At 44.8% G+C, this 72,089-nt stretch overlaps 3 protein-coding genes across 4 annotated transcripts in view; 2 read left to right on the forward strand and 1 right to left on the reverse strand.

Moving 5' to 3' along the window:
• Nucleotides 1-12,964: 12,964 nt before the first annotated feature.
• Nucleotides 12,965-34,206, reverse strand: tmem200a (transmembrane protein 200A). 2 transcript variants are annotated; one of them, XM_056294491.1, is made up of 5 exons: nt 33,559-34,206; nt 21,368-21,508; nt 20,054-20,388; nt 18,939-19,102; nt 12,965-15,480 (listed from the first exon to the last, which is right to left on the reverse strand). In XM_056294491.1, exons 2-5 carry the CDS (start codon nt 21,499-21,501, stop codon nt 14,329-14,331), a joined length of 1,785 nt encoding a protein of 594 aa, XP_056150466.1. In that variant the 5' UTR covers nt 21,502-21,508; nt 33,559-34,206; the 3' UTR covers nt 12,965-14,328. The 2 variants fall into 2 exon arrangements, with proteins under 2 accessions (XP_056150466.1, XP_056150467.1); XM_056294492.1 differs by lacking the exon at nt 33,559-34,206 and adding an exon at nt 29,255-29,385.
• A 17,520-nt stretch (nt 34,207-51,726) lies between these two features.
• Nucleotides 51,727-57,219, forward strand: tmem244 (transmembrane protein 244). The gene is made up of 6 exons (XM_056295179.1): nt 51,727-51,819; nt 53,638-53,723; nt 54,251-54,327; nt 54,835-54,960; nt 56,641-56,685; nt 57,122-57,219. Exons 1-6 carry the CDS (start codon nt 51,727-51,729, stop codon nt 57,217-57,219), a joined length of 525 nt encoding a protein of 174 aa, XP_056151154.1.
• A 14,412-nt stretch (nt 57,220-71,631) lies between these two features.
• Nucleotides 71,632-72,089, forward strand: part of fkbp6 (FKBP prolyl isomerase 6) — a 12,557-nt gene continuing 12,099 nt past the window's right edge. The window contains exon 1 of the mRNA XM_056294180.1: nt 71,632-71,730. Within this exon, the coding sequence (XP_056150155.1) occupies nt 71,632-71,730 (99 nt within the window). The remainder of the gene's footprint in view (nt 71,731-72,089) is intronic.

Below are 72,089 nucleotides of genomic sequence, written 5' to 3' on the forward strand. Positions count from 1 at the left end.
GTGTGTGTGTGTGTGCGTTTCTGATGCCCAATGTTGTGTGTGTGTGTGCGTTTCTGATGCCCAATGTTGCATGTATAACAGCTCGGTAACAAGCAGAGGGAAGAAGGATTTCAGATAGAGAAGCACAGTAAAGACACTTCAACGCAGACATGGAAAGAGAGAGCGCTCAGAGGACTTGTAGACTGATGATCATTAGCAAGCATCTGCTGAGAGACAGAGAGAGAAAGAGAGAGAGAGAGCTGGGGGCGAGTGAGAAAGAGAGATACAGTCATGGAGAGATGGGTGGGGTAAAGGGAGAGAGCTGGTACAGAGAAACAGGGGGTTTGTGGTTTACAGGGGCTAATAGAGAGAGAGAGAGTCTGTGGAGAGGCGGTGAAGGAGACAAAAAAGGGGGAAAGGTCACCATCGGGGAAGATGAGAGAGAGGTTAAGGAGAGGAGAGTGAGAAAAGGAGAGCAGGAGAAAGGAGAACAGAGGGGAGAAGATAAGCGCCCCGAGGTCCTTCCTTTCAGCAGCACTAATTTAATTGGCTTGTTAAGAAAGACGTGGGATGCTCCCGCTTGATTGGTTGAGTGGGCACATGATGCCACAGAGAGAGGAAATACAGGAGGAGGCGTTTAAACTTTTAATACAGACACACAAACACACACCCATACCCACAGAAGGAGGTACTGGACGCGCACATACTCACACAGCATCATGCAGAGAAATGCATGCACACACTTGACATGAATGGTAGCATGCATGAGGACACAGCAAAGCTCAATCATACACACACATACACTGTAAAAAATGTCTGTAGATTTTTCGGTGAAAAACTGTTTGCATTTATTGTTAATTGAAAATACATTTTGTCACCGCCATTGTGCTGATAACGGCGCTAACCAGTCAACTAAAGGGGTCAGCGCAGTTGCCCGTGGTGCGAGCTATCCGGGTTTGATTCCTGGCTGCCTCCTGAATTCACTACATTAATAATATAGTATAGTATAATAATATAATATAGCAGAGCCGGCCCAAGGCATAAGCGAACTAAGCGGTCGCTTAGGGCCCCCGCGCCAGCAGGAGGCCCCCAAGAGCGCTTGAAATGTCAAACACGACAGGTTGATAAATATACATATATTTTTTTGTGTGTGTGTGATATATCATATCAGCAGTAATCACCAAAAAACAAAAACTAAATATTTTGATATCATGTTGTTAATAGACTGACAAATTAATGCTACTGGTTTAATCATTTCTACTGCCTATGTCAGAGCTGGGGTCAGGTTCATGCACATTATTGGTATATTGTTAGATGTTAGAAGTTCTTCTGTTCATTATATGTCATTATTTAAATTTCTATTTAATTTATTTAATATTGTCTGTTTTTGCATTTGCATTTTATGTAAGAAAATAATTTATTTCTTTGTTACTGCTCTGCACTTTTGCACAGTTCAAAAGCAATTAAAATAGTTAACTTGTTCAGTAAATGCATTGTCGGCTGGTTTTTCTTAAGACTTTCAAGTACAGTAGTAAGTCATGACTATGGTATGGTAACGATCAAGCATGGACATAATATTGTCATGGCGGGAGGTGGGTTTAGCATGGGGTTGGGCGGGGGGGGGGGGGTTAAATCAAATTCTGCTTAGGGCCCCATAAAGCCTTGGGCCGGCTCTGTAATATAGTAATAATAGAAAAAGTTGTACTGTAGTTATTACATTAAAGTTCTGGCAACCACAGCTGCGTTTTTCTACAGTAAAAGCAACAGTTTCTTTTTACAGTGTACCAGATGACCTTGCACGGGCGTACATACGTATATGTGTGCATTGGGATATTAGGAAGCATCCCTACAGCCTTTCTCTGTTCTTCAGCTCTGTTGGTGTTTCTCACTCTCTCTTTCTGTTACTCACACGTACAGATCAGCTCGGTCATGCATGCTTGGTTGTTTATTAATGAGGACAAAGACCAAATGTATGACTGCATCAGCCACACATTCACATGCACGGCACTGAATCTATGCATGTGCGTGAGTGAGTGCATGTGTGAGAGAGGAAGTATTTGTGTACATTTGTTGTTATGTGGATGCATTACCATCTTTATGAGGGGCAAAAAGTCTCATGCCTTTTTCTTCCCAAGTATGCGATTACACACTATTTTTAAAAAAGGAGAAAAAGCTTTTAGCATGCCGACCCTTAAGAGTCAGAGAGGTCCTAACCAAAACCAAACACACTTCCACACACATCTAATTACATGACCCCTCTGAACCCGTGCCTCTCCTCCTGCTCCCATGAATGCATCAGTTCAAAGGCAAGGATGTCTTGATTTCCCCTGAGACGTTTCCACATCACATCCTCCCTCCTGTCAGCTTAATGAGTCATGTGTGTGGTGCATGTCTGTGTACATGTGTGTTGTATGTCTGTACATGCATGTTGTATGTCTGTGTATACATGCATGTTGCATGTCTGTATACATGCAAGAACAAATGTGTATGTGTGCATGTGTGTGTGTATGTGTGCGTGCATGCGTTCATGTATGCATGTGTGTGTTTGTGTGTGTGCATGTGCGTGCAGTATGCATGTGTGGGTGTGTGTGTGTGTGTGTGAGGAGACAAGGAAGTGTGAATGTGTATCTGCTCGTCGGCCTTTCTTGATCAGTCTGTACTGTTCCATTGTAAGTATCTCACAGGCAGGATACTGTTGTCTCCCATCTCTGAGTGAGGAGTGCAGGGGTACCAGGGCACTCTTGATGCAACAACATGTAAACAGTTAAATTTTAACACGATGGACTCAGAGTGGGTCTGCTGTCCATTGCTTGCATTCTGTCACCACTTCTGTGACTGTATAGCTTTCTTACTGAGCAGCATGTAAAATATTGAACAATTTGTGCCCGATAGTTTGTCATTCTCAACTCATGTTCTCCCACAGCTCCCTCACGTGAGAGGGGAAATAGAGAGAGAGGGGAAATAGAGAGAGAGAGGGGAAACAGAGAGAGGGGGAACAGAGAGGGAGGAAACAGAGAGAGAGAGGAAACAGAGAGAGGGGAAATAGAGAGAGAGGGGAAGTGGCTGCTGGAGGTGAAGGAGAGTAAGGACATCAGCGGTGCAGTGAGAAGTGGAGGACAAAACGGGGGTAAAACAAAATGTGATAAGGGGAGGGGGCAAAACAAAATGTGATATGGGGAGAGAGAGAAAAAAACAGGAGATAGGTTGAAGGAAAGGAGAGCTTGAGAGAGAGGGCACGTGAGAGTGGGAAAGGAGACAGGAAGAGAAAATAACTGAGAGGACACGAGAAAGAGAGAAACTATATTTAAATAAGGAATTTTAAGCAGATACAAAACCCACTGGTGACTCACCCAGTATATGGTGTGTGTGTGTGTGTGTGTGTGTGTGTGTGTGTGTGTGTGTGTGTGTGTGTGTGTGTGTGTGTGTGTGTGTGTATCTGTGTGTGAAGTGTGTACGTGTGTGTTTGTGTGTCTTTCAGACTCGTGCATGTGCGTGTGTGCGTGCATGTGCAAGTGTGATGTGTGTGTGTCATATGATGTGCATGCATGTGCGTTCATGTGTGTGCATATATGATGTGTGTGTGTCTGTGTTTCATGTGTGTCATGTGATGTGCATGCGTGCGTGTGTGCGCGTGCACGTGTTTGTCTTTCAGACTAATGAGAGTCATTGTTTAGGCCTTGGGTTTCCTACAAGGCATCATTACAAAACAACAGTGGCCCTGCAGGCACACACACACACGGACATGCGCACACACAGACACACACACTGAAGGAGCGCAGCAGAGGTCACTGTCATGTACATGAATATGAAATGAAGATGGAGAAATAGAGGAGCAGTAGACTGAAACGTAGAAGCTGCTGTGGTTCTTTAGGTAAGATTTTGGAGGATTTTGAGGTTAAGTGTTTTCATGTGCATCCTCACAGACTCTGCACAGTTTAACTGACCGTTTAAAAGCTTTTGCTTGGATAATATATTTCATCTCGGAAAGAAAAGAATGCCCTCTTACTCTCCACATCTGGAATAACTGTTTGTTGTCAGTGTATCACCACCTGCACTGTAGCCTGGGCAACAAATCTTAAAACATCTGACGGACCATGAGCCATTAGATATTACAGTCAGACAGTTTAACAGCCAAACAGAGTCAACTAAGCAGTACCAGACTGTTCTGCTTCATCTCATTTTGTTTTTATGTTATCATCATGGATGTGTATCGATGATATATGGTGATATAGTTGTCAAAGCTGGGCTACTGTGTGTGTGTGTGTGTGTGTGTGTGTGTGTGTGTGTGTGTGTGTGTGTGTGTCTAGAACACATCACTGGCTGCTATGGCAACAAGATTGGCACCCCCACTATTGCCTCATGATAGAACAAACACACACACACACACACACACACACACACACACACACACACACACAAACTGCCACAAGGCTTTTCAATGACACAGTGTAAGAGAGTCTGCCTCCTGCTTAATTAGATAATATTCAGTGGCAAGAGATGAGAGTGGGGGGGGGTTGACATGGGAGCCATAATAACGATAAGTAATAATAATGACAATGGGATTATCATTTTCACTGTATCAGTCCCCATGGGGGGGTGTTTCTATTTTGACTTGCCCTCTTCCGCAGGGGACTTGGTTTTCAGCCCGCAGCATTGTAACTCTGTGGCCTGTGTCATAGCTCTCTGATGTACCAGGATGTTTACACTTGCAAAGTTTTGGGTTCAGGGAAAGGAACTGCATCATCTTCCTCCTCCTCCTCCTCCTCCTCCTCCAGCCACCACCCAATTCCATTAATTGCCGAGTTGGAGAAACTGGTTTGACTATTCGAAATTGTCACATTCATTTTAAGGTTTATATTTTTTGTTTTGGTTTTTTTGGGGGGGGGGGGCTTTCCCCCCGCCCCCCCCCCCTTTTTCTACCCAATTGTATCTGGCCAATTACCCCGCTCTTCTGAGCCGTCCCGGTCGCTGCTCCACCCCCTCTGCCAATCCAGGGAGGGCTGCAGACTACCACATGCCTCCTCCGATACATATGGAGTCACCAGCCGCTTCTTTTCACCTGACAGTGAGGAGTTTCACCATGTAGTGCATGGGAGGACCACGCTATTCCTCCCAGTTCCCCCTACCCCCCGAACAGGTGCCCCGGTTGACCAGAGGAGGCGCCAGTACAGCGACCAGGACACAAACCCACATCCGGCTTCCCACCCACAGACACAGCCAATTGTGTCTGTAGGGACGACTGACCAAGCCGGAGGTAACAAGGGGGTTTGAACAGGCGATCCCCCTGTTGGTAGGCAACGAAATAGACCGCCACGCCACCTGGATGCCCCGGTTTATATGGTTTTTAACCCAGAGTGGGGCACAACAGTAACATATCCAGTAGATACATTTTTTTTTCATTCAGGAACATTTTATAAATAATAGAGTTCAGTACGTAGTGACCAATTTTCCCCCACCGACTGCCTGGCTCGCTACCATTACTAATTCAGCACCCCTGTCATCCCTGACTGCCACGCTTTGTTATATTACCTTTGACAATGATACACTAATGCACTGCACTCTCTTGGCAGCAACTCTCTTTGGCTAATCTGCAAACCACTCAATTTACCCTCCAGATGCCTCTCATGCTGTAGTTATTCTGTCTATTTACTGATTTTATCTGCAATCTGCCGCCATCTCAGCTGTTGTTATTGGCGAGAACACAGGGGCGTAACACAAAGCACATTAAATGCAGCCCATTCCCCCACCAAACCAATAAACACACTCGCTCCCTGTGGGCACAAACATGTTGTGCTTTCTCTCTCAATGCAAAGGAAGAGAAACGGACACATCCACCCACTAAACACATAAACCCACTTCATGCACTCTCGCTCTGTCTGTCTCGCCGTCTAAAATACACAAGAACATCAAAAACACACATTGCAGGAATAGCTAAACTGTACCTGAAGACTTCAGAGTACATTTTCTATTGATGGTGTGGATATAGTGATCTGTGTGTGCGTGTGTGTGTGTGAGAGAGATTTTTCACTGTCCCTTCCCCTCTGTCTCACTAAAGAAAGCTTTTCAGGGATCAGGGCCAATTTATTTGTCATTTCAGCTCCTGTGCTCCGTACACAAAAGAAACGAAATTCCGTTTCCCCCAGCCCACAGCAGTGCAACACAAACGACAAAAACAGATATCCAAAACTTCCACAAACAACACCACCAAAAACATGCAAAAATGGAGAGAAAAAACAACAACAACAACAGCCAACTAACTGTGCAGTCCACCCAGTACAACGCAGTCCAAAAACTCCACCGTCCAGAGAACGAACGCCAGCCAGGATGACTGTCAGAGGTGCCGTCCTGCATGGGTTAGCAGTTAGCTTAGCCTGGCCCGCTTCTGCGTGCTGTCAGGCCGCCCTCGGTGTTTCCTCTTAGGGCGCAGCTCCGGGCAGGGCCGTGGTCCTTAATTAATTTTAATTTCAAAACACACTATACCAATTTTCCATTTTCTTGTCATGGCTCAGATTTAATTCCTACCATTCCTTTGATATATACGCCCTCCCTAAGCTACACGGGTCCCTCGGTCAGCCCCCGGGTCACCCCATCGTTGCTTGCAATGATAGCCTTACTGAACCTATTTTACACTATGTGGGTGGTATTTTAAGACCTTTGGTTGTCCAATTGCCCGCTTATTTACGAGATACCACTGCTCAGTGATAAACTGGAACCTCCCTTTACACAAATCTACCCCATGACGAGGGTTTGGAGGCATTACATTTTTTTTTCTAGAACAGAGACCTGAAAAAGTCCCATGCACTTCCTTTCTCTTAGATCTAGCATCAGTATTGTTGAAGAAGAATTAGTTCCTATTTGAGTCTGACTGCAGTCTGCAGAAACGCGGCGCAGCTATGGGCTCGATTTTCTCTCCTGATTATGCAAATCTATTCATGGGCTACATAGAACAAAAGTATATTTGGAATAACAATCTTTTTTTTCTGATTACCACATATTTTGGCGTCGTTATTTGGGTGATGTTTTTATTTTGTGGAAAGCCCCACTTGAAACATTTGATCTTTTTTTTGTGTGTGTGGAATATCACAGTGCTACAGCCCCTTCCATCAAGTTTAATGCAGAGGGGAGCAAGATTGATGTGGCATTTCTGGACACCAGGATGAGCCTGAATACAGGAAGTATATCCTCAACCTTATACACTAAGCCTACTGATCGCGGCAGTCTTCTACATGCATCTGGTGCTCATCCTGCTCCCTTCAAGAGGGGCCCTCCATACTCAGCTTTTGAGATTGAAACGTATTTGCTCTGGCACCTCGGACTTTGAGCAGAAGGTCAAAGAAATGCATGATTGTTTCTTTACTTGTTCCTATCCCAGATCATGGTTGGACACAGCCCTCAATATGCCACAAAGACATCAATGGACCAGGACACAGTAGAGAAAAATCAATGTTACTTGTGCTATGAGCCAGGAAATAATGCTCAGATCTTGTATGTCAAAGACTATTTGCTCAACCATCCTTATTTTGTCACTACAGACCCAGAAACATTAAGGACTTCCTAGAGTTACAATGGCAATGTGTACTATTCACAACCTCGACCCCCAGTCCTCTGTGAATGGTACACATGGCCATTGTAACTCTAGTTAATGGTCACGGTAATTTGCATATGAAACCGATCGTTGGTTTTGGTCGTTATGCCCTGCATAGTTTATAAGGGTGGGATACCTGCAGTCAGTGGAGACTGAAGAGGTCACTTAGAGGAGTGATGAAACGTTTCTCTCAGTAAACGCTGTGTCCAGATGAGATGATTCAACTTGCTGTGTATTTTACCCAACTGTTTCTTTTCTTTCCCCACCCCGCAACATTTAGGGTGGCACTTGTGTTTTGTACACCACTACAGACCATTAAATACTTGGGAAGATTTTTGCATGGATCCGTAGACCTCAGTGTGGACATTCCTTTGGTTTGTTATCAGTGTGGGAGCATTGTTCTATATCTCACATTTAAAAGCCTGCGTTTCGACATTTCCACCTTCCGTAGTGACAGACTCAGTCCTGTAAGCAAAAATACAAAACAAAAAAACAACTGTTGAAATAACCACTGTTACAATAATCATGTCATGAGTTTGGTGTATTTTGCAGATTTGTCAGGGTTTTGCTTCGAAAACAACATACTTTTGTTTTGTTTTGTTGTTTTTTTTCATTGTTTCATGGCCACTTCAAATTTTTTAAACCCACAACTTCACCTTTCACACTATGAGTTGACCAAACCAACATGGTGGATACAGCAGGTACGACCTAATGTTTTTTTTCTTCTTCTTCCTCAGTGCTTTCTGAGGAAAACGTTCACCTTTTGTAAATCTGGCAGGTCAAGAAAATGTTAGCTGAGTATATATATATGTAATTGTTGGACCACTGTGTTAAGAGTTGCTCGACCTAGCTCATCACCAGACATGACGTTCAGAAGCTGGGTGGTCTCAGGCCAGTTACACATCATACAGGTGGACACTGTTGTCAGAGTCTAAGTATGTTTTTTGGAGCTACAGTAAAAAAAACACGAGGAGGGAACAGGTGTGTGCATTTGATTGACTGGGCTGGCATCATGTACAGCTCAACTATCGCTTGATCAGCACTTGTTTCTGTCAGCCTCAGAATAACAAGCCGAGGATGGGAGAATTCATTTCAAACCACATTCCTGGAAATAGATATGTTAGAAGATGACAGACTCGAGCTGTCTCTCCACAGCCCATGTGTAACTCATCCCAGTCGCTCCACACTGCACAGATATGCAGCTGATGCAGGGGAGGGTGGTGTTGGAAGGACGAGTGTGGCGCTCTCTTAATTCATCGAGCGTTCCAGAGGTTGAAAAAAGAGGACGTTCGGATGCACCACCTGTCGGTGTATAAATACTAAATACAACAATTACCGAGTAAAGGCACTCGTATCTAGATTGATTTCCCTCCATGCCCTTTGCCGATGATGGAACATTTCATCCCATTGTTTTAATTAATCAACCATCTGTCTCACACTCTCTTTGCATGCACACAAGCGAAGAAATGTGCCTAGCAACCAAAACTTAGTTGCAGGAATTGAAAATAAAACAGAGTCGCTGGTGCCTTGGGCAGTGACAAATAACTTACAGAGGCAGAAGACTGGGTTAATTTGATTACAACTTCCCTTTAGGGGATCGGTTTTTGCAGATAGGCAGCGCACTCAACGGCTGGCTAAAAAAAAAAAAAGCAAGATAAACAATGAAATAACTTTCCAAATGTTTCCTGGCAACAACATGTTCCTATGTGGTTAAAACGACAATACGAGATGAAATGCTGCAAGCAAAAACATGCTGCTTTGATTTAAAATCATTGATGCATGCATGTCATTCGTTTTCTACCCATACTTAAAACCCCCCTTTGGGAACGTAGGACCATTAAGGGGGGGGGGGGGGACGAGCATGGCTGTTTCTCGCTTAATGTCAATCATATGCCCAATCACCAATCTTTGCTGCTTGAGATGTTGCTCGTCTTGAAAGAGTTTGGAACGTGATCTGTTCCCACGGCAACAAAACGGAGGATGAGCCAGCTTCACCAGCCTTCTGCTTTTTGAATTGTGTGCGCATGCTTTTGCGTGAGTGTGTATGCGTGTGTGTGTGTGCACATTTGCATGTTGATGTATGCACTTTATGCATGTGTTTATATGGGGGAATATTCATTCCCTGTACATTCATATTCCCTCAGATATGTAGGAGCACACTCATGCTTCTGTGTGTGTGTGTGTGTGTGTGTGTGTGTGTGTGTGTGTTGTGGTTCTCCCACAGAGCTGTGGAGCATAAGATAATTGTTGATGACTCATCCAGACCTCTGCTTATTATTTCATATAGAGGAGCAGGAGACTTAGAGAAATGGAATGAGGGAGGGGAGATAAAGGGAAGGAGAAAGGAAATGTGTGTGTTTGTGGGAGAGATGGAAGGAATGAAGGGATAAGAAGTAACGCTCTAAGTCTAAGTGCATTTTTAAACAGGAATATCACAAACTTTGAGCTTGGGGAAGCAAAGCATGAGAGATAGTTGTTTTTTTTTTCTAGTTGTTTCTTGTCATTAGCCAGAAATAATTTTCTCGGAGACATATTCTTCATTTCTTCATTCGGCTGCCGGGGATGATAGGATTCACACATGCTGCTCGCTTTTTTTGATTCATGTTGCAAGTCACCATGGAGAAGAGCTTCAGTTATTTTCTTCTGTCAGTTTTACACTTAGGGATGGAGAGACTGCTTGTGTGTGTGTGTGTGTGTGTGTGTGTGTGTGTGTGTGTGTGTGTGTGTGTGTGTGTGTGTGTGTGTGTGTGTGTTCCTAGCTGTTCAGTCCTACAATCTTGGTACCTGACCCAAGTGCACAATATTTGCAGCAGTGGGGGAGATGAACATAATTTCCATTTCGGCTCAACGGGCATCTCTGCTTTTGTCCGAGTCCAGGTTCTAGCTCATGAACGGCGTTGAAACTATTTACAACGGAAAATAAAAGCTCATAGTTAAAATGTTGGCTCCAAAGTTGTGTATTCTTGAGAGAATAAGGGTGGCCCTTGAGCAAGGCATTAAAATGTTGGTTGCGGTTGTCCTAGTGTTTGTATGGCTCACAGCTGTGAATTTATGAGTATCAAACCTGAGGTGTTTACGATTTAAGAGAAAGCAGTATTCTCCGCTGCTATAGCTATGACCAAATACACCGAGATTAAGACAAAACATCTGTCAGTGAAAATACCTTTTTTTTTTTATTTCTGAGGAGAGTTGAACATGGACTCAAACTCCTTTTTCCTTTTCAAAAATAAGTCATTGGTTTGGAACCAAAAACTGCGGCTCTAGAAAAGCAAAATACCGATACTGTCAGTCAGACCATCCCTTTTAGCCTTTCTGTGGAGAGGTTTGAGCCAACAACGATCCTCTGGTTGACACCCCCCCGAACTCATTAGCGGTGTTGGTGAGGTGTCTCGTAGTGAAAGTAACACAACATGCTGTCCTAAAATTCATTTTCAGGTGTTTTTTTTTCTAAAGTAACAGTGTTTTTAAGGTAGTGAACTAACCAAAAGAACAGGAGATAAAGTCTTGTGCAGCGATGCTGACCATCCGTGGAGAGACATAATATTGGCTGGCACAGATCAACGGACCAGTTGTTAAGACAGGAAAATGCAAATAGATGCTTTTTTCAAACACGTCTCATCTGGGAAGACACATCAGGTGGAGCCTTCCAATGCTTTTTCAGTGCAATAACTGAAACACGTTTACAACGCCACGCTTCCACACAGCAGGCGTTGGAGTGATTTTGCTATCGCTGTGAAGGATTTGACCTAACCTTGTGATCTTTAGCGTAGCATAGATTTCACATTTGGCTGGTCCAAACGGTAAAATATCAGTTTACTTAAAAAAAAAAACTAGAAAAAATGGAATGCAAGAAATCACTTCAATAACTGGAAAACCACATTGCCATTTGGCAGAGTGCAGACCTGAACAACACATCTGCAGCCTTGTTACAACTCTGGATTTCTTAATGTAAAGCAATATTATCAATATGTTTGCACACTGATTTGTTATTTGTGTGTGTGCGAAGCGGTAGGTCACTGATACTGCCTCTGACACACAAAAAAAAACCCAAACAACAAATAACAGTCTAACCTGGAGAATCTTTTCTCCTGTACCAAACTGATGTGAACATATTTTGAGCAGTTTAAGTAGGCCTACTCCATGGGTACAGGGTTTCACTGGTTTGAGAATGTTCTATTGTGTGGAGATACTATGACTCATTACGGTCATGAAAAATAGTGGAAATCGTTGGAACCAAATACGTTATCTGCCAGTGCATCCAAACAATTAATTAATCTGAAAAAAAATCGTCTTTATAGATTTGATCAGTAAAGCAAAGAATAAAAACAAGGTAAACTTTTCATTATTTTGCATTGCACTACTCTGAGATTGTTGGGTTCACACTGTTCACTGTAGAGGAGGATTTTATGTAAAACCAGTAAGACAAGGAAGCAGCCACATCATATCATAGAAATGGAACACTCACAGGACCAACATTGGGTTAAAAAAAAAATTTAAAATGTGTGCACAAATTGAGCTTTCTGTCTCTATTGTAAGTCTTGTGGTCTTACCCATATGCTGCTGATTTCTTCAACCCAATCTTTTTTTTTTTGTAGAATTTTTGCTCCTTTTTTTTCTTAGATTGTACTTGGCCAATTACCCCACTCTTCCGAGCCACCCCGATCGCTGCGCCACCCCCTCAGCTGATCCAGGGAGGGCTGCAGACTACCACATGCCTCCTTCGATACATGTGGAGTCGCCAGCCACTTCGCCAGCCACTTCGCCAGGGGGACATAGCCCGTGGGAGGATCATGCTATTCGCCCCAGTCCCCCCCCGCCCGAACAGGTGCCCCAACTGACCAAAGGAGGCGCTAGTGCAGCGACCAGGACACATACCCACATCTGGCTTCCCATCCGCAGACACGGCCAATTCTGTCCGTAGGGATGCCCAACCAAGCTGGAGGTAACACGGAGATTCGAACCGGCGGTCCCCGTGTTGGTAGGCAATGGAATAGACCGCCACACCACCTGGATGCCCCTTTTCAACCCAATCCATCTTTGTAATTCTCAGCCTAGTACTTAGCTATTGGTTAATTAACACTAAATATTCTCAAATACCGTAGTAAGGTCATACTTAGTCTTATGATTTGGGTATATCAGTGCTACTGTTATGGAGGGCACTGTTAAATACTTGCATCCAACATGACCCTGACCACTCATTAGTTATGGCTCTGGTCTAGAGGAGACCGTTTGGTGTTTCGAGGGACTGCAACTTGACATGACTCCTACATTTCACAACTGCATGTAATGAACATCTGATAGATCTGGCTTTGTAAGTATTTTGCTCCATCTGTGCAACCTTTACATCTATTACTACCTGAGACTCTCACACAGACACTCTCACATGCGCGCACACACACACACACACACACACACACACACACACACACACACACAAGCAATTGTAATTATACCCTTTGGTCTTTGGAAAGTTGTGTCTGAGACGCCTCTCCCTCTCTTCAACGGGCTGTCGTGTGACTCACTTGAATCGGTTTACAACCCCAGAAGACACGTTTCACACTGCACATCCTTAGCAAAGAAGAGCTGGCCCTTTTCTAATTTAGCCACTTTGTATACTACTTCAAGGGCAAGGTTCTGGATTTACTGCTAAATGCTGTCATTAAATCCAGGGCTCAGGAGAGAATTAACCCAGCATTAGACCATGCCACTGTGTAACTCCAGTCACCTCTGCTCTAAAAGACCATTTAGCCAAGGAATAAAAATGTGCTAGGGTGCGTTGTGAAAAGGGCCTTATTGGATCAGTCATCTGTATGTGCCAGAATGAATTGATGCCCATTCCAAAACCCATTTAAAATTACTGAATCTCATGACTTACTTCTTCAGCAGACAGTTATTTAACGCATATTGTTTCAACTCTGTTAAAAATGTCTAGTCTATATAAAGTACCACATGAGGAACAATATTTATTTATAAAAGTGTATTCAGAATCAAGTCCACCTTGGCCTTTAGAATTTGGCCTCAGATGAGCCGCTCTGCTCGTAAAAAGTTTTAGAAAACAAAAAACTACACCCGTCTTTGTAATCATCTAGACTAGCAGATATCAGGATCATATGTACGCAGTCATTTGTCCTAGGGCTTCCCACCCTCCTCAGCCATCAAACTCGAAAGTCGAGATAGTGTCGATGAAGTCATATCAGAACCGACTATTACCACCGCATGTAAGCGGTACAGGTATCTTGACAATAAAAGTTCAACTTCCGCTCTTCCAAGTGCAGTAATTAAACTCAACCTGATCAGAGCTCCAGCTGCCATGAGGCTTACAGATATCATTGGCAGCTGTTGGAAAAAGAAAGAAAAACTTATCACAGCACTATTGGAACACCATCTGGAATCGTTTTAAAACTTTTTAAAGGACCATTTTGAAGGGCCTTTTTAAAACTTTTCCCAGATCCATGTTTGAGCATTAGAACCTTCTTTGTATTATATAATGATGTAATGGGATACTTCTATAGAAGTATCAGAGTGCAAGGGTCAGATACTGGAGCTGGTAGCAAGATCCAGTGTCTTAGTGAAGGAAATTTCAGCCGGGCGGATATACTTGCCAACACAGGCTGGGTTGGTGGCCATTTCCCCCTACTCACTATGTCACTCCAAGGATTCTCTCCTCTTGGCACAACAAAAATGTTCAAACGCCTCCAGCTTAAATCTCTGTTGCGCTCAGAGCTACTGTGTGTTCGGAGCTGTATCCAGAACTGTCAGCTGCTCTAGAAGCGAGTTTCTGAGCTCCCCCTCTTTAGCATGCTGTTGTTGAACTCATCGTGCTCAAAGCTCAGGTTGTTGTGTGACCTTGATATCATCAGCAGCTTCTCTCGCTTACTGTAGTCTCGCCTTGCCATCGCAGCGGGTGACATGCCTAGCAGCCTCTCCCCTTGCTCCTCCCTGTCTTCTAGTCTTACGTAGCCTTTGCTGCTACCACGGTTGATGCTGTTGTTTCGGCTGCTGTTGCTGCGGTCGAGACGGGGCCAGCTTGGGTGCTTCCGTTGCTCCGGGCGCACAATCAGCATGCTCGGTCCACGCTCCAGGTCCAGAGATTTCGAGTGGCTACTGAACACGTGCAAAGAGGAGTTGGAGCCAAAGTCGACCCTTGCCACTCCAGGGGAGAGCCAACAGCCCGAGGTGGAGGATGGAGCTGGGGAGAGTGAGGAAGAGGAGAGAGGGGAGCCTGGAGAGGAAGAGCAGGCAGAGTTGCTGCGGTGCAAGGTGGGTGGTTTGGATGCTTTGGAAACAACTGCTACAGGGATGGTCAACGATTCCATGGAGCCAAGAGGTTGTGGTCTTTCAATTTGTCCCCCCCCCCCTCTTCTCTCTCCTCCTCTCTCTTCCTCTGTGATTGCTTCCATCTCTGGCTCATCGATAACACAATTATTCAGTTTAATCACAGGTAGGGTAAAGGCAGAGAGAGAGGAGGACACAATGGAGCGTGCGTGGTGTCCTCCCTTCTCTCTCTCCATGGACCACTGGTGGCGGACAGCATCCACATGAGCCACCCCCATCCTGGGACTGCAGAAAGGCCGATCTTTATAAAGCGGTGCCAGGAGTCCTCCCAGCATGCAATCCACCCGAATCTGCTCCCCATGTCTCTGAAACTCACCTTCTCCCAAGAGCCCCTCCTCCTCCTCCTCTGTTGACCCCACTCCTCCCACAGAACCACCCACACGAGAAGAGAAGGCAAGGAGAGTGTTACCAGCCAGCCTTGGCACACCGGAGTTCTCTGCACTGACGGTTCGAAGCTCCCCAGGCTCTCCAGAGAAGGAGCCACTACAGAAGGAGCCATTGTGGTGGTACTGTTTACGCTCTCTCTGTCGAAGGCGATGGATATCAATGACTGTGGAGTACATGTCTCTCATATGGATTACCTAGAGGAGAGGAAAAACAATATTACCCCCGATCAATCTCTGAAACGACGAAATAGACCAATTGTATGGAACGATAAAAAATGGCGGATAATTACGTGTGCAAAAAAATTACCCACAATGCTCATTGACTAGGCTGTCAAAAAGGTGGCCTTTTCCCCTTGTAAGCTGTCATGGCGGATGAGTAGCAGTAGCAATGACAAGTAAAGGTAGTGATTAAGGTTAGATAGTTCTTACTGAGCGCTCTCATCGTCTTGACGATTGTTTAGCTTCTTCTGATCACATGGTTTCCGAGAGAATGTCTCTGGAACAACCACTTCCTTTTTTGACCAGTAGGGGCAAATGAGCGTGCTCTTACGAGTTGTTTTTTCAGAGACTTGCAAAGTTGACCTGTGTGGTCAATTACATAGATGACAATCCTCTATTATAATGATAATAATAATCATAACAACAAATGTGTCTATTTATTATTTAATTTTTAGCTGTGTTTGCAGTATCGCACCTTTTTTTTTTTAAACTGCCAGTAAAATGATAGTGGCCACAAGCCAGGCACAGAGTGATTGTTGTTTTGAAAGTGTGTTTTTTTATAGTTTTTTTTTTTTTTGGCCACACCGCACTAGGACTTTTCAGAGAATCACACAGCCTCTTTTTTAGTGAGGCAACTTATCATGATAGAGGAAAAGTGGCGTTTCATATCAGTCATGCAGCTTAGAATTTACCACAACATCAACAACTGGTATAAATATAGAGAACGTAGCACTGGGAACAGCCGGTAGCAGGGGTTGGTCTTCAAGGAATTCTCCAGCCTAAAACATCTAATTTGGCAAACTATCCAGATGCCTATCCTCCTTTGTTTGTTGGCCCTCATGAAAGTACTCCCTCTTCCCCCCTCAGCAGCACCCCTGACTGGTAATAGTTGTTCACAAGTTCCCAGAAACTCTGATGATCTGATCAAAAAATCGGTATGAGAGGAATTTGGCTGTGCTGGGTGTTTTTGGGGTTGTGCACATAAATTCTATTTGCTGATAGTGACAGTTAACCACAGCTAGACATTTTGGACACAGTGCATGTTGCTGCTGCCTTTTTAATAAAAAGAAAGAATTACAGTCAAGGCAGTGATTTTTACCCGTACATGACTTGGAATTCCCAAAGAAAATAAGACTGACTACACATGTGAAAGAGAAGAGAAAAGGGAGAAGTGGAAAGGGCAGAAGATGGGGAGACAAGGGGAAGGAGAGTGAGAAAGAAGCAGAAGAGAAGTGAGATGACAGGAAACTTGAGACAAGGTGGGAAGAGGAGAGAGGATGGTGGAAGAGTAATAGGATTTTCATGGTGGTCATATATAGATGATGTAGTTCATGTCCATATGGATTGCCCAAAGAGGGATGAAAGAGGACAGAAATCTGAATATTCTCTATATATTAGTTTTCTTTCATGGGTGAATAGTCAGCTAACTTCTTGTGGCACGATCTGATATCACCCTGTTGGTGCTGTTCCCACGACATCATAATTAAAGTTGCTCCAGGACTGTCATTACAACAGACCAATCCCTTTGTGTGATGTCGTCCCTGTGCGACATGGGGAAAAAGGCTGGAAAAATACCAAAGCTAACCTAACAGAACCTCAACCTAACCTTAACCTAACACTTACCTTACCTTAACCTTAACCATAACCTAACACTTACCTTACCCTAACCTTAACCGATAGCTAACCATAACCTAACCGTTAGCTAACCCACAATCTAATCCCACAACCGCCTTTTTCTCCAAGCTGTAAAGGCACGACAGCACAACAACATGATGGGTCAGTTGCAAAGATGGCCCTGGAATAACATTATGTTGTAGGAACAACACCAGCAGGGTGATATTGGATACATCACCTCTACTGTGGCATTACATTTCTCTACGCTGTGGGAAAGTAGGGAGACAGAGCCTGGGAGACACAGGAAAGAAAGCCCTGGCAATATTTAAACATGGGATATGGGACCACCCACTGAACTATCTCTGTGCACCAGCCAGATACTGTTATCATGGCCATTCTCTGAATTGCACATAATTTCCCCTCAAACATGATCTCATCAACGTAATATGTAATGTTACTGTTAACTGGGCGGACAGAGGTGTGTGTCTTGTGTGACATGGTTGTGTTTTTGTCTGTTTGCACGAGATGTGTATTTACATTTACTCATTTATTAGACACTTTGATCCAAAGCGACTTACAAGAGAGCCAGCAATTAGCAGATAAATTCGAATGTTATCAGCTGGCATTACAGAGCGCTACACAGTTATCATAACAAAGGGCGCACATCAAGTCAAGTGCATTTAGTTTATGTGTGCCTTAGAGCATCAAGAGGCGGGGAACAGGTGAGTCAAAGTACATGTAAACTGCCACAGGTCAGAAAACAGGAAAATGATGCTATAAAGTGCAAGTAGGAAAAGAGCTCAACAGCAATAGTGTTAAAGTAAGTACAGGCACAATAGTAACACTAACAGCCAGCGCCCATCCAAATTCATGTCAAAGTATCACCACACACACCACTTCAAGGATTGGGGGAGGCCTTGAAGAGTAAATATTTCAGGCCTTTCTTGTAGGAAGTGAGCGAGTCAGTAGTTCTGATGGAGACCAGGGGTTCATTTCACCAGTTTGTGGCTGGGTGAGAGAAAAGTCTGGACGTAGAGCTTGTCACTTTGATGGACACTTTCGGGACAGATAGTAGCCCGCCAGAGATATAACGAAGAGGGCGAGCAGGAGTGTACATGTTAATATGGAGTAGCAGTTGGATTACTCGGGCTTGGAGACCAACGAGAAGTGCATTGCAGCAGTCTAAGAGAACTGGAGCCTGGACCAGGAGCCGAGTAGCATGTTCTGATAGGTATGACTGGATTTTACAGATGTTACGGATACAAAGAAAAGCAGAAGGAATGGGAGACAGCAGTAATGTGGTCAGACAATGATGATAATCTATTGTTAATCAACACCTCAAGATTCCTTGCAGAACTAGAGGATGTATCTGTGTACCAAGACTGACAGATATGTGACTAGAGATGGAGGAGCGCGATGGAGCAGTTGGCAGGAATCACCAGTTGCTCTGTTTTGGATAAACTGATCTGGAGGCGATGCTCCCTCACTCAAGCAGATGTATTCGTAAGGCAATATATCAGTATGGTATTTATGTTCATATTGTAGATTAGACAAGAAAAAGTGCCTTTCCAGATGTGTTAACATATGTCTCTCGTTTTGAATCCACGCTTTCCACCTCCATCTGTTGGTGTTTGCTTTCCTGCGGTATGCAGGAATGTAGGTGATATTGGGCAGATGAGGGCAATATGTCGTGACTTTGATATTTAAACTATTCACCTTGTGGATGTATATGTGTGCCACTCTCACTGTCTGCCTTTCAGTGTGTGTGTGTGTGTGTGTGTGTGTGTGTGTGTGTGTGTGTGTGTGTGTCCATCTCATACCTTTGTCTCTCGGTCTCTGTTTTCATGAAGTATGGCATTGGCGCAGATAAAAATGAAGATCCCAATGCCCATGGTGAACGGCCCTAGCATCTTCATCCTCTCCGAATGACGATGCTGTTCCAGGAAACGTGACAGAGCGCCCCCTGTCTGCACGGAGGACTTTCCTAGGAGCACAAAAGAGAGAGAAGACAATCTACATGGCAAAGCAAAGGAGCTGCATCATTAGAGAAGGAGCAGAAACCAGCCGTCAAGACTACAGAGTGACATTGTCCAGACTGTACAATGGTCCCTTTCCAGAACTAAGACATGTTGGCAGCCAGTATATAACAAAGCCTTCCATAAGTCACCATAGTGAGATGCCCAACATGCTTCAGCCTCACTTGGCATAAAATCATCAGTTACTTAGCAAAGGTCACAGAGCATACTTTCAGGGCCAGTACAGTGTTGTCTACTCCTGAAAAGGAGAAGACTGTAGATAAATGTATTAGCAGAATCTCCTGATGTAGTAGTCTAACATTTGGAGTTTAAACCGATGATACAGAAGTGTTTAAGCTGCATTGTGAAGCAGCCTCACTAAAAAGATTGGAAGTGAAATAGTTACACATCACTTGCAGATATTCATGAAGGATTTCAAGATTTTGCAATGTAAAATATGATTTCCTCTGAAACTTGATTCAAACTCTGATTCTAGTCCTCTTGTGCATTGAAATAAGCTATAAAATGCATTTAAAGGCCACGCTGTAGTCGTACATAGAGTTTAATCAATGAGTAATAGGACACTTGTTAACTCTTAAAACACAGCAGTTAACATTAGCAGATGGTGCAAAATATTAATACCTATCGTATCATCAACAGCTGTTAATAAGAGCATTATACCATTTTTTTCTAAAACAAAATGAAATTACTTTAGACCTGACATTTCAAGTTTCAAGTTCACAAAGTCGTAAATGCTAATGGTTCAGGCAAATCCTAGTAAGTGCTCCTAAATGCCCTGTTACTTAGCATTTATTAATCACTATTTACAGCTTCTCATTACCCATTTACTGTAAAGTGTACAGAAAATGACTTGCATCTTACCCAGCCCTGACAGGAAATACCTTATTATGTTAATTTACCTTGCACATTGCTGACAGCACCGGTGTCGGCGTCCACCTCTGCACCTCCCTCGGTGACAGCCGTTTTGACTCCATCAGTTTCACCTGACGTGGGACTTTTGGCTCCTATGGCAGCCAGTTTGGTTCCCCCAGCAGTGATCCTTTGGGACCCCCCTCCAACTCCTGTAGGTGTTTTGGGTAACGACGAGGCCTCTCTTTGTGGCCAGTAACCCAGCGTAGCCATCCCGATGCCCATGGCAAGGATGACCAGTCCCAGCAGGAGGAAGAAGCCCGAGGCAGAATAGAGCCGGAGCCGGCCCCGCACCACCACCACGTCAGAGCGGCGCTTCCTCTTTCTACATAAAAATTGAAAGAACAATTTAGCATCCTTCACTTTTAGGTATCTTATTTAATTCTGAAATAAATTTCCTCCACTGATAAGAACGAAACAAAGGGAGAAGAAGGCAGAACTATACTTACAACTGTTTAATTGGTAGATTATTGAACATCCAAAATTATTTAAAGCAACAATTTCTGAAGATTGCCACTTTTTGTTGTTTCGTTTACTGACACAGGGTGATACTGGTAATTGCATTAGTGTTTGAACCCTCTAAATCCTAGATATCTATTTGAAATGAAACACAGAGACCACGGTGTCTGCAGTGCTGCAGCATGTTCCGCACCTTCCCCACCAAGGAACACAAAACACAGTTAAATCTTAATTTCAGCGATGGATGTTCTTATTTATGTCAATTAAGGTCTTCTGCAAGCTCAGTTGATCACCTCAAACGTTCATCTGCCTTTCTCTTCCACATTTTGCTGCTACAGTAAAGACTCAAAACGACATGTCCATGTCCCATTCTGGGGAGGGCCCATATGACAGTAGCCGTTGCCATTAGCAACCATTGTGATGAGCAGCTGCAAAAGCAATCATGATCTGGATATTTGTGGATTAGCTGCTTTCTTAGATGGATGGAGAGTATCAAAAAGGATGTTTGTTTGCATGTGAAATCTTCAGGATGGTAACTTTGAGATTCGCATTTCAATCCAGAGCAGGTTTTTTTTTCAAGATGTAACGAAAGACCCGTTGAAACATCATTACATAAAATGTACAGTTCATTGTGTAATCTGAATGCCTTCCCTGAATAAAAGTGTCCGCGTGGAAGAGGAAATTTCACCTGTGCCGGCAATGTGAGCTAGTTTCATTTTCAAACTTCCACATGCACCGTAACAAACTGTTCGTCTTCTTTGTTGGATGGTGATTAAAATACTCAAGTACAAACGGATCAGCAATACAAACGGATTAGCAGTACAAAGGAGGCAAAAGGAGAGCACCTGGGGGCAGCTTCAGGAGCAGCATTTCCAAGGCCCGGGGAAGCGGCTTGTTGTGCGGCGCGATGCTGAGACCGTGCTGAATCTTGCCGTTTGAGCTTTGCCAAACCTGTAAGCACACCTGCAGCCGCGGTCATACTTAACCTGCAGAATACACACACACATATTGGTGATGTTCAGGAATCAGGGACGTTTATTTGTCATTTAATTTCATGTACGCAAGTGCATGAAATATCGTTTCCCCCAGCTCACAGCAGTGCAACACAATGACAAAAACACATATCCAGACTATAAGAACACAATACAAAAAAAACAAAAAACTACAAAACACATATAACCAACATATCCAAAAACATTTTCACTCTCCAAGAGAGCGAACGCCAGCCAGGATGACTGTCGGAACTGCCGGTCTGCATGGGCTGGCAGTTAGCTTAGCCTGCCCCGCTTTCGCATCCTGTCAGACCACCCTCAGTGTTTCCTCTTTGGGCGCAGCTCCAGGCAGGGCCGTGGTCCCTGGGCCCACGGGATGCAGCAGACCAGGCTCCCCCAGCCGATCCAGCGGCAGCACCAGCTGTCTCAGCCATCAAATGAAGACACAAACTTAGATGCAGACGTGGACAAAGACACTTGTTGGATGGTACTGGGTGAGGCCGCCACAAACGTACGTTTGCACCGCCATCTTCCCACACCGGAAACGGACTGTGACGACTAGTGTGCATCAGCGCTAGCGTGTGTGCGTCTGTTTGCGTTTGCGTGCGTATCAGGCCTGAGGGTTCTTCCAGGAAGCCTAAAAATGGCACAGACCCTTTGGCCACAAACATACACATTTTAAAAGCTTTTAAATCAAACCGTCCAGATGAATAGTAAACAGAACATTGAAAGAGTATGTAGAGTTTTCATTGTTTGTATATGGAGCATCTCTGCAGCTCAGCGAGGTCACCAACAACAGGTGACCTGGAGCGCTACCCTGCCAGCTTACTGGGTGTCTGGCACACACACACACAAACAGAAGGGATGTAACTAACAACCAGTCACAGGGAAAGTGCTTATAGTTCTGCGCACACACACACACACACACACACACACACACACACACACACACACACACAGGCAGCAAAAGTTCAGTTATATTTAATAACATTGCTGTATGTGTGTGTGTGTGATGCTCCAGCCTTAAGGGAGGAAACGTTGTGCTCAGAACAAGCGTTGCTTCAGAGAGAGGGGCATCTGGGTGACTGGTCCATCTAACAGCCATGCAGTCTTTGTCCAATCCCACGGATTACTACTACTCTAGTGCTCCCCCCGAGCTGATGTTTCACATAGGTGAGAGAGCTTACTGACAGCAGCAGCAGAGTTTTTGGATAGCTACGGGCAACAAATCTCTATTTATTTATTTTTTTGTGTGCAAACTTGTGACATTTTTAGGAAAAGTCAAGGAAAAAGGCTTCACCAAAGAGCATATAGTGAAACACAAGTACACACACACTCGCAGAGAAACGTTCTGCGATCTGACATTTTATTTTGACTGATGATTTTCTCTTGTTGGCTGTCAACCTCCACGGCAACAGTTGGCAGGGAGAGGCAGAGGTGTGTGTGTGTGTGTGTGTGTGTGTTTGTGTGTGTGTGTGTGTGTGTGTGTGTGTGTGTGTGTGTGTGTGTGTGTGTGTGTGCGCACATTTCTGCTAGAGAGAAAAAAGGGCCGTAGAGACAAAGAGGTACAGCATTCCCAAGACGTGGCGTTTAAAAGAGAGAGAGGGAGAGATGGAAAGGAGAGACGGAGAAAAAGAGGACTGAACATCACGTACTGACTTAAACACCCACCAAGTCTGTCTGTCTGTCTGTCTGTCTGTCCATCTGCCTGCCTGTCTGTCTGTCTGTCCGACTGTCTATCTGTCCATCTGCCTGTCTGTCCATCTGTCTGTCTGTCCGTCTGTCCATCTGACTGTCTGTCTGTCCATCTGCCTGTCTGTCTGTCTGACTGTCTGTCTGTCCGTCTGACCATCTGTCTGTCCATCCGTCTGACTGTCTGTCCATCCGTCTGACTGTCTGTCTGTCCATCTGCCTGTCTGTCCGTCTGTCTGTCTGAGTGTCTGTGCACTGCATACTTGTATCACAGTGAATTGTGTTTTTGCATCAGTATGACTTCATTTGTTTTTGCATCAGTGTGTGTCTTCATGTGGCTCTTTGCATTTTGTTATGATCATGTGAGCTTTCTGTGTGTGTGTGTGTTTTATTCATATATCTAAGAGGGTCTTTATCTTTTTTGTTTTCAGGGGTTTTGCATGCATTTTTCATTATTATTTATTTATTATTTAGTATTTGTGTGTTTGTCTCTGTGTGTAAGAGGATAAAACAGATTTAGCATGGGAACATGAGTAAACCCCTGACCTTTTGGCTGCATGTCACTTTATTTCTCTATCTCTCTATCTCTATCTCCCACTCTGTCTCTCTCTCTTTCCCTAACTAAAGCACACAATCTATAAATCTGTCCCTCTTCCGGCTGTCTCTCTGCACATCTCTTCCTTTGTCTCTCTGTTCAAAACAACTTTTCTCTTCTCCTTTGATTTCTTATCTCTCTCCCCCTCTTAGCCTGACATCCTCTCTCTCTCTCTCTCTCTCTCTCTCTCTCTCTCTCTCTCTCTCTCTCTCTCTCTCTCTCTCTCTCTCTCTCTCTCTCTCTCTCTCTCTCTGCCCACCTCCAGTCCTCTCTGATCTATTTTTAATTGAACCCCTAATTCTCTCTTCGCTTGCTTTCATTTCTTTGAAATCTCATTTATCTCCATCTCCTTCCTTCCCTTGCTCGCTTTTGGAATGTCACGACGATAAGGTCTGTTTTCCATGGAGCATCCGAGGAGGTGCGATGTGTGCTTGAACACAAACTGCGAGTGGCACGAGACCGCTGTGCTTTGGTAGTCAACGTTCCTCTTACTGTTCTACTGTGCTTGGAAAAACGTGCCACCGCAGATGTTGGATGACACAGTGGCGAGTGCGACCACGGCCTGCCCTCTCTGGCTTTTCTCCTCCTCTTTTGTTCTGTCATGTCCTCCCCCTCTCACTCTTTCACTCTCCTCTTCTCCCTCTGCCCCTCAGCCAGTGGAAACTGGAGCCTACATGTTACATGCATGTTACAAGAGGAGAGGGAGCGATGTGGCGCCCTGTCCTGTCATTTACGGACAAGAGGGGAGAGAGGGATGGAGGAGGAGAGGAGGCACAGAGCGGAGGAAAGGGGGAGACTAAGAGATGAAAAGAGAGGAAATAAGTGATGACGAAGATGGTAAAGGTGAGAGAGGCTCATTTTGCAGACTTCCGTCAATCCGTGGCGGTGAAATGTGACGCCTAGGTATAGCTGGCAACTACGAGGCTACACAAAAAGAGACAAGTCTTTGTCTCACAAACGACTTGAATCCCGGCTTCAAGAGAGCACAAAGAGAAGGAGCAAAGAAGATAAAAAGAGACGGCGAGAGAGAGATGCTAGAATAAAAAATAGAAGAGCGAAGTGCTATCTTAATCGTGCTAACAAGGGAAAGGAAGAACAACACAAGGGAGATACATGTCTTCCAAAAAAGGCTGGAGTTCGATAACAGACAGATACAAACAAAACAAAGGCCACAGTATCAGACACACTCGCTGAGAGCTTTCGGCTTTCTCTGTCAAATGAGCACTTTAAAAAGGTGTTTTAGTATTCACCTACCATGCTCGCTGACTAAAGAGTGACTCAAAAGTACACACGAGTTGGGTCTGTGCCAGTCACGCTAATGTGACTCTTACATTCCCCCCCCCTATTTTTCTCCCAATTGTACTCAGCCAATTACCCCACTCTTCCGAGCCGTCCCGGTCGCTGCTCCACCCCCTCTGCTGATCCGGAAGAGCTGCAGACTACCACATGCCTCCTCCGATACGTGGAGTCACCAGCCGCTTTTCACCTGACAGTGAGGAGTTTCGCCAGGGGGGCGTACTGCGGGGGATGGTCGCGCTATTCCCCCCAGTCCCCCCCCCCAAACAGGCACCCCGACTGACCAGAGGAGGCACTAGTGCAGCGACCAGGACACATATTCACATCCGGCTTCCCACCCGCAGACACGGCCAATTGTGTTTGTAGGGTTGCCCAGCCAAGCCGGAGGTAACACAGGGATTCGACCTGGCGATCCCTGTGTTGGTAGGCAACAGAATAGACCGCCATGCTACCCGGACGCCCCGAATCTTACCTGTTCTTGCACATAACAAAACATATGTCTCACTGTCTGGATTAGTGATTTGTTCCTTGTTAAGTGCCTTGTGTCAAGTTAGGATAAATTGCTTCAACCTGCTGAATACATAGCCATGTGAAAGGAAAAGCTCACACATGGTAAAAGTAAAGCTAGGAGGACATGATATAACAACAGTGCAAATGAATGAATGAAAATAAAGCTCATACAACTAAGATATCCTTCTCTAAAAATCAGGAATTTCCTCGCCATGAACAATTTCATGAATGCCACCACTGAACCTATCTCGAACCTCGTCATCTAGAAAGAAATGTCATGAGAAACGCTGCTCTTAAAGCAGAATTAATATACGTATCGCTTTTGAGAAGGGGTGAAAACCTTGGAACCATATAAGCCTGAAAACCAATGTCAACCTCGCCATGCTCCTGTAAGCAGTGTTATCATTAAATAGCCATGTGTGAGAAGTTATAAATATTTTACAGTGTTTTACAAGATGATTACCTCTTCACCTGACATTTCTGTGCGGCCTCTGCTTAGCTTGCAAAATCGTGACATGCTAGTAGCATTTGCTGACCACCATAACCAATTGTGGTCACTAGACCATCTACCTCAGTAACCTGCTCACATCTATTTTCAGCATCTCTGATATAGTCTCTGCACCTTATCACCTCTTATTTCACATGTGTATAGTCAATCCTTGTGTATATATCCGAATATTGTTGTGTTGTAGTGTTGTTATTCTATGTTAAGTACACTGAGAAAGCCACGAAACCGGAGTCAGATTCCATGTTTGTGCAAACCTACATGGCCAATAAACATGATTCTGATTCTAGAGACTTCTTTTCTCTTTTTTTTTACTGATAGTACCTTTAAGCATTTTGGCCCTTTTGTACTGGATAGTGACACTGATGGAGTTTGTCAGCATTGAGCCGATGTGATGGCATCGCTCTTCTAGGAGACAACATGGCAGGCTCCTGGTGACATTGGGACAGCGGTGCAAAAAACTTTCTCATAAATGGTCAAACATGTTGGATACTTTTCTTATGGACTCATATTAATACAAGCCACAAGCCCATGCATAGTACATTTACATCCCATTTGGTATCCCTTTAAGGCAGTGGTACTCAATCACGTACCATAGAGCCATGTGTGTGCGGCCCAGAAAATTTAATAAGTTCATCTGGACACAACGTTTAGTGAGAGAAATGCTTCATAACGCATCTAAGTGACTTCTTCAGTCTCAGCTGACTGCAGGTATCCCCACCCTTATAAACAGCACGGTTGCGTAACAACCGAAACTGGCACAGTTGCATCACAACCGAAACAAGTGACTGGTTTCATATGCAAATTGCTTAGAAGACACTTTATTATTTGTCATTGTAAACTTGCCTTGCCTTCCATACATACAACAAAATTAGTTTTGTGCATTTAACCCATCCTATGCTAGGAGCAGTGGGCAGCTGCAGCACCTGGGGACCAACGCCAATTCTTTTTTCCCATTGCCTTGCTCAGGGGCACAGACAGGTGTATTAACTCTTAACATGCATGTCTTTCTGATGTTGGGAGGAAACCCGAGCACCCGGAGGAAACTCATGCAGACATAAGGAGAACATGCAAACTCCACACAGAAAGGTACTGGGACAGCCTGGGATTCGAACCCAGAACCCTTCTTATCGTGAGGCAACAGTGCTAACCACTGGGCCACCATGATGAAACGTTTCGCTCACTAAACGTTGTGTCCAGAGGAACTGATTCAACTTTCTGGGATTTCCTTACCTGGATTATTGAGTATGCATCAAGACATGTGCTCGCAGGTTATCTTTGCTACTTTCCTAAAACAACACCAGCTGATTTCACTAATTAGTCCTCCACTGTCTGGTTGAAGGTGTGTTAATTAGTGAAACCAGCTGGTGTAGTTTTAGGGTTGGAAAGAAAACCTGCATACCTACACATGGCTCTCCGTGGCACATAATTGAGCACCACCGCTTATTGCCAATATACAGCAGCATCATTTTAAGGGAGACATTTAATTTTGTTAGCAGAGACATTTATATATTGGAAAAATCTCCACAGAATTTGTTTTTCTTTCAAATGCTGCATGATTATGGTCTCATATCGTCCAGATTAGAGATTCCCTCGAAAATTGTCCTACAGTACATATAGCCTGGGCAGCCTTTCATGAGTGCCATCCATGAGTCAATCCCTCAGATAGGGGTTGCATCCTGCAGCCATGATAACAGCCAGCAAGGTATCTAATCTGTAGGGGGTGTCACATGATGTGGTTGTCCCTATAGCAACAACGTGCGCTGCTTCTAGGTGACAGGTCTCTATGGCAACCACCAGAGTGTTCACAGGAATGACAGGTATGTCATTAATACCCCTCCTGTCTGCACGGAGATAGACAAACAGAAAAGAGGCCAGAGTGATGAACAGTTACTATGGGGGGTGCAAGAGAGAATGACGGGGAGATTTCATTTTCATAAAAAAGGAAGAAAAAAAGGTTTTTCACAGTTAAACACTGGATCTTTTTTTTCTATCAGTTGCTGTATTCATTTATTGCAAAAAAAAAAAAAAAAAAAAACAACCAACAAAGCCCCTTGTGCATGCTTTTGTCCTAATTTCGTTTGTGAAGCATATTTCAATTAGAGCCGATCACGACTGAGCGAGGCAAGGAGAGAAGGAGAGAAAATGAGACAGACGGAGGTGAGGTGACGCGAGTGTGGAGATGGAAGGTAATCCGAGAGCACGGGGTGAGTCAGAGGAAGAGACTGACAAGAGGGGGAAGAGGAAAAGCAGTGAAAACATAAGGAAGGAGGGCGAGAGTTAAGTGAGGGGGTTGGTAAAAAAAGAAAAAAGAAAAGTATTTCTTCTTTCCAGTGATGACGTGTTTCCGTTGTTTGTCCACCTTAGTGCGATAACCCGTGAAAGTCGTGTTGATGCATTGTAGCGTAACTCTGTAAATCAGTCAAACTCCAAACTTGACTGGGGACGACATGAAGGGAGAGAGATGGAGAGAAGAAGGAAGGGGTAGCTAAGAAGAGGGAGTATTTGAGAGTGAGATGAAATGAGGAAGGAAGGGAGAGATGGAGAGAGGAGAGCAAAGAAGGCAGTGAGATGTTGACGGGTAGAATAAGAGAGTGGGTGTGTGAGGGGGATTGGTAAAACAGTGAAAGAACAACAAAGTTCATGAGGGGGAGAACAGAGAGAGAGAGAGAAACAGAGGGCAACAGAGAGAGAAGCAGAGGGCAAGAGAGAGAGAAAAAGGGTGAGAGAAACGGAGAGAGAGACAGAGGAAGAGAGAGAGAGAGAGACAGAGGGAGAGAGAGAAGCGTGCAGAGAAAGGAGATTGCTCCATCATAAACAACCTCGAGAAACCTTGTTTTTGATTTGAGGAGAGCGGTGAAAGGTTTGCCTCAAATAAATCACTTCAACCAATTTGATGCTAACTCGCATGGAGCGAGAGAGAGAGGCATCTGGTGCAGATACAGAATCACAGAGAGGGAGGGAAGCGGACAGAAAGAATAATAGTGTGGTCGGGAGAAAGGAAAACAATGAGAAATAGATGGGTGAAAAGGCAAAAGAGAACAAGATGACAGGAAATTCAGAGACGAACGAGATCCCTCCTCCTGAGGACTATATGAGTAAACTTGACCTGAGATAAAGGGAGTGTTTAAACAAGCATCACCTTTTCTTTCACCTCTTCCATTATCACTTGCACGGCTCATGTCACGCTGTTTCTGTCTTGCCAGTCTGCTCTTGTACAGGCCGTACCATATCAGTAAATATTCAAACCATGCCATGATGGTTTTCTCGTTTGTTTGACTGAACTGAATTCAGGAAGAGATGCAGAAGGTCAGGGGACAGAAAGATAGACAAGCGATAAAAACGGGGGAGGAGACAGCTAGAGAGAGAGAGGGACCCCCTCCTGGCAGCATAAAGGTCATCGGGCAAGACACCATGAGGATAGCAGCCAAACATTTCAACACAAGTCAGTTTTAGGCTGTGAGATGTGCGCACTGATGCATTTTCAAGCCTTTGAATGCTGTTCCAATCCTGCTGAAATGTGTGTGCGTGTGTTTTTATGATAGTGTGAATAAATGCAGTCGTGTTCAGCAGATTCGGGGAAACAACATTCATGAGCAATAATGCAGCTATCGCTCACTTGCACTCAAATTTGACTGTTTGCAATAACGTTGTGCTCTTTTCAAATTGCATTTCCTGTCGTTGATGAGAAATACTGTCAGGGGTGGGCAATCCTATCCAGAAAGGGCTGGTGTGGGTGCAGGTCTTTGGTCCAACCAAGCAGTTACACGCCTGTGTCTCCTAATCAAGTTCCTCAACAAAGACTCTACTGGTTGATTAGTGGGATTAGGTGTGTAACTGCTTGGTTGGAACAAAAACCTGCACAGACACTGGCCCTTTCTGGATGATTGCCCACCTCTGTGTAGTACAGCACAGTGATACTGTGTAATTCAGGGCAAATCTTCGTACCGTGTCTGTGACAGTCAAGTCTGGAATTTTGAAAATATTTCTCGTGAAACTATATACCATATTTTAAAGATTGTTCTTGACAATTTCTGCTTCGCCGGGCTTTATTTGACAGCAAAGGGGGTAAAAGTGTGAGATAGTGTGACAGACAGCCTGTGACCCGCACTCGAACTCATATGTCAAGTCAAGTGTGCATGTGATGCACTTTAGCCTGCTGGTCCATCAGGGCACCTAACTAGGATACATCTTTTTTTTTCTTTTTGGGGGGGGGGGGGCGGGGTAATGTGTTATATTACTCTTTACAGCCTATTTTAAAAGCAACATATTTCAATGTGACCCTTCAGTGATCCTAGTGGGGAAATATGTCATAGCTACATATACATCAATCTTGAGCTCCTGTCATTATATATATATTTTCCCCTTTTTCTCCCCAACTGTATTTGGCCCATTACCCCACTCCCCCAAACTGTCCTGGTCGCTGCTCCACCCCCTCTGCTGATCCAGGAAGGGCTGCAGACTACCACATACCTCCTCTGATACATGTGGAGTCACCAGCCGCTTCTTTTCACCTGAGAGTGAGGAGTTTCATCAGGGGGGATGTAGCGCGTGGGAGGATCACGCTATTCCCCCCAGTTCCCCCTACCCCCCCCCCCCGAACAGGCGCCTCAACCAACCAGAGGAGGTGCTAGTGCACGGACCAGGACACATACCCACATCCGGCTTCCCACCCACAAACACGGCCAATTGTGTCTGTAGGGACGCCCGATCCCAGTGTTGGTAGGCAACGGAATAGACTGCCACACTACCCGGACGCTCCCCTGTCATTATATTTTCATGCGACGCACTTTATCAAGATAAACAAATGTCTCATACAGACCGACACCTGGATATGTTTGTATGAAATTAAGATGATTATTCTCCCACACAACAGCTATTGCCACTAATATCTGTTGTGTGGGGGGGAGGCACTGTGTATTGTATTTGTGGATCTCACAAATACTCGGTTTGCTCCAACTCTTGTAATTGGTTCTTGATATGAGACTCTGCTAAGTGACTGAAATATGAAATGGAGGCTGGATTTTAAAAAAAAAGGTACTGATTACTTTTAAGGCTCGGCTAGATTTGTCTTACTTTATCTACATTGGCCTTAATATCCAGACAGATATTTTTACTATGGTCCAATGTCTGCCCGGAGGGAAAAAAATGCACTTGTAGTTCAACTGTATGAAGCAGATTGTTGTTCTATAACAGGTTGTCCACAAGATCTAAAACTCCTGCAAGAAATGGACTACCACGGAGGGTCGGAGAAAAAGAGAGGCTGTGTGCGATTGGTGATATGTTAGCAAGTGTGGGCAAGAGAGTGTGTGACAGAATGTACGTGTGTGTGTGTGTGTGTGTGTGTGTGTGTGTGTGTGTGTGTGTGTGTGTGTGTGTGTGTACCAGGTTTTTCTATACTAATGGGGACCAAGAATAGAAAAACCTGGTGTGTACCAGGTTTTTCTATCCTAATGGGGTCTACTCTAATGGGGACCAAATGTCCCCATTAGAGTAGACCATAATCGACCCTAATGGGGACCAAATGTCTCCATTAAGGCAGACCGTAATCGACCCTAATGGGGACCAAATGTCTCCATTAGGTTAGGGTAAGTGTTAAGGTTAGAATAAGGATTAGGTTAAGGTTAGTCATGTAGTTATGATGGTTAGGGTTAAGGGCTAGGGAATGAATGTAGTCAATGAGGGGTCCCCACAAGTATAGGGTGATGTGTGTGTGTGTGTGTGTGTGTGTTTAAGGGTGAGAATATGATTGCCCTGCCTGCCACCCAATGACTGCTGGGATAGGCTCCAGCATTCCGCGACCCTGAGAATAGGATCAGCGGTTTGGATAATGGATGAATGGAATATGTTTGAAAAACAGAGCTACTGTGTGTTTATACAGTGGTCTGGTGTCCTGTTCAAGGGTTTGTCATCAGTCTCTTGAGAAAGATAAGCCAAGAACTCACTAACTTATCTTCCCCCAGTGCACTCAGCATCCCCATTTTGTGGTGAAAGCTATAAACTGTGAGATTTACTGTTTTTGTTTTCCATAACGTTTTGATATATGAGGCTGCATTATGGCGTTTTCACTGTCTCACATCTCTCACCTTGTACCAGTTGCGATGCCACGTGTGCGGTAATTTCATTTCCACCAAATTTACTTGGGTTGGGTTGAATCATCAACTTTTTGAACCAGGCACACGTGTGTGTGTGTGTGTGTGTGTGTGTGTGTGTGTGTGTGTGTGTGTGTGTGTGTGTGTGTGTGTGTGTGTGTACTGAAGCACATCCTCAGTTAATTCTGGTAAAATGACTCATTCTGTCTGTCTCATAGTCCCAAGTGTGTGCCAGTCACCCACTCCCATCCCGCGGCACAAGCTGTCCCGGGCTGCACTGTTTTTATAGCCTGCAGACCACAACTGTTCTCTTGGCACAATTAATATGTTAATGTGGTCACTGTGAACAGGAATTACATGCAATTCTCAAACATGGGTTCTTGACCTTGGTTACTTATAAACTATTTTTGACATCACTTACGAGTTAAAGTAAGTAAATCTATCGTTGCTGGAATACTCCACAGGAGACAAACAAATCAATCTGTTTATTATTTATTCATGTTTTAGCCTGCTTTAAAGCATTGTTAATAGGATATTGGCTATTTCACGGTGCTGCAATAATCAGCCACTGAACCCAGCTACCTATAATGCTAATGGCCCGTTAAGGTCAGGGGTCCTAAGTATTTCACCCTCGGGGGACCAGTGAATCCTGATGTCAGGATTGATTCGTGGGTGACTGGCCCATTGAGTCTGATACAGCCCATCAGTCTACATTAGGTGGGATGAGATCAACCCGTAAATACCATGAATCAATTCACAATATACATACAGACCCGCCATGTAAGGCCTTGAACGCATAGAATTTCATATGCAGCCTTGGCTCAATGAAACGAGGACGAAAGGGCCAAAAGAGGTCAATACGTCACTACAAACCTCACTTGGATTTTCATTTTCTCAAGGCGATATTCTGTTATGTTGGTTGTTGGTGTTGCATAATTTTTCATCAGCTGAAGAAGGCTTCTGATCTTAGACTTGAAATGGTTCAGGTCTAACATGTTTTTGATGTTGTGACACGTTGCGTTGGATTATTTGGAAAGCGATATTCTTATGGAGATATCCTCTATGAAGCATCGGAGATGGCCAATTGGACCAAACTGACTATTCCATAAGTCAATGTGCCCGTGTGCCGTGAGATGATGGCACACAGGTGCTTTATTCATCATTAACTATTGAGCAAAAGACAATGAAATATTTATCAAAATAGAGAGCTATAGTGGAGACCGGAGCAGACAACACAAGCATTTCATGATATTCAACATCTGTGCAGCGGAAATATTCTTGGACTCATATTGAGGGAGGTGATTTCCACAGAGTGGGTTAAAATGAGCCAAGTTGAACATGCAAGGCGACTTACCTTTAGAAAAGCCAAGTTTCAGCTATTAATTTTCCATTGGCCTTCAAGTGGAGAGGGAATCAGGTCATTACTTATGGGGAAAAATTAAAAGCCTATCTGGCATCGAGTCCACTTGTCACAATGAATCCAATGCTCTTTATTCAGTCCAGTCTTCTTCTCTTCTACGGTCACATCGCCGTCCTGTCGCCTGTAGACGACGGCTCGCCATCCAGATCCACACGTTGACTTTCCATCACTTGTAACGCCACTTATTGGTTTCGGTTGTTAGTTTAGTTCCCCTGTTTTATGATCAGTCGATTTAGGATCGGAGCAGTTGCATCCTCTGGGGGGGGGGATTTGTCCTTGTGAAAGTTCCCGTCTCAGGAAAAGAGCGCAGAAAGCGGCGATACGGAGTCGTCTGTGAAGGACCCTCACTGAACTCCTCGCAACACGGTGTTCGCAACGGACAACGCGATTTTACATCCAGCGGGGATTTAGATTTAAAAAAACAAAACCAAAACAAAGCAATCACTTCTTCTTCTTTTTATCTCCCCGCGGTTTAAAAGTGGTTTGTGATCAGCACAGACAACGGAAGTCGCCTATCTTCGGAAGATACGGACGTACGCACCGTCCATCCACCCTTAAACGCGTCTTGGTGGGAATTAGAGGCTGTGGTCGGTGACGGCAGAGAGAGAGAGAGAGAGAGAGAGAGAGAGAGAGCGTGAGTGAGTGAGTGAGTGAGAGAGAGAGAGAGAGAGAGAGAGAGAGAGAGAGAGAGAGAGAGAGAGAGAGAGAGAGAGCATGTGTGTGGACATGCGAGAGGAGAAATAAAAATACAAACAGGGAAGGAAGTCTTAGATTTGTGCGTCGTGACGCGCGATCCCAAGTGACGAGTGGTGGGAAAAACACGGATCATTTTCCGACGCAAAGGAGCCAATGAAGTCAAAGAGGGAATTCGCAGTCGATACGTGGACAGCATTGCTTTATTTTACAGTGAAGGCACTGGGCGTGCGTGGTTAAAGGTGTGCGTGAGTGAAAGTGAGTGCCCTAGTGAGAGCGCCAGTGTGCGTGCGTGCGTGTGTGTGTGTGTGTGCATGTCACAGAACTGTTGTCACCTGGGTTGGTGTGGGCCATGTTTTAATGACTGCGTGTGTGTGTGGTGGGGAGTTTTCTTTCCTCACTGTGTTCTTGATGTGCCTGCAGCTTGACTGTGTTACCTTGAAGAGTAAGTAAACACTTATTTTGTAGCCCTTGACCTACTCACATTTTGAAAAAGGTAAAAAAAAAAATTTTTTAAAACACAAAGCGAGTGTAGCTGAAGAGGACAGTGGTGGTGGTGTGGGGGGACTGCGTGTGGCAGTGCTGTTGAAGGACACACGCCGCAGCGTCTCCCAAGTCTACCCTGAGAGTTGAGTTGACTAACCACAACGTGGCTGCCTTTCTGCTCCGCTCAGATTGTACTGGTGTGACGCCGGACCCCATGTGTGTTGCCTTAGTCCCGAGGGTCCCGGTGTCTTTGATGGCCCCATGTGATGCAGGCAACTCGGAGGGGGTTGATATTGTGCGTTTGTCCTTGGAAGTAAGAAAAAGCATGGGTTTTCTCCCTCACAGCGACCACGTGATGCAGCTTTTCTTTATTTTTTTGTGAAAAAAAAGACCACAATATTTTCAGCTCAAAGGGTGTAAAAAAAAAAGATTTACCGCCCCTTTAAACACTCTATTTGTAGTTGTACTTGGCCTGACCTCTAGCATTTAGCAGTGTGAATAACAAAACAAAATAGCAAGTAAGATGCATTCAAATGATGTAGCGGGTGCACAGTGTGTTTGCTGACATTTACCATTTTCAGGACCCATTAGTAGAATTGGCCCGTCATATTACACGATTCAGGAATGACGAAAAACATCACACACATCAACTCTAATTTTTGCGATTTGTTTTGTGGTCATTCTGCATGTTAGTGTACGCCAGCTGTGTTTATGTGCTCGCATTTCCTCAGTGCTCTCGGTAGAAACTGAAAGCAACGAGGACGCACAGGATGCCATCAACACACTTACTCACATGCACGCTCGCACAACCTTTTTTTTTAAACAACCAGTTTTTTCTTAATTTCCTGTTCCTACATCACACACACACACACACACACACACACACACACACACACACACACACATAAAGTTGTGCACGGGGGGAAGAGTGGGCCGCACAGTCAGAGCAGATGTTGGTGTGCATGTCATTTCCTGTATTTACATTCTGGAACTGATTCAACAGAAAAATCAAACAGTTGGGTTGGGGGCCAAAGAGGGACGGAGAGACAGACAGAATGAAATGCTTTAATCAGTGAACTTTGTCACGTCGTGATAAAGTCGATCAAACAAGCAAACACTATGTTTTCTGCTTTGTGTGATTTATCTTCAATGTTCACTGCAGCAAACTAAATGGCTCGTGTGTGTGTGTGTGTATGCGCGTGCGTGCACGCACACGCATGCATGCGTACGTGCATGCCTGTATCACTATTTCTGCAGATGGCGAAGATTAAATGAGTTAGGAACCGAACACCCGAAGGGATGCAACAAGAATGTTACGCACGCACACATGTTGTACTTGTTAAGGCATTCTGTTCACTTAGAATGCCTCCATTCCTTAATTACCCACTCTAGCCTTAATCCTTCAACGCCGCATGTCTGTCCCTAACCCCAAACCTACACATCTAATTCTAAGAGCTAACTTCTAAAGTAATAATCCTTCACATAACGAGGCCGGAAAAAATAGCACAAATACATGCACTGCCATCACAACACACGTGCACGCACATTCCGACCGGCACTTAGAGGTACCTGCACCCAGAGGGAAGTGCGCAGTAAGTGGAAACGGGCTTTGAGAACGTTAAATGTTGATTGCCGGTACACTAGTCGAGTGGAGTAAATTCCTCTATTTACGCCGCACAACTGTTTCAACTGAAGAAACGAGAGAGAGAGAGACAGGGAGACAGGGAGAGAGTGATGAATAAGAAGTAGGAGAGAGCGGGATTCCATGTCAAAAACAAGGGAGAAAACAAAGAGAGAAAGGGAGAGAAAAAATCAAGGTCTCTCTCTCCTTTTTTTTCCCCGCTCGGAGCATGGTGTAACCCAGGTTAAATAATCTATGCATATGAAAAAGAAAATTTACAGAAAATAATCTGTCAGTATTAAATAAAAATACTGCAGGAGATGAAGATAAATGTGATAGACACACACTGAGGAAAAATAAACAAAATATAAACACATATTTTCCTTTATTGGTGTTGATTTGCGGTTGGTTTTGGGATAGCTGTAGGGTGAAGACTATCAGTCAGAGAGGAGTCTGGACCAGAGAGAGGCTGTGGCAGAGGGGAGAATGGAGGGGCGTCATCTCAGGCCGGACTGGGAATCAAGTCGGAGTGGCATGAGTTTGGCTTGTTTGTCTGAATGTGAAATATGTTCAGATTTTGGTTTTGAGTGTGGCCTGGGCTCTAGTAGAGTATTTTGTTTCTGCCTCAGCTTGACTGTGATTGAGATCCAGTGCAGATGTAGGCTCCTCAGTTTGTGGCATCACCTCCTTTAGTACCTCTTCAAAATCCTTTCTGCTCAGCTTGGCTATTCCTTTTCAGCTCATTCAGGTAGGTCTGTGTGACGCTGCTCCCTACCTTTTGTATGTAGACACCCGCCAGGGCTCGTACGTGGTATGTGACATCAGGATCGTCCGACAATTGATGACTATAGGTCAAAAGAGACTCTAAGGCTTGTAAGGTGGTGCCATAGTTATACTCTGCTATCAGCTTTATATGATTCTCTGATGCTGGGTCACGTATGCCAAGAGTCCTACTTATTGAACCATATCTTTTCAGGAAGTTTAGAATCTCTTCATCTTTCTCCGACCCTGTTAATCCACTCACCCGAACAGCATTTGGAACTTTAACACTTAATCGATCAACAAGATCCATCTTGTAGCAATGCATGGTGTGTTGCTAAAAGATGTATGACAATATGATGTCTATTCCGGGGTTATTATTTGGCAATAACCAGGCTCCTGGCTGGCTCGCCAAGATTTATGTAACCCTTTTTACTAAAAGTTACAAAATATAAAAAAGGTTGTATATACGAGGTGTGATATTTACGATGGGCCAGAAAATCAGAAGTTGCTAGGATCGACTACGGAGCCAGGACGGACCAAACCATACACCAGAATCAACACTCTGACACAATATCTCCTTTTTGAAAGAACTACTCTTCCTTTTAATGAAAAGTTGTAAAGAAGTTTTTTTTATAAAACACAATTATTACCCGGGTAAGTGAAAAATAAACAAAATTCTAATTTACCAATAAGTCTCTAGATTCAAGATTCAATTCGATCCCAATTTCCTTCAGTCACTTTAGTCACAGATTTGAACTCAGTCCTTATGTCCAACACATATCATCCGGAACTAGCTGATAGTTCTCTTCATACCACTGTGGAAGTGGCAATTGTTCGTCCTACCACACTGTAGAATGAGTTGGTTGTGTGTTTAGCAGCTAAATCCTTGAGATCCGGGGTTTCAATCCTCTGCATGCAATCTAATTTCTAGTTCCACTCCGTGGGATTGAAGCTCGCCATCAAACATCCAACAGTATCCAGGCTCAAACTCCAGGTAGGTCCAAAAAACCTGACCTATAGTGGGCATGGTCAGAACTCACATTCAAGCTTCTAATCTGGAATAATGTACCATAAAAGATGGAATATATCTTGTCAAATTCTCTGTGTACTCTAGATTGCCTAAAGAATAAACAATTAGAACTAATGAAACATTAGTAATCATAAAATCTCATTACCAACAAGAACATAGTAGGCTCAAGTTTCAGAGAACCGTGATTACTAAAATAACCTCTAACTCACAATTTAAAAAGAATACCAAATATTTCCTCCTTCACAAGGCAACTGACATATTTTTTTTTAAATTCAGATTTTTAATAGCCACATTTATGAACTTACAAACATTATAAGAACAATCAAGAACATAAATGCCAGGGGGTGAAAAATAGATACAATAAAATAGGTAAAGAAAAGAAAAATAACCGTAATATACCCAGCAAGGCTATCAATTCTGTTCCCATATCAAAAAGTCATTAAATAAAGTCATTGTTTTTACAGCCTTGTTATTGTAACTTAACGATATTGTGTCCATGTAATGTCCAAGTCCTTTGTGAAAACACTGTAAAGAGGAGGCCTTTTAGAAAACTTGCATCAATGAATGTGAAATTTTGCCAGAAAGAGGATGAGGCACTTTTTCCCCCCAAATTCTTATCCTGAGTATGAAAACCAAACAAAATATATTTATAAAATAACTCAAAGTTGTCCAATAGCTTCTCTCTAGAGAACATTGATATGTCTTGCCACAGTTTTCTTGTAAAGCGGCAGTACCAAAAGATATGTGACATTGTTTCTGGATTGAATTGGCATAAATTGGCTACATTCCAACACCAGGGAAAAAAACACGTGCTTCGTGCCCTGCATCATGCAATGGCGGCCTAGTCACATGCACAAAACATTTTAACAATTAGCAAAGGTAATAATAATAATAATAATAATAATACATTTTATTTGTGGACGCCTTTCAGAGTACCCAAGGACACCTTACAGAACACAGTTAAACACAAGCAGCACTGTATCAGACAGCATAAAATCAAAACAAAGCAGGGTAGACAATAACAAATTAATACAACAGACAAGTATAAAATCATCATCTGCACAAAACTCAATGGAGTGTGGATCAGACTGAATATGCCAGTTTGAAAAGGTGCGTTTTGAGACGGGATTTGAAGGTGGAAAGAGAGTCAATGTTGCAAATGTGTTGTGGGAGAGAGTTCCATAGGCGGGGGCAGAATGACCGAAGGCTCTAGACCCCATGGTCGCCAAGCGGGCCAATGGTGTAGTGAGTTGGAGAGCAGAAGAGGATCTGAGAGTGCGGGAGGGTGTGGGAATGAATGAAAGAGTTCGGAAAGATATGACTAACACAGGGATTGTCGGTTCGAATCCCCGTGTGACCTCTGGCTTGGTCAGGCGTCCCTACAGACATAATTGGCCGTGTCTGCAGGTGGGAGGCCAGATGTGGGTATGTGTTCTGTTTGATGCACTAGTGCCTCTTCTGGTCAGTCGGGCGCCTGTTCGGGGAGGAGGGGGAACAGGGGGGAATAGTGTGATCCTCCCACGTGCTATGTCCCCCCTGATGAAACTCCTCACTGTCAGGTGAAAAGAAGCGGCTGGCGACTCCACATGTATCAGAGGAGGCATGTGGTAATCTGCAGCCCTCCCGGCTCGGCAGAGGGGGTGGAGCAGCGACCGGGACTGCTCAGAAGAGTGGGGTAATTGGTCAAGTACAGCTGGAGAAAAAGGGGGGAATTAAAAACAAAAACAAAAAAACTGCTTTAACTAGCTTTAATCAACTCTTTTAGGTTTTAGTCCAATATATGGCTATCGCTCATCACAGTGGCTACTCCCTTTCCTGCTACGGCTCCAAAGGAAGTGAAACACCCCGCGCGCAGGTCCCATGAGCTCACTAGATGGAAACCGACACCTGATTGGCTGGCCAAGTCAGCCTCACATGTAAAAATGCCCCAAAACCAACCGGAAATCAACACCAATAAAGGAAAATAAATGTTTATCTTTCCAGATTAAGTTGTCTGTTTGTTTTTCCTCAGTGTGCGTGTATCACATATCTTCATCTCCTTCAGTATTGTATATTTTTTTAATACTGACAGATTATTTTCTGTACATTTTCTTTTATATACATTGATTACTTAACCTGGATTACACCGGCATTGCTGAAACTCACATTTCCTGTTTGCATGGCTATTTGGGATTCCCGAGTAAAAAAAAAAAAAAAGTTGAAATAGTCTGCTGTTCAACTTTGCGAGCATTTGTGAACAAGAGGGTCAGATACATATTTTAATGTACACTGCAATGGAGAGAAGAGGACAGGAGGGGAAAGGCAGGGCTGTGGAAATGAAAGCGTCAGAGAGACATGGGTGGGTGGAGGGGGAGAGAGGTGAGGTGAGAGAAAACGTGAAAGAGGGGGAGGAGTGGAGAGCAGAGGAGAGATGAGATGAGGGGAAAGACAAGAATAGGAGGAGAAACAAGATGGAAGAGAAAAGTGAAGGAAAGGAGACACAAGGATGGGGGGAGATGGGAAAGAAAGAGATGAAACAGGAAAGCAAAGGAGGTTTCTGGTACGATTTTTTCTTATTTTTTTAACTTTTTTTTTTTGTTGCCATTTTCCGGATTTATTTGATAGCGATAGTTGAGACAGGAAAGGCAAGGGAGAGAGAGGGGATGACATGTAGCAAAGGGCCCGCGCTGGATTCTATCCCAGGCCGCTGCAGTGAGGACTCAGCCTTATGTGGTATGCACTCTAACACATGAGCCACCAGGATGCCCCTACGATTTTTCATTTTTATTTTTGTATCATTTTAATTTGCATATTGTCTTCAGTTCCCTTTCAGTTGGGCCAAAGATGAGTGACAGGTGGGGGACTTGGGGGAGATCAGCTGGAAGAGGGAGGGCCAAGTCAAGTCAATTCAATTTGTGTAGCCCAATATCACAAATTGCAAATTTGCCTCAGGGACTTTACAGCAATACAACATCCTGTCCCTATACCCTTACATTGGATAAGGAACAACTCCCTAAAAAAAACCTTTAACAGGGAGAAAAAACATGAAGAAACCTCAGGGAGAGCAACAGAGAAGGGATCTCTCTCCCAAGAAGGAAAGCTGTGAAATGGATATTGTGTGTACAGAATAAAACACAATGTACAAAATACAACATTGAAAGAGGATAACAGAATTATAATGGAATTAAAAGATATATGACGAATATGATGACGAGGGTGCTAAGCAGGGTCCAGATGCCACTGGAACGGCCCAGGACCTAAGCCACGCGACCACCATAACCATGGAGACCTGGCAGGAGGACAGACTGCACATGCACACAGAGGAGACTCACATCACACTATTCACATACATGGGAGAAGTGAAGGAGAAGACGTGTGAGAAGAAAACAGTGTGCAATAGTCGATCATCTATACTCTAATCTCATCGGCAGAACAGTGCTTGGTAAATTCATTGAGACAGAAGCAGACCTGCCATGCAGTACAGTTCATGAAGTACTCAAATTAAAGGCAATTAACTGTAGGTTAATTGCCTTTAATTTAAGGTAAAAACATGAGTTTTAAGTTTGGATTTAAAGGACTCATCAGACTCTGATTGTCTGACGATAACAGGCGGGTTGAAACAAATGCATGTATTAGAGTCTCTGCATCAGCCATGGACAGGAAAGACCAAATTTTAACTATGTTACCCAATTGAAAAAAGGCAGTCTTGTTGATTTCTTTAATGTGCTTACCAAAGGAAAGGCTGGGATCAAACATAACACCAAGATTTTAGGCTGCCACACTTTGTGAAATCAAAGAGTTGTCGAGCGTTACTGTTACTTGATCAAATTGGTGTCTATGTCTGGCAGGACCAATGACAAGCATCTCAGTTTTATGATTTTAAAAGCAGGAAATTTAGTATGGCGACAGGCATGGGCGCAAGTCCATGAATACTGGGATGGCATCCAGCACTTTACCTGTGCCCCCGTACATAGGGTTAGTGGTTGTGTCAGGAAGGGCATCCAATGTAAAATTTTGCCAAATCATTATGCGGATTGACAAGACTGCCATTGGTGCTGTGTCCTCACATGGTACTGATGGAAACTGTAAAATCTGCTGTGGCAACCCTTGCAAAACAGGGAACAAGCTGAAAGAAGAAGAAGAAGAAAAGCAGGAAATTTAGTGACATCCAGTTTTCACAACAGTCAAGCAGGCCTCTAAATTAATAATTAGAGTATGATCATCTGCCCTTATAGACAATTACAGGTGGGTATCATCCACATAGCAATGGAAATTTATTCCATGACTGTGTATAATTTGGCCAAGAGATGAAATATAAAGAAGAAAAGTAGAGGGCCAAGAAATGAGCCCTGAGGTATGCCATATTTATCATCAGAGAATTTGATTTAATATTATTATAGCAGCCACACTGTGTTCTTTCAGATAAGTAGGACTTAAACCAAGAGTGAGCTAAGCCAGAAACACCTAAATTATAATTTATTCTGTCTAATAGTATACAGTGATCAGTGCTGTCAAAGATTGCACTGAGGTCCAGTAATAGAAGCACAGAGATGGAATCAGAGTCCATTGCAAGTAGCTCATTTACCATTAGAGCAGTTTCAGTGGAGTAAGAGAAAGCCGATTGATAAGGCATAGTAATGAATGTACAGAGAGAAAGTTGTGTTTGGGGGGTTGGGGTTCTTCCCTTTTCCTCCCAAATCAGAGTCCATAGCAAGTAGAAGATCATTTATCACCCTGGTTAAAGCAGTTTCAGTGGGGTAACAGTCCCTGAAAGCCAATTGATAAGGAGAGTGGTAATGAATGAACAAAGAGAAAATTGGGATTGGGTTTTCTTCCCTTTTTCTCCCGATGTGGCACATCCAATTTGCGGTTTTCCTATCACATGGATACACCTGCAGGTTGCTCTGGTGGAATGTAATGCTTACAGGCAGCCCACCCCGTTTTGGAGTTGCAAATTGCACCGGCGAGACATGTTACCCCCACCTGCTGTCCATCCCGAAACACTGCCAATTATTAACCATGAACCTCAGGGTTGAGACACTACTGTGTTAGTCTGCTGGGCCATCCAAGTGCCCCTCATATCCTTTTGATCCTTGTTGTTCAGGACCGTTTTTTTTCTTCTTTTAACTATATTATTTCTACCATCTTTGCTTCTTGCTTTGTTTTTTTGTTTTTTTTCCATTCCAACCATTGCATCTCTGTCCAAGTTGCTATTGCTGTCTAGTGAATGATAATGTGCTGCACTGTGTGTGTGTGTGTGGGGGGCATGCGTGCCTCCATCCCCTACCCTATTTCCACAGAGGGAGTAGGGTACGGGCCATGTACATTGCGTCCTACACACACAATCACACACGCACTCACGTTGACGTGTAAAATTCATTTTGAGCCCTCTGCTCCGACAGCGCAGCATGCTGTTTAATCATACATATTAATATTCTAAGTATTTCTCATTCCCTCTCTCGTCTCCCTTCCTCCTTTCCCCCTTTAGCCTCCCCTTATCATTCTGTCCCTCTATCACTGTCGCTTTCTCTCTCTTCCTGCCCTCCTCCTCCCCTCTCCTCTCATCTCCCTGGTTCAATCTTTCTCTCTCTCGGTTGCTGTTTTCACCGTCTGTTTCCCATTGCTCTTAATCTGTGCATTTCATTCCTGAGCAGCCCTCACATTTTTAGCGCCCACGGGCAGAGAAATGGAAAGCCGTGACAGGCCTTTCAAGAGTGTCCTTGCAGTGAAAACCAAATGCATGTTTAATTCATTTAAAGGGATTTCAAATAGGTTTGAAATCAGGAGATTCAGAATGGAGATTTCCTTGCGCCAATCTGTGGCTCATCTGTACTTGTCTCAATAGAGTTTGAGTTTTCTGTAAAACTCGGTCCTCCTACTGAAATACAGGTCTTCGAATGATGCACCACTCTGTCGAACTGTTTCTCTGAGGGGCACTTATCATGCTGACAAACCCAGGACCAAGAGAGAGAGACTTAATCTGGCAGGAAGCTGTGGCACCTCAATACAGCCACATACATGAAAGGGTTCGCTGATGTAGTGGTAAATACAAATGTGGGTAGACTAGGATCTGTCAACCATTTTAATGAAGACAGAAACCAAAATAAACATGCAATTAAGATTTTTTTTGTTTTTTGCATTAAAGTTACAATCCTTGAGATTTACATGCAAACAAATGCCTTTGATACTTAATATTGCTGCCATGCGTCGGATAATGGTTAATCCACAAACATCCTAATCATGAAGACTTTTGTGGTTGTGCATTTCATTGGTAATTGTGGGGTTATTTTTGTGGGGAAATTGGCACCGTGTGGTATTTTGCATCCTCAGCATAGCTGCCAAGTATGGAACAATAAAGCTGGTCGCATCGGGTTTGAAGAGGAAATTAAGTTGCTGCAGCTAGAACAAAGCTAGTTTTAAATACCTTTACACGCTGCTAATACAACATAAGTACCTTATGTTAAAAAAAAAAACAAACCCTGGTTCAACTGTGTTTTATTTGTTTGGTAGTTGAGAAGGTGCCGACACAACAGCACTGGTGGCTCTATTTTATTTCCAGTGGATCGCTGGGATCTGAATTGCTCCAGCACCACCACAATTACACCAGCGTCCGTAGGTGTCAAGTCAAGTCAATTTTATTTGCATAGCACAATATCACAAATTACAAATTTGCCTCAGGGGGCTTTACAGCAACACAACATCCTGTCCTTAGATCCTCACATCAGATAAAGAACAACTCCCAAAGAAAAGAAAAAAAGAAAACAAACCCCGGGGAGAGCAACAGAGGAGGGATCTCTCTCCCAAGACGGACAACATGCAATGGATGTTGTGTTTACACAATTTACAGAATATATTGAAAGAGGATAACAGAATTGTAATGGAATTATAAAATATATGAAGAATATGATGAGGAGGATGCCAAGCAGTGTCCAGATGCCACCAGAACAGCCCAGGACCTGAGCCATGCGACCAGCATCACCATGTAAAAAAAAAAAATAAATAGTCACACATCTTCATGAGAGAAGGATATAACATTAAAACAGGATAACAAAATTCCAAGGATTTATAAGATACATAAAAAGAAAATGTGATGAGGGAGATGCCAAGCAGTGTCCAAGTAGCAACCACCATCACTATGGAGATCTGGGAGGAGAACAGACTGCACATACACACAAGGGAGACTCATATCACACCATTCACAGACACAGGAGAAGAGAAAGGAGAAGACATCATTCAGAGAGAGAAGACATGTGAGAGAAGAGAACAGTTTGCAGTAGTCAAGAATCTATACTTTATAATCTCATCAGCAGAACAGTGCTTGGTAAACTCATCGAGACTGAAACCGACCCGCCATGCAGTACAGGTTGTGAAGCACTCGATTTAAAGGCAGCTAATTGAAGGCTAAGGCAAAAAGATGAGTTTTAAGTTTGGATTTAAAGGACTCAACAGACTCTGATTGTGACTGAGGTGTCAAAACAAAGCCAGTGATCATCAGGAGTTTAGCTTTATAGGGCCCTGTCTCATTTTGACTTCCATTAGTTTGATCTCACTTTCTCAAATATACCCTACAGATGTACACCGTGAAGATTTCTATCAGCCTGGAAATGTGAGTAAACTGTGTTTAAGTGGGTCTACCATCCACTGCATTCTGGCAAAGTGTTATGTGGTGTGTTCAAATTCTTGTTATTTATTTTCAAATATCCCTCTGGCTAGAATCAAACTGCCAGATAAAACACTTGAGATTTTGTAAACAATCTCCATTCCAAGAGATATGGTGCCAGACGTATTCTACTGAATGCAAAGGCAATCAAAGACAGGCAATGTTTTTGGGGGCAATACAACCAGGCAGTAATGCTGAATTATGTTATTAAATGCTATCAATATTCAATGGCATGTAATCTGCACAACATTTTGACTGTGGGTCACCCAGTTTGACTGCAGAGTCACTCTAGACCAGGCTGGAGCAAAGGCCGGCCCGGGGGCCGTATGCGGCCCGCGACCTGATTCAATATGGCCCGTGGAATCGTTCTTAGATCACATAAAGAATGTGCGATAGCATTTGTTATTCAAATTAAAAGCCCAATGAATACTCCCCGTTGGGTAATGATTTAACTCCCACCACTTGTAAGGGCGGCACGGTGGCCCAGTGGTTAGCACCATTGCCTCGCAGCGAGAAGGTCCTGGGTTCGAACCCCAGGCTGTCCCAGGTCCATTCTGTGTGGAGTTTGCATTGGTTTTTCAAAGATTTCAAAGAAAATGAAAGTGGACAATGAATGTAGGATGTTCCAGAGAGAGTGGACAGGGAAATATTTCTTTACTGAGGCATGAGGGAAAGCTGTGTGCTTAGTGTGCAAAGAGAGCATCGCTGTCTTGAAAGACTACAACTTGTCCTGACACTTCCAGTCAAAGCATGCAGAGAAATACAGGAATATGTCTTCTGGGCAGATGGCAAGCGCATGGAAAGAGTTGCTTTCTCGGTTGCAAAAGCAGCAAGGAGTTTTCCCAAAACTGCATTCTGCAAACGACAAAATTGCGAGAGCTGGCTCTGTACTCTCCCACAAAATTGCTAAACAGCAAGCCGCTGGCTGAGGGTGAGTTCATTAAGAACATTTAATTGACTCTGCAGCAATAGAACAGCAGTTGAAAGACAAGGTAAAGGGTTTCGCCTATTTCTCCTTGGCCCTGGATGCACGTGAGGCACACGACACAACGCAGATGTTGATATTCTTACGAGGCAATAATAATGAGGAACACAACCACAGGGAAAGACTTATTGGAGGAGTTTAATATGTTTGTGGCAAAGCCGGGACTGAGTTTTGAAAAGTTATCTAGTGTGACCACTGATGGGTGTCCAAACTTCACAGGAGAGAACCTTGGCCCTTTGAAAAGGATACAAGATCAAGTAGCTGAGCTGAAACCAGATCGGAAAATTACTTTCCTGCATTGCATTATTCATCGGGAGGTGCTCTGTAGATGTGTTCTGAACATGAGCCATGTTGTGGATAATTCACTAAAATAGTAAACCTCATAAGAACAAAATCTTTAAAACACAGGCAGTTTGTCTCACAGTTGGAAGAGACAGTCAGGCCATGCAGATCTCCCCTACCGCACAAACGTGAGATGGCTGAGTTTGGGGAAGGTGCTTGAAAAGGTTTGGGACCTGAAGTCGGAGATTGCTGAGTTTTTGCAAATGAAAGGAAAATATGGTGGATTTCCCTCAACTGCAAGATAGAGAAGGATTGGCTGGTTATGCCTTCACCATGGACATCGTGGCCCTCGTGAATTAACCGAATCCCAAACTTCTAGGGAAGGGCCTTTTTGCACATCAGATGTACAGCCTTGTGAAAGCCTTCAAGGGAAAATTACTCCTCCTGACCCATCAAGTAGAAGCCAACAATCTCGCCCATCTTCTGACACTCCAAGTCAGTTCCCTATCAGTTGACCAGCGGGAGAAATATACATTGCTGCTGTATGCTTTGAGCAGTGAGTTTTCTCATCATTTTGAGGATCTCAAAGTGTAGGAAAATGACATGCTGTCGGTTTCCTCATCCTTCCACCTTCAACGTGCATAATGCCCCCACTGAGCTGCAACCTGAGCTTATCGATCTTCTGTCTGATGCAGTGAATGGAGAACTATTCAAAATACCGGCGAGGTTCTCGATGCATCTATTGATGAACCAAACTTTCCAGAGATTGGCAATTATGCTCAGAATATATTTGCATTGTTTGGGTCAACCATATGTATGTGAACTGACATTTTCAGTGATGAAATATAACACGCCAAGTCACAGATCATCGATCCTGCGCATAGCGACGTCAGAAACTATACCTGACTTCACTGCTCTAATCAATGCCCATCAGAGACCCCACTCCTCATACTGGTTGAGTAGTCTAAATGTAATGTTGAGTGCTCTCTCGTGGTTTTGTGCATACCCCTTAACAAGAGTTCTGTCCGTGGTGCTGAATGCACAGTGTACTTTTCCCTCCGTGTAGTTCATTGCATGTTTAGTCATGAAAATGCCTAGCAAAAGCAGAACATGGATGTGGGTTATTTCTGTGCATGATAGAATAGTAAAACAAGTAGCATATCTGGATGTGATTTACAGTAGATATATCTATCAACACAGTCACACACACGATGTATAATCCTGTAATATGATTCTGTCCCAGGGCATCCTGGTAGCGTAGCAGTCTAGTCCGTTGCCTACCAACACGAGGATCGCCGGTTCGAACCCCCGTGTTACCTACGGCTTGGTCGAGCGTCCCTACAGACACAATTGGCCGTGTCTGTGGGTGGGAAGCCAGATGTGGGTATGTGTCCTGGTCGCTGCACTAGCGCCTCCTCTGGTCAGTTGGGGCGCCTGTTCGGGGGGAGGGGAAACTGGGGGGAATAGGATGATCCTCCCACACTACGTTTCCCTGGCGAAACTCCTCACTGTCAGGTGAAAAGAAGCAGCTAGCGACTCCACATGTATCGGAGGAGGCATGTGGCAGTCTGCAGGCCTTCTCGGATCGGCAGAGGGGGTTGGAGCAGCGACCCGGACAGCTCGGAAGAGTGGGGTAATTAGCCAAGTACAATTGGGAAGAAAAAGGGGGGGCGGGATTCTTTCACGCGATGTAAAGCCCCCTGAGGCAAGTTTGGAATTTGTGATATTGGGCTATAAAGATAAAATTGACTTGACTTGACTTCAAAAACATGTTCTAATGTGGCCATCCATGGAAAACAATTGCCCACGCCTGCTGTAGACCATTTAGCTAACGACCACATAGAGCTCACTGCCTTGATACTTAAGATTTACAGCATCGCTTTTCAGTTCTGTCCCCTGGGAACCACAGTGCTGCTGATTTTCTCCTCTGCTAGGTAGTTCATTATATTCATCTGTTGTGTCAGGTGTTCCAGACATCTCATCAATGAGGCTGTGGGCCTGGAACAAGCAGGAAATGTAATGAACCACCTGGCAGCGGTCCACATACCAAAAACCTTGATATGGAGGGCCATCATAACCCCACCGTGATAATAATCAGGTTGATATTTGTACTCGTATTCTACCCCCATCCCCACACTCACATGCACGCACGCACGCACACAAACACACACACACACACACACACACACACACACACACATACAAGCAAAGAGAAACAGCACTAGGGACACTAAACCACTTTAACAATGTAGTCATCTGTTTAGTGTGAGCGATTATGATGTCTCATACACACAAACCTATCTGCTGCAAAGCTGATGTCCTACAGTGATGACAGCTGTTAACTGCAGCTGTGTGTGTGTGTGTGTGTGTGTGTGTGTGTGTGTGTGTGTGTGTGTGTGTGTGTGTGTGTGTGTGTGTGTGCGCTTACATATGTAGCAGGGAAACATCTTAACTGTTCTAACCTTCACCCTAAACAGGGGACTGACTACATTGTAATACAAAGTGGTCCAGTGTATTCAGCATTATTGCTTCTGTTGCAGCAGCTGAGCTAACATGTTGAAGATTTCCTCATAATTACGGTTTTCCAGAAAGAATGGGGTTCTCATAAACAATGTCCGCCTATGGGGTAATTTAAATATGCATGTGTGTGTGTGTGTGTGTGTGTGTGTGTGTGTGAGAGAGAGAGAGAGAGAGAGAGAGAGAGAGAGAGAGAGAGAGAGAGAGAGAGAGAGAGAGAGAGAGAGAGAGAGAGAGAGAGAGAGAGAGAGAGAGCGTATCACCTCCTTGCACATATAATGTGCACATTCATAACACACACGAAAGCAGTCTTAACACAGAAAGACATAAATGCATGCATGTGCCCTTGTGCTTTATCTGTTAGTAGAGAATGAGAAGTAGGGAGGGAGATGGAAGGGAAGAGAGACAGAAAAAAAACCCTACTGACAAAAAGATTATATTAAAAAGATATTACCCATTTCCCGTTTCTGCTGAACAAAGGATTGTCACAACAAAGGCAAAAAAAGGGTTATCCAAATATATTGTTATCTTCCCTTTGTTCAGAGTCTTTAGGGAGAGAGGTGAAGAGGGAGAGGGAGTTCTACGTCACCAAGGATGTTTTTGAACTTCCGCCAAATTCCTGAATAGTACTACTGCCTCCTCCAAACACGCACGCACACAGGAGGCTGAATGGTGATGATGCTCACCTTGTTCCACATGCGACCCCCATCATCTACTGTGCTCACCGTCACCATGGTTACAATGATGCAGGTTGCCTTGGCAGCCAAAGCCGTGTAGCGCATACGCACACATTCGCACGCATGTGCTCTTTACCTTACACACTTATAATTACACAAATGTGTGTGCGTGCACACACACAGACACACACAAAGGCAGACTCAGTCACACATACGCAGGATATGATGTCAACGTTGTCAGTTACTGGAGGGAGACTCATAGGTGCAGCTTTCGTCATCTCAGCATTCGCCTCTATTTGCATCCTATTAGTTACCTCGCCAGCTTGTTCTCGCTCCCCCCCCCCCCTCTCTCTCTCTCTCTTACGGGCACAGAAAAAATACGTGATGCCCCTTTTCGTAGGTAACGCAATGTGAACGGGGCCATGCTGCCATCTACTGTTCAGATGAGGAACTGAGAGTCAGTGGCTCTGTCAGGTTTGGCTACCAGGTAAGAAGAAAGAAGTAGAAAGCCACTTTCTTTTGTCATTGTAGGTTACAATGAAATTTGTTTTCTGCATTTAACCCACCCTATTGTATTGCAAACAGTGGGCAGCTGTGGTACAGCGCCCGGGGATAAACTCCAGTTCTTCTTTTCCTTGCCTTGCTCAGGGGCACAGACAGGAGTATTAACCCTAACATGCATGTCTTTTTGACGGTGGGAGGAAACCCACGCAGACACGTGGAGAACATGCGAACTCCACACAGAAAGGACCTGGGACTGCCTGGGGTTCGAACCCAGGACCTTCTTGCCATGAGGCAATAGTGTTAACCACTGGGCCGCCGTGCCGAAGAAGTAAGGTTTTTGCAACTTTTCTAAAAAGATCAGTAAAAGCAGATTTTGCGTCCACAACATTAGGTAAATAAAAAAAATCAGCCTTACGCAGCAGTAAAAAAAATCACAAAAACAAATTATGTCCGTGTGAATATGTTTCTCTCTCTCTCTCTCTCTCTCTCTCTCTCTCTCTCTCTGTGTATGTGTATGTGCTGCGCACGTGTGTGTGTGTGTGTGTGTGTGTGCATGAGTGAGCAAGTGGGAAACGGCATACAGTTGTGTTAAATAGGCATTAAGGTTCTGAAATTTGACATCTTCCTTTCTGTCTTTCTTTATCCCTGTGTGTGTGTGTGTGTGTGTTAATAGTTGTGGTGTTTATGTGTGAATAAAGTAAAGAGCAATTGTGCATTTGCATATATGCATGTGCACGTGTGTGTGTGTGTGTGTTTGTGTGTGTGTGTGTGTAATGGATAGTTCACCTGTATATTGATCCCCTCTGGGATTTACTCTGTCTCATTAGTAATAATCTCATTACTTCTAATCCCAGCCCTCCCCCAACACACACACTCACATCCTCTCATTTAGACCAGCAGCTCTTCATGTTGTTGGACTACTGCTGTCGTTGCTGTGGATTCACACTAATCAAACGCCATGGACCCTTTCCCCTCAAGACCACGCCCAGTGATACCTGGGTAAGGATGTTTTTTATGAAGCTAACATGTTGTAGAATAGACAGTTAGGCTTCTGTAAAGCCTGGTCAGTGGACTTGCTGAGGCTCAGTGCACTGGGCTAATTAATATAAATTGTTTACCAGACCTTCCCATATTGGTATGGAGGCTCTTACAAGCAAGTAATCTTTTTTTTTCTTTATTGACATATACCATGTTGGCTTGATCAACCAAATGTTCAGGGGGGGGGAGTCCCAACAGTTGGTGAAGTTGGCTTGCTAGCTAGTCCACCGGGCCCGTGAGAGCTAGTTTGACAGGCCGTTTTGCAATTAGAGCTGTGAAACCTTTTGTGCATGTGAAAACGGGGTGAAATTATAACTTAAACGAAAGGTCAAGATCGGGGGCAAAAGGTGTCTGCGGGGTACAAGTACGGTTTCTAGCGGATGTTTTGTCTTTTCTTTTAAGATCAGTCTGCAGGATCCTGATTAGGGCCAGGGGCGGGGGAAAGGGGGGGGCGCTGGTGTTGCTGGGGGATCTGTTGGAGGTATTTAGCTGTCTCCGGGGGTATTAACATGAGCTCAGCGGCTTTGCTGCTTTCACAAACACCCACCTCATGGCTGTCTGGACACGGAAAAAGTAGATCCCACGTGGCTGGGCTGAGGGAAGATGAGGTCTTCACCACAGAGGGGGCGAAACCTGTATTGGTCTTTTCCTGTGCAACACAGCTGCAGACTGGCAGGTAGTCGTGACCGTGAGGAGACACTGAAGCAGGTGAATGTGGAAAATGTGAAGGAGGGGAAACTTGCACATTGCGGATGGAGACATCGTTTAATAATGACCTTACGCCAATACATCTCCCTAATCAGTAGGTTTAGAGATTCAGTAATCTCGAGTTGATGTTTTCATGCCATGAGAATATGAAGTGTGTGTAAATATAGTTTTGTGGGTTTTTTGTTGTTTTTTTGTCCTCCTGCTCAAGGACCCAGTTTCAAGTTTCATGTGAGGGCATGAAACTTGACTGAGATGTGCAAGGCACCGCATGTCAAGTCAAATCACATCATCAATTTCCTTCATAGCTTCTGTCCTCCTCTCCACTTGTGGCACAGCAGATACAATGCCATTTTGGGCATGTTTTCTGTTTTTTGTTTTGGTCGCGGAAGTTGTGGAGAATAGGAAGAGGATTCTGTCGTATAGTTATTCTGAGGACATGATCGAATGTGGGGTTGCGTTTGGCTACACTGATTGTCCAATCACTTCACATCTAAGTTGATTGACATGGGTTGGACATGTCCTCAGTATAGATCCATTAGTATCTGTCACCATACACTTCCTATACACAGTGTGTGTGTCCTCTGTTTGAAGAGAACTACAGCAGATGGTGGGCTGAATTTGTATTTAAACTTGTAGCTACACAAAGACTTTTCGCTGATGAGCACCCGGTTATTGTAAAAATATTCCTTCATTAATGCACTTTATATAATTTATTCCCTTAATGGTCTTTAGGGAAAAGAAAAACAAGCCTATTTACAATCGCGTGTTTATCATATTTGCCCTTGCTAACCAAGAAGATACGTCATAGATACTATGCCATCAAGGCCCGAGGTCATTTTATTCTGCTGCTGCACCACAAGTGCCGTTTGTGTTTAACTGGAGAAAATGACAACAAACTGCAAAGAGATAGAAAGTCTTGCCAAAAAGTCTTACCCAGATATGGGCTCTGTTGTAGATCAATGGGTGGAGCGTGGTGCATGTACAACCCAGGTTAAAGGCTCCATTCCCATCAGGACCACTATTTGTCTCCACATTGGATTAAACAATTGCCCCCCCCCCCCCCCCCCCCAGGTCGTTCTACAGAACTTGTTGATGTGCATGGTGTCCTTCTACTCTCTCTACTACATCGTAGTCAGTCTCTGCATTGGACTGTTAAGGTACACACCACACACACATACACACACACACCATGTCACGCTATACTTGTGGGGACCCCTCATTGACTACATTCATGCCCTAACCCTTACCCATAACCTAATCCTAATTCTAACCGGAACCCTAAATCCAAATCCTAACCCTAAAATAGACCCTTTTCCTCATGCGGACCCATAAAATGTCCCCACAGGTAGGTGGTTTCAGGCTTTTCTATCCTAAAGGGGACCAAATGTTGCCATTAGGATAGAAAAACCTGGCGCACACACACACACACCGTCAAACACACACACACACACCGTCAAACACACAAATGAAATTAGTCGCCAACTAGATTAGTAGTGTATGTCTTTTCATTTGAATTTGCTGGTGTTTTACTTACTCTTGTACCAAAACAGTTTCCACTTACTGCTGTCATTACCAACTATGTCTGTTGTGTCTGTCCACTTTATCTGTCTCTCTGTTTGCTCCCCTCTCTGACTCTGTGTTTGTGTGTGTGTGTGTGTGTGTGTGTGTGTGTGTTGCTGCTCAGGGTTCATGAGATTGACAGCTTGTTGGCTCCATTTGACTACACAACACAACCATCATGGCAAAACCCAAAGTACATGGGTAAGTTCTGTCTGCTAAACAGTCCGTCCGTCTGTCCGTCAATCCATCTGCCATTCAGGAAACCATGTATTACTGGTATTACTGTGCAGTTACATTAGAGGGAGTGGAGTTATTTTATGCCTTCCAACCAGTGTTAACGGTTTCGTTTATCTGAAAAGATTTGTGTTTGGATAAGGTAAACGTTCTGAAGGAAATGGGTCTGGTACCACTGTCCGTCCTTATGAGGACCAGACTACCAAGTGTGTAACACGGAGAGCTTTTTGAGTTAACGTCTCACAAGGGAAACATTTTTTAATGTTTAATGGGGGAGGGTGTGTGTGTGTGTGTGTGTGTGCGCATGATGTCCTCGGGGGCATCAATTCTCATCATCTATCTGTCTCAGTCTCTCTTGTTCTCTGAAAGTTCATCCTATGTTCACCCCATCTCCTCGTCTCTGTGCCTTGCTCTGTCGTTGTCTCTTCCCTCCCTCCCTCCCTCCCTGGCCTCTCTCCCTCTCTCCTTCCCCAGTCAGTGTGATCTCCACGGAAGTGACCTATGTCTTAGGAGGCCTTGTGTTCGCCTGGATTGTGGAGGAGTGGGTTTGGGACTACGCCATTACCGTTACACTGCTGCATATAGCGATGACTGTGGCAGGTGGTGTACACATGCCACACACACATGCATGTGCTTTGAACTGGTGTGTAGTGTACTGACTGTGCTTCAGCTCGGGGCCTCCACATGTGTCACGCGGGAATCTGCCAGTGTGTTTAACACACTGCTCTGTGTAACACGCTAACTCTGTCACCAGGGTGTATCTGGGGCATTTAAGTGAAGAGATTCTTAACTGCTCTTCCGATGTGGCATGAGCGCGCACACAAAACACATACACACACACACTTACACACACACACACACACACACACACAAAGTGGATCAATAAAACAGAACGAACAGCTGATAGGATTGGTGGCCTGAATGATTATGTAACTTGATCGAATGAACCTAGTTGGCCCTCTCGCTCCCTGTCTGTTGTTCACTTGCTCACACACACACACACACACACACACACACACACACACACACACACACACTAAGGGCTCTAGTTTCTGGGTTGTAGTGCAGTCGAAGGTGCCGGCACTAATTCACGGCACAAGTCGATCTAAAGTGTGACCAATATATATAATTTTTATATATATAATTTTGGGACATGCAGCACTGTCGTTAATCGGGCGCAACGGAGGCGCAGCTGTAAAAGGGTTGGATTAGAAGGAATAAGTTATCAGTAGGCGTGGTGGGGGCTGGCTTCAATTACGGCCAATCAAATCAGCTCCTCTCAAATGCGGCACGCTGTCATGGCGATCTACCGGTTTCGTAATGGACGGCGGAAGTCCAGACCGGCAAAGACAGAAAAGCTTCTCCCAGGAGGAAGCTGATGTCCTTGTTCAGGAGGTGCAGAGTTGCCAAGAGCACATGAACACCAGTTCCAATGTGATATGAGACAACACGCAAACAGAACTATTTGACAGGCTGCCGTTTAATGCGTCTTCGTTCTCACCAGCGTCTTTCTCTCTTTCCTGCACAGGACACCTTAAATAGTTGTGATCACAGATCACTTATCCTTCTTCCAGGTAGAACGTGTTTAACTGAAATCCCCGTCACCATGTTGACTTCCGTGCGTAATGGCGCACACTGACTGTTTTATGTTGGAAGACAACAATACACATTCAGATATCTCGTTTTGTGATTAAAAAGGTTTATGACAGTAGTCATTACTTAAATCAATCATGAATTAGGCCAACATAACGTACACAAAAGTGGCGTGTGTGATTTTGGATAAGTCTATGCATAGTGCACCTTCGCTTAAAGCTAAGACATGGTCTGACCGGGTGGAGATGCAGGCATAATATTTGGTTTTATTTGACGCCAAACTAGCACTGAGCCCCCTGATCTGGACTGACACACCCTCTACTGCGCCCCCACGCCCATTTCAGCGCAAGCGACGTCATGGCGAGCCCGGAAATTAGCAAACGTGCCCAGGAGAGAGAAGAAGCACCCGCTCCCAAAGAAGTTGTCAGTACGTCTGTTAGCACTACTGCCGGCCTTGTGCCATCCAGAAACTAGAGCCCATATTGTTTATGTACCTCTAACAGTCTGCCTGATTTTATAGAAGTTAAGGCCAAATGTGACCTATCGCCTCATCTGCATGTTACTGTTGATAAATTGGGACTGTTGCTTCTTCTTAATGATCATAACTTTTACCTGGATTGATCTAGACCGGTCTAATGGAACGTGTGTGACATTATATGATGTTTATTTTCTGCTCTGCTTCCACAGTAATGTCAGACTTCCCCTCTGCTGAGCACTGGTGGATAGCTCTGGGTAAGATTCTGTCAATCTGTCTGTCTGCCGGGCTGTGTCTGTCTCTCTGTGCAGACTGCTCCCCATCTTCAGCTTATCTCTCTCTTCCTCTCTGTCGGGCTGTCTCCCCAGTTTAGATTTTTTTCCATGTCATTTGTTTGTATCTAATGATCCCACACATAATTCAGTGATGGATTACATTTACAATCCAGCTTCTGGCCTCCAAACTCATGATTGACCTTCTCTCTCTCTCTCTCTCTCTCTCTCTCTCTCTCCTCTCTCTCTCTCTCTCTCTCTCTCTCTCTCTCTCTCTCTCTCTCTCTCTCTCTCTCTCTCTCTCTCTCTCTCTCTCTCTCTCTCTCTCTCTCTCTCTCTCTCTCTCTCTCTCTCTCTCTCTCTCTCTCTCTCTCTCTCTCTCTCTCTCTCTCTCTCTCTCACCTTCGTCTTCTTCCCCTAGGTTCAGGCTTGGTCATGATGATATTCGGAGGACAGCTCTTGGCATATAAGCTCTTCAGAAACAACTTTGTCTATCCAGCCGAACTGCAGAACTTCTGATGTTCAAATAACCTCGCTTGTCATCCAGTGGGTACGATTAAACAGGGAGCCAGCAACCTGTCAAAACATTTGCCATCACCACCTCTCTTCTTTTATTTATCAAAGAAAAAAGAATATTCATGTAACTGCTAGACATCTTTTATGAGTATTCAAGTTGAACGTGAATAACTTCTCGCCTATTTTGTGAATAATTTCCCTCACTGGCTAACTGGTTAATACTACCTCTTAGATCGCCCCCACGAGGTGTCTTTTCAAAATCTTATTGCTAAATTCACCTGAGCAATTGGTTAGCATACGATGACACATGATTTGATAACTTTGCCAACATGCACACAACCTCTTTTTTCTTTTTTCTAACTGTAGATGAGACAATATTATCTATTGACTCATAAGAACTTGAGCTGTTTCCTGGCAGAATATTATATTAGGTAGTAACTGAACATCTTTATTTATTGGCTTGCTACTAAGCTACGAGTGGGCTTTGTATGTTGACTAATCATAGATCAACTTCCTCTTTGGATCAAGTTAGTCTTTGGATAGGAAGTCATCTTAGCAGCAAGAAACTCTTTTTAAACTGGATGTTGTATGTTTTATGTTTCATCCATACTCTGTACAGTCAAATATATTGTTTTGTATTGTTTTTTTTGTTTTTTTTACACCTTACCTACATCTAGTATCTACACCTAGTACATAACAGTTTTGGCACTCACAAATCTACACAGGTTTTTAACTGTTTGAAGCCCAGGTGTACATTTAAAATAGAAATAGATCAAACCAAACTAGATATTTAAGTTTTTTTTAATCACATATGTCTTGCACTGATCGTCACCTTTATGCCAATATCTGGCCCAACAATGATTAAAAAAAAAGTCCTTTTGCAGGTATTTTTGATGATGTTGTAGTCTGTCATTCCTGGAAAACGATAATAAAACACTGATGACTCATCCTGCATTTGGGGGCATATAGATAGATTGTTTTAGATAGATAGGTTGTTTTATTAGCCACACGACCAAGGCCGGTGGGATTTGTTTTTGGTACACTTTACACTCGGCAGCACAATACATACATGGACAACAACAGACACTCCACATACTGTCGCGAACAATACAGTTACACAATAACAGAAATAAACATATCAGGCATAACAGGTGAATGGTGGTATTTATGCCAATGGAGTGTGAGGAGGGGACTATAGGGAGGAATTCAGAGTCCTTATGGCTAGGGGGGAAAAACTGTTTGCGAAGCATTTAGTCTTAGTTGACAGTGACCTGTAGTGCCTCCCTGAGGGAAGGAGCTGGAAGAGGTGATGAGCAACATGTGAGGGGTCGGAGGTGATCTTCTTTGCTCGCTTTACAGTCCAGTTAGTAAGTAGAGATTCAACTGAGGGGAGTGGGTTGCCTATGATTTTGGATGCCTTGTTGACAATCCGCTGCAGTTTTTTCCATGTTTGACTGTCTGTGCTGCAGTACCATACTGTAATACCAGATGTTATGATGGACTCCATAATGGCTGAGTAAAACAGAACGAGCAGTTGATGTTTGATTTGGTATTTTCTTAGCTGCCTCAGAAAGTAAAGTATACTAATTTTGCATCCAATGAAATGTTTTCTCGAAATTTTATGTCCCTCCTCCATAGGGTGACCAGATTTTCAAAATCCCAAACTGGGACCCTAAAAAGTGTACTGCACATTCGTGCATGCGCACATGCATATGCACGCGCTCACAAGCTTGTCTGTCTCACCGGACATGATACATTGAAGGATTTTTCTCCCTTCCCACCAAAAAAAGACAGGCTAGAGTAGCCGGGACTCGGGACACCCAGCTTGAAACCGGGACAATCCCGGACTAACTGGGATGTCTGGTCACCCTACTCCCCCACGACTATAAATTCTGCCAATTACCGACCTACGAGCTAGCTAGCAGTTATGGGTCATCACTGTGTTTTTGGCTATGCTAATTCCTGCAACCCCCGGTGGGTCGCCTCAGCTGAGGAGATCTGTGAGAAGGGCCCAGTGTATGTCCAGAGTCATTGCCGCACACCGCTGTACCCAGTCCCCTCCACTGGCCCACCTTCCGGCACGGCATCGGTCACCATCTTGTGGCGCCCCCTTCTGTCTAAGTGTATCTATCTGCAGCCTGCAGCTAGTACAAACAGGCCCCCAGAGTGCAACACATGCCCACATCAGTAGAAGAAATGCCCACCTCACTGAGGTTAAGATTAGGAGGTTAAGGTTAGGGCAAGTGATGGGAGTAGGTGTATCTTGTACTAATATTGCAGGCTGCAGCTGGACCCTTCTTCTTCCATCTGCAGCACATTCAGCGCTATTGGCTACTGTAAACACTAATCAATATCCGTGACTAGTCCCTCCCTAGCTTCCTGTTTTTGCAGGTAACACATAAATATGCGGAATCAAATAGCACCCTACTAGCCATGCAAGTGTATCTATCTGCAGCCTGCAGCTAGTACAAACACGCCCCCACAATGCAACACACGCCTACATCAGTACAAGAAACACCCACACTAAATCAACAAACGCCTACTTGTCAGTACAAGCATTACCCCCCCCCCCCCACTGAGGTTAAGGTGAGGAGGTTAAGGTTAGGGAAAGGGATGGGAGTGGGCATGTCTTATACTAGCACTGCAGGCTGCAGCTGGACCCTTCTCATTTCATGGGTTCTTTGAAGAAATCTTTAATTCTTTCAGACAAGCAAGCCAATAAAATCTGATCATGCAATCTTATCCCAGTAGTTTAGATAGCTCATCGGTGCAGTGCTTTACATGTGCCGCAGATCAGGTCTGTGAGCGTCTCCAACAGAAAGCTTCTCATTGTTACTTTGAAGACGGCAATGAAAAGACCAATGAAAAGATTTACTCCCACCATTTCTTTATAAGGTATATTCAAAAAGTATCCAGAATTCCTCTCTTCCTACTACAATGACACAAGGAGTAATATGTTTAATCCCCAAAGCAAAGAAAGATCTGCTTCTGCTGGACAATTGGAGACCAAAAACTTCACTCAATAATGATTATAAAGTGTTTGCTATTATTTTAGCTAAAAGATTCAAGCAGGTCTCAAACTCAATAACTGATGAAAATCAATCTGGATTCATGAGTGGTAGATATTAACAATAATATTGGATTGGTCATAGACTATTGTGATCTAATTCTAGACAAAAGTGTCATATTTTGCCAGGACTTCGGCAAAGCATTTGACTGCGTAAAGCATCCTTTGATTTGTTTATTGTCTAGAAAGCTTTGGTTTTGGGACATATTTTTGTAATGCTATGAAAATTCTCTGTGTTAATGCTAATAACTCAGTTAAACTAAAACATGTGACAACTCAAAGATTTTCTCTAAAGTGAGGGGTGAAACAAGGTTGCCCTGTTTCTGTTTTTTTTCCTCCTGGTGGCTCAGGTTTTTTGCCATTATATTAAATCCAGTAGGTTAGAAGGTTCTGTTGCTGATCATAATCTTATAAATCAGTTGGCAGATGATACGTTATTTCTTAAAAACGCCTCTCAGGTAGAATCACCTATAAAAATTATTGATTTTTTTTGATTGACTAAATCAATAATCAAGATTATTGATTATTGATTTACTCGAGCTTCAGGTTTAGGAACAATAGAGGGACCGCTCAGGTTGTGCGGTTTGGAGCCAAAGCAAGAGAGGCAAGAATGAGATGGCTTGGACATAGGTGGAGTAGAGATGCTGGGGTTGCTTCACTGAAGCCATAAAAACAATAAGGCTGTCCATACCATACTCTTTTTCATAGGGAGTTTACCACTTCTCCATAGGTGGCAGCTTGCTGGTCCCAGTTTGATCAGAATATTCCATGGAAAAAAGTTGGACAAAAAAGTTGGACGTCTCACAAACAAATATGATTTTACAGGTGCTTGAAAAAAAAAAAAATAAAACAACAAGAAAAACTGACGCCAAGCAGGAATCGAGTCCTTTCAATAGTCGCCGCAGGTAGTTTTAGCTCGGTTTGTTGAATCCATCGCATTTGGGTCACAGACGCTAACAGTCTGTGTTTAGCGCCAGCAAAGATTGTGCAGCAAATAAATGACGAGTTACTGCTGGGTCACAGTGTGATATGGTCAACCTAAATTTCTGACACTGTGAGACTTTTGTCCAAGGTGGTTGGTCACAAGACCGTAATATCGGCCGTTTTTGAACCTGTCTAAAGGAGAGACCGGACAAATCGCACAGGCTTTAGGAAGAAAGTAAAAATTCAGGTAAGGTTGTTTTGGTAAAGATATAAATATCTTCAGAGTTTGACTGAACTTGTAAAAAAGAAACAAAAAATAAATAAAACGTAGTATGTCTCTGTTTTTACCTTTCAGCTTGAACTGAGAAATATGGCCCAGTTTAAACTTGAACGTACTTGTTTAAAAATGAAAAGAAGTGTTTAAATCCAGTTTGGAAAAATATGGAAATAGCGCCTTCTGCTGGCCAGGTGCGCGCATGCGCGTGTCGTGTACGCTTACGTGTACGCGCAGTCAATTTTCAATCTGCGCGTGCGCCAAGTTCGAGCGCATGTACGTGCGCTTGCTTGTGCGCATACACGTCGTGCTATTTCCCCGTTTTCCAAACTGGATTAAACAATTCTTTTCATTTTTAAAGAAGTACGTTCAAGTTTAAACCGGGCCATTTTGCTCAGTTCAAGTTGAAAGGTAAAAGGCTTCAGAGACATATTACTTTGTTTTGTTTTGGGGGGTTTTTTTTGTTGCAAGTTCAGATATTTGTATCTTTACAAAATCAACTTTACTTGAATTTTTACTTTAATTTCTTCCTAAAGCCTGTGCGACTTGTGCCGTCTCACTGAGAGACAGGTTCTAAAACGGCCGATATTACGGTCTTGTCATCGAAGATAACGTTGGACAAAAGTCGGACGGTGTCACAAAATGAGGATGACCATATCACAATGTGACTCAGTCAGCAGTGACTCGCAATTTCTTTGCCGCACAATCTTTGCTGGCGCTAAACACAAACAGACTTCTCGCGTCTGTGACCCAAATACGATGGATTCAACAAAACGAGCTGTGCCAAGAAGACAAATAACAACCAACATTTCAGCCCGCTGCAAGGACATTTCTGACTGCCATGTTTAAGCGGAAATGGACATTTCCATCGCCAAACGCGGACCGGGTACAACATACAGTCTATGCCTTAAACTCTTTCGGCCTGACCCACTTTTCCAATATATTTTACAACATCTAGTTATCATTGTTTGGTCCTTCTTTTATGCGCTTTTGAGTATAAAAACGTAAATACTGAAAAAATAATTGCGCTGCGAAGGCAATTTTTTTCTGTTATTTGTGGAAAAACTTTTAAACTCTATTTCAGTTATTTGTGCCATATCTGCGCATTATGCCATGACCGCATAATCATGGCAGTTGATTGTGCGGAAATGTAAATTTCCATCGCGAAACGAAAGACCCTCCTTGCACGCCGGCAAAGTTCCCACCAGAAACCAAAAGCAAAGAAACTGAGAAAGAAGGTGGAGCATGCCGCCCCCGAAGCAATAAAAGTGGTAAATTTCAAAACATTATAGCATCTCTGTATATAAATAAATAGTTCAATCACCTTACCAGGTTCATTATCACCCCGATTTACAATCAAACACGGCGTTAAAACAGGGTTGTCCCATTTCTAATTTTCTCTTTATAATTGCTACTGAAATGCTTTCTATCGTTATTAATGTTGTTTTAGACGAAGCTGTTGACAGGTGGCCCCCCGTATATTTGGTGCTGTTACATTGTGCTGGGATCGATTGGTGATGCCTGCGGGTTCTGGGTTGTTTGATCGGGTCTGCCTGTGGCGCTGAGTCAGTCAAAAATAGAATGCAACGCAGAGGTTGTGTAGAGCGACAGCGCTGTGTCCTGACGTGTTTTCTAAACACAATATTGGCGACAAGGATGGCTGATATCTCTCTCCCGCCACCTGCCCCCTTCCTGGCATTACCTGGCGAGCCTGCGGTACCATGGACTCGCTGGCTACATAGTTTAGAAAATTACCTCATAGCCTCAGGGCTCGACGACGTGAGCCAGGCTAGGAAGACGGCTTTGTTGCTACACTGCTTGGGAGCAGAGGGTCATCGTGTGCTCGGGACTCTGCGGAACTTCACCAACTTTGACGAAGCTGTGGGACTTCTGAACACCCATTTCGCTGCTCCACAGAGTGCCCTCCTTCGGCGATTGGTATTCCGTCAGCGACACGAACTGCCTGGTGAGTCTGTGCAGCAGTATGTAGCTAATTTGCGAGGGCTAGCTAGTTCATGCAAGTTTGGCGCGCTTCAGGACGAGATGGTTCGCGACCAGCTAATCGAACACACCAACAACGCAAAGATGCGTGAGACTCTCGTGCTGGATAAAGACGATCTGCTGTTGTCCAGAGCAATTACCATCGCACTACAAGTTGAGAGGGCAGCTGAGTGTGCTGCTATGCTAAACACACAGCAAGTGGCCACCTCCAGTCAAGCTGCCAACGACTTCTCCGTCTACTCACGGCTGCCTCCCGGGACGCAGCCCAGCCAGAGCGAGTCGGGCGCCGACTCCACTGAGGACGTCCTGCAACTGCAACGACAGCGTTCTCGGCCCCGCCCTCAACAGTCCTGTGGTAACTGTGGATCTCGGTCTCATGTTTCAAGGGCTCAGAACTTTCCTGCCCGTGGCCAGACATGCCGTAGCTGCGGTAAGCAAAATCACTTTGCCAACGTCTGTCGATCTTCCCCGGCTGGGTCAGAGGGCCACACCCCCCGGTCTTCAACCGCCATCATTCACAATGTGAGCTCTGGGCCAGTGTCATTCAAATCATGCACAGTCAACATTAATGATGTGTGCATCCCCCTGCTGTTGGACACCGGTGCAGGTGTGTCTTTCCTGAATGTTGATACTTACAGGCAATTTTTCAGTTCACTGCCACTGTCCACACCCTCAGCTGTCCTCTGTGGGTATGGTGACTCCAAAATCGATCTGGTTGGCTCTCTCCAAGTGACTGTCCGCTATGGAACCAAGCTGGTGCCCAATGCAGTTTTTCATGTGGCATGCCGTGGGGCCAACCTGATGGGCCTGGACCTGTTCTCCGCTCTGGGGTTCTCCCTCTTAGACACGGGGGGGGGGGGGGGGGCGGCAATCCTGACTGTTGCCATGCCTTGGCAGCAGAAGTGGCCATCACTGTTTGTGGGGCTGGGCTGCCTCTCTGCCTTCGCCCATCATCCTCTCCTCAACCGTGCTGTGAAACCTGTCATCCAACCACTGCGCCGCATCCCGCTGGCTCTCCGCGATGGGGTCTCCGCCGAGCTGCAACAACTGCTGGAAGCTGGCATCATTGAACCGGTGGACGCGTCACCCTGGGTCTCAAACCTCGTGGTGGCTAAGAAGAAGTCGGGGGGCCTGCGTGTCTGCGTCGATCTACGTGCAGTAAATAAGGCAGTGGTCCCTGATAAGTATCCACTGCCTACCTCAGAAGAACTCACTGCTCAGTTCTATGGCTCTGAGGTGTTCTCCAAGCTCGACCTCAGACAGGGGTACTTACAGGTGCCCCTCCACCCCAGCAGCCAAAACCTCACAGCTTTTGTGACACATGCAGGAGTGTTTCGCTACACCAGGATGCCTTTCGGTCTCAGCTCCGCCCCTAGCTGCTTCCAGAAATCATGGTCTCCGTGCTGGCTGGCATACTGGGCGTGGCCATTTATCTGGACGATATAGTGGTACAGGGGCCCACCAGTGAAATCCACGACAAGTGCCTCAACATAGTCTTCGCAGCCCTGTCCAAGCACAAACTAACTCTCAATGCTGAGAAATGTGTCCTCTCTGTGCCAGCCATCGAGTTCGTGGGGTTCCGGCGGTGTAACTCCACTACAATCCAACGTGGATGCCATTCAGGCCATCCCTGAGCCCAGCTCAGCCACCCAGGTCACCTCCTTCCTGGGTATGACAGGCTACTACCTGAGGTTTCTTCCCCAGTACTCTGAGACCACAGCCCCCCTGCGCCAGCTGCTGCGTAAGGACGAGCCATGGGTGTGGTCAAAGGCATGCAGTGACAATGTGCGTGATCTCACGACTCAACTGACTTCACCATCAGTGTTGGCTCACTTCAACATCTCCAGCTCCACCTTCGTAACCTGTGATGCGTCAGCCACAGCAATAGGGGCTGTGCTGTCTCAAACCCAGAACAGTGTGGAGAAGCCCACCACCTTCACTTCCTGTGCCCTCAACCTGACCAAGCAGCGGTACTCCGTGGGTGAGCGTGAGGCGTTAGCCTGCATCTGGGCTTGTGAAAGGTGGCACCTCTACCTCTATGGCTGCTCCTTCACCCTCAGGACAGATCACCAGGCCCTGACAGCACTGCTGTCCGCATCTGGGACAGGCCACAAACCCCTGAGGCTGCACCGCTGGTCTGACCGCCTCCGCCAGTACAACCTCAGCCTGCAGTTCACCCCAGGCAGAGACAATGTTGTCGCCGACCTGCGCTCTCGCTCTGTCTCCACCCCAGCTCCACAGACGGACACTGACTGTGTGGAAAAGGACATTGTCCAAATGCTACACACACCCCTCCAGGCCACTGCCTCTCTGCAGGAGCTGAGGGCAGCCTCCAAACAGGACCCTGTCCTATCCCAGCTCTGCACCTACATCCAGAACAGCTGGCCTCACAAGGTCCCAGAGGAGCTGGCTGCGTTCTCCCAAGTCATACAGGAGCTCTCCTGCTGGAACGACACCTGCATGGCACGTGGGTTTTGCACAGTGGTCCCAGGTGCTCTCCATGCGCGTGTTATGAATATGGCGCATGAAGGCCACCTGGGCATTGTGAAACTGAAACAGCGCTGCCGAGACCTGGTGTGGTGGCCGGGGATAGACGGAGATATTGAGGCTCTGGTGAAGGACTGTTCTGCCTGCCTTGTGAGTGGCAAGACTGGCCACCAGGCTCCCCCACCCCTGCAACCTCTCGCCTGGCCCTCTCAGCCCTGGGAACACCTGCAGTTGGACATCTGTGGTGAGATCCATGGAGTTCCCCACCACCAATGCTTCATGGTGGTCGCCTACGATCTACACTCAAAATGGCCTGAACTCACCACTTCCGGCACTGTGGCCTCACAGGTCATCATCGACTTCCTGGACTCTCTCTTCTCTTGCTGGGGCCTCCCAAAGACCATCACCACTGACAACGGTCCTCAGCTGGTCTCTGCTGAGTTCACTGCTTATCTTGAAAACAAGGGCATCCAGCATTGAACATTTTCACCAGTCACTGAAGAACGGCCTCAGAGCACACATGGCCCAAGGGTACTCTTTCACGCAGGCCATCCGTCACACTCTGCTGTGCTATCGGGCCACACAGCACTCGACCACAGGCGTCTCCCAGCCTCTCTCATGCTGGGCCGGGAAATGTACATGCCCCTTGAAAGGCTCCGCCCCTCCACACCCCAGGCCCCTCCCTCTGGGGTCAGAGCCTCAGTCACTCGTCAGCATACGCAGATGAAGCAACAGTTTGACCAGTCAAAACGAACCAGGGGTGCCAGACATCAATGCGTCAGACTTGGTCAGGGTCCGCAGGCCCCACAAGGACAATAAAATGGCATCATACTGGTCCTCTCCTCTCCAAGTCACCCGTCAGCTGGGCCCAGCCACCTACCTCCTCAGCGATGGCACTCGGTGGCACTCCAGTCATCTGCGGAAGGTGTCAGCTCCGCCACACACAGCTGGTGACACAACTTTACCCATTCCCTCAGCATGGCAAGACGCCCCGGGGCTTCATGCAGCTCCTACACGGGCCCCAGACATTCCTGGGCCTCAGCTTCCCCTGCCTTCCCCCTCCCCACCTCGGCCTGCCCAGCCTCAGGCCGCCTCGCGACCTGTTCGCACACGTTTACGCCCTTGCCACCTAGAGGACTTTGTGTCAACCTTTCATGTTTGGAATCCTTCCGGGGGGGGGGTGTTATGTCTGCACACTGGATCACCAGTGCTGCAATTAGTTAATGATAGCATTGTTCTGTTGTGCTGTGATTGATTGATATGTGTTGCCTAGTTATTCTGTGATTGTTTAATCTTTGAAATGTGATGTCTGCACACTGGATCACCAGTGCTGCATTTGGTTGATGTTGGCATCGTTCTATTGTGCCTTGGTTGATGTGTGATGCCCAGTAGTTCTGTTATTGTTAAATCCTGCTGGGGGGGAAATGTTATGTCTGCACACATCGATAGTGCTGCATTTGATTTGGCGCAGTTCTATCGTGCTGGGATCGATTTGTGATTCCTGCGGGCTCTGGGTTGTTTGATCGGGTCTGCCTGTGACGCTGTGTCAGTCAAAAAAAGAATGCAATGCAGAGGTTGTGTAGAGCGACAGCGCTGTGTCCTGACGTGATTTCTAAACATAATAATTAGTCCATATGAACTCAAAGCTGCGGTCAGTAATGGCCTTAATTAAACCCGCTGACTCAATGCGCAAACCAGCTCCGTATTTGTAGCTGCTGTCAATTTCAGTCAATAAGGAACAAATATGCCCATAGACTCGGAATACGGTGGTTACTGTGGCCAAATGTCCTGTCCAATGCTGTTCTAGAAGTAGCTTCAGTTTTTCACCTTAAGTGAACTGCTACAGTGGGTTTCTTAAGAAGCCGCTGGGTTGTTTTTGTTTTTACCCAGCCGCTGGGTTGTTTTTGTTTTTAGCATGGAATGCACAATTTTTATGGATGCTGATTGGAAGATTTCACAAAGGGGATAGAATAAGTAACATCGCAGAGTTTAGCTGTCATTTCGTTAGTTCAAACACCGAGGTTGCATATCAGTATCAGCAATATCAGGTTAACTTGGATCAGTCTATTGCCTTATTTTGTTCCCCAACCCCCTTAAAAGGTTGATTCGCTGGCATCAATGACAGATGACTTTGTATTCATTAAATTAATGACGAGTACAATGATGAAGATGTTTGTGTTTGCAGGACACATAGTATGCCAAGGGGTGAAACCACCGGCCAGCTACTGGGTTCCTCGAAGAGAGGCTGAGAAATTTAAGGAAGAGGCTGAGGTCCATGCAAGCCTCTCAAAGAGTGGAGGACTCTGTGGCCTGCCCCATATTCTTACCAGGTTAAACTGAAAAACTATTTTTATGAGTAATACCAGCGGTATTAATGTGTCATTTTAGCATTGGCTGAGGTTCTCTACAGGAGCATAAATGGTTTAGTTACTATATGTTTTTTTGTCCGTTTTACACTTGCATATCAATTCGCCAAGTTCGTTGTGAAGTTTAAATGAACTGTCGCGTTGTGACAGAGCTACAAATTAGTGGTTTGATGGAAGTACAGAGTAGCAACATGTAACATATGTCTGAAATAGCTTTTTGTGCTGTTAGGGCTGTTTCATAGTCTACGCAAGCGACGCAGACACAGTTGTAAATGGAAGGCTCACGCATGTGCTTTTCATACATAGAGAACGCAGTTCAGTTGCTACATAACACCTTACTTTAGAATAGCAGTAAATGGCACTTGCGTTTGCGTTGCATTACAAAAATTTGGACAACACATTGCTACGCAAATACATGTCAACCCCCCCCCTCCAGCATAGCGTTCACGTCTGTGTCCGTGTAGCTTGTGTAGACTCTGAAATGGCCCTTACACTCCATTTGGGCTAAGGACCATAATGATTTTGCAAAGCTAAAATTCTTCATTCTGCCAATATACAACTGTTGTATATCCACACATTAGTTTTATTTCACAAGTTAATTGTGTCTTTCATCATTATAGCATCGCCTATATCCCAGGAGAGGGCTGAGCAGCTGATTGAGTGGCTAAAAAAATAACACCAAGCCAACCAAGCAGGTCGAGGAATATATGCAGGCCACAGCGGTTTTCAGAGCTCATTGGCTGAGAGCAAACAGCTCAGAAACAATTCAGGAGGTCCTCCATGACTTCACACATCCAGGCATGGTAGGTATTACCCAATACCCCAACATCCTATCTGAAACCTTTCTGATGAGGGGCAAAGAGAATTCTGCAGCTAAACCATAAGACTGTGGCAGGAATGAGGAAAAACACAGGAAACCAAGGCGAGTTTGATGTTTATTCCTCAACTCCAAAAACCAACTGCAGCAGGAACCACCCTGCACCGGCGAGCCCGGGAACGTAAACCACGCCCCCAGCTCACAGTCCTGCTGGGTGAGAGGCATAGCCCCTAGTGTCCGCCACACAGCCCCCCCCCCCCCCGAACACCCAGAAGGGACTCCTGGAAAGAAAATTAGTGTCTCACTGGAGGCTTAAGCAGCCTGTCATAACGGCTGCGCCGTCCCTCAGCCGAAACAGTAGGTGAAACACAGTCCAAAGCCGGCTGAGAAGCACAACGCTGAACCCGCGAAGACACTGCCGGGGTCCTGGAAGGAGGACGACCCCGACGGGGAACCTGGGCCGGAAACACAACTTCGCCTGCCATCCTGTGCGCCGGTTTAAGCCTATCAAGCGTGACACGCTCCCTACACCCACCCATATCTAGCACAAAACCCTTAGGACCCGTCTCAAGAACCCGAAATGGGCCATCGTATGGGGGTTGGAGGGGCGAGCGGTGAGCATCATGCCGTACAAAAACAAAACGAGCCGACATGAGCTCCGCAGGCACGAACGACCGCGGAAAACAGTGGTGAACGGGGCCTGGAACCTGAGTGCTGTCGGACAAAAAAGGATAAACGGCCGGACGGGGTCGAGGAGCGGAACTCCCAGGCAAAAATTCCCCAGGGACGCGGAGCGGCTGACCGAGCACCAGCTCAGCGGGTGTCCATGAGATCCACAGCCGTCCCGTCGCCCAAACCAGATAGGGAAAGGATCCTATCTGCCCTCTCTGTGGCAGATAGGCTGGACCTCTGGAGCAGAAGATGTTTGAGGGCGACGTATTTATCGTGTTGCGGAGGGGCGCGCAACAGCTGCATGGCCCGGCGTGTGGACTGCTGGTCCAGCGCTGCGACGACCAAATAGTATCTGGAGTCGTCCGCGGAGATTCCACGCAGGTGGAACAGCGCCTCGACATGCTGGAACCACGAGGCCGGGTCGCTCTGCCAGAACTCTGGGAGTTTCACAGCCGCGGTGAGAACGGCCGGCTGTGAGAGTTGTGGCGGCGTGGCTGAAGTGGATTCACACTCTTCTTCTGCTCCAAACATGTTCAATTCGGGGTCACCAATGTGGCAGGATGAGGAAAAACACAGGAGACCAAGGCGAGTTTGATGTTTATTCCTCAACTCCAAAAACCAACTGCAGCAGGAACAACCCTGCACCGGCGAGCCCGGGAACGTAAACCACGCCCCCAGCTCACAGTCCTGCTGGGTGAGAGGCATAGCCCCTAGTGTCCGCCACAAGGCCATATATTTCAAATAAGTGTAATTTTCACATAATCTATTACTGATGTAATAGTTACATCACAAAAAATAGAATTTCTCCTGATTGGTAGAAAAAATTGGCTATTATAAGAGACTGTGCTAAGGACATCCATGACTTTTCTTTGTACTTAAGTTCTGTCATTCTATGAATGTTGGACTTTTCAGTGTAATATCATGCCTGTGTAATAATTATTATTACATTTCTAAATAATCATAATTATTCTGACATACGTTTGGAGTCAGTGGCGTGCTCAGTCCTCTCTGCAGTTAAGTAATATATTTGTTGGGTGCTCTTTGGTCCAAGGTTACTAGTTTCAGATTTTGGATATGTCTAAGTTTCAATAAAGACATTTTTAATTACACGGAGTGCCTTGGTCAGAGAGATTTGTTCTCTTTTTCTCATCCATAATTATTCTGATTTGTCTTTCTGTTAGATTTCTCAGGACTTCCAAATGTTATATGAAGAGGCTGCACCAAAGTTATTTGAGCAGTGGCTTCCCATGTATGCAGATAAAGTACTCCACCTGGCAAGGCGGGACAGGAAACTTCTCCTGGACACGACGACACGAGGTATGACTGTTTTTAGCCTTTTAGGTTTTCCAGAGAGAGAAAAAAAGCACTAGCTTGAAAGCAGACAGAGACAATATTAAAAAAAAGAAAAGAAATAGTTACTCAACACACTGTTATTAATCTCCCCCAGTGCTTTTAATCAACACCAAAATAGATGTTTTGAGCAATCAGCTCTTCATCAGATTAGTCTTCCCCTTGGTAAGTTGCCCCCATTTTCTTCCTGGTTTCACCTTCTTACAGATGCCAAAGGAGATTTGGCACTGAGGCTATTGCCAGTTCTCCTGTCACCCCCCAGTGCACATAACTCTTCAAGAGGCAAGGAAGGCCTTCATTGACCTCTAGCCTGTAAGTAACGTTTAGAAAGTAGCATCTCTTTAAGAAATGATAACCGAAACCTTAAGTAACGTCTCTTTAAGAAATAATTGATTTAGTTTTGAATCCATCCTTATTCTGTATTTTGGCCGTCCTTGTGTTGCAGGTTGGAACCAGTATGGTGGAGTACCTCCAACAGGCAGAGGTCAACAGGCCGTACCCCTATGTCCTTGCCCTAGGAGATGAAGGTTTTTGCTCACAGGCTTTTGTTGTCCTTGTGGGTCAAGCAGTGGAGGAGAATTCCTAGCTAGGGGCAGTGGATGTGTGCTTTAAAATTTTTTATGTTTTTGACATCAATTTTCCAAAATCTTGTGCCTCAGCCTGGGAGTTCCTCCAAGACACACGGTGGCATTTTTAAAATCAGCACTGGCATGTGCATAACTGATTTACTTGAGATTTGTGCTAGCTAACTGCTGCACACAGGATGACCTCACACACAGTCTGGTATGGAGGCCATACATCAGGTGTCCTATTGTCAGGATAGTGATCTTCCAGGCCCTTTGCATGAAAAGATGACACGTACCTCTTTAACTTTAAAGTAGCATTGTGCTTTATTTGCTTTTTTAGGAAACACGG

This window comes from Lampris incognitus, chromosome 15 (assembly GCF_029633865.1).
Source record: "Lampris incognitus isolate fLamInc1 chromosome 15, fLamInc1.hap2, whole genome shotgun sequence".
NCBI classification, from domain to species: domain Eukaryota; kingdom Metazoa; phylum Chordata; class Actinopteri; order Lampriformes; family Lampridae; genus Lampris; species Lampris incognitus.

What these genes read in the sequence shown, in the direction of transcription:
- tmem244 (XM_056295179.1), top strand. Translation starts at nt 51,727, where the DNA reads ATGTTGTTGGACTACTGCTGTCGTTGCTGTGGATTCACACTAATCAAA. An exon ending in CCACGCCCAGTGATACCTGG is followed by an intron (nt 51,820 to 53,637) that starts GTAAGGATGTTT and finishes CCCCCCCCCCAG; the next exon opens with GTCGTTCTACAGAACTTGTT. An exon ending in CTCTGCATTGGACTGTTAAG is followed by an intron (nt 53,724 to 54,250) that starts GTACACACCACA and finishes GTTGCTGCTCAG; the next exon opens with GGTTCATGAGATTGACAGCT.
- tmem200a (XM_056294491.1), bottom strand. Translation starts at nt 21,501, where the DNA reads ATGACCGCGGCTGCAGGTGTGCTTACAGGTTTGGCAAAGCTCAAACGG. An exon ending in TGCTGTCAGCAATGTGCAAG is followed by an intron (nt 19,103 to 20,053) that starts GTAAATTAACAT and finishes TTGTGCTCCTAG; the next exon opens with GAAAGTCCTCCGTGCAGACA. An exon ending in ACAGAGACCGAGAGACAAAG is followed by an intron (nt 15,481 to 18,938) that starts GTATGAGATGGA and finishes CCTCTCCTCTAG; the next exon opens with GTAATCCATATGAGAGACAT.